The 72089-nt window shown below is 33.6% G+C and overlaps 2 protein-coding genes and 1 long non-coding RNA gene across 6 annotated transcripts; 1 reads left to right on the forward strand and 2 right to left on the reverse strand.

Annotated features, from left to right (window-relative positions):
- Positions 1-10236: 10236 nt before the first annotated feature.
- On the reverse strand, positions 10237-17733 carry LOC102665344 (uncharacterized). The gene is made up of 2 exons (XR_414318.3): positions 17614-17733; positions 10237-10755 (listed from the first exon to the last, which is right to left on the reverse strand). It is a non-coding gene; the product is annotated as an uncharacterized lncRNA (long non-coding RNA).
- A 254-nt stretch (positions 17734-17987) lies between these two features.
- LOC100798171 (PI-PLC X domain-containing protein At5g67130) lies at positions 17988-24056 on the forward strand. Of its 4 annotated transcripts, none has more exons than XR_001388345.3 (9): positions 17988-18261; positions 18344-18466; positions 18647-18784; positions 18894-18992; positions 19273-19576; positions 19660-19883; positions 19998-20084; positions 21368-21762; positions 23836-24056. XR_001388345.3 is itself a non-coding variant. In XM_003524599.5 (8 exons), exons 1-8 carry the CDS (start codon positions 18145-18147, stop codon positions 21569-21571), a joined length of 1296 nt encoding a protein of 431 aa, XP_003524647.1. In that variant the 5' UTR covers positions 18016-18144; the 3' UTR covers positions 21572-21845. The 4 variants fall into 4 exon arrangements, 2 of the variants coding, with proteins under 2 accessions (XP_003524647.1, XP_014631061.1); XR_414319.4 differs by lacking the exon at positions 23836-24056 and adding an exon at positions 21914-23796 and having other exon boundaries at positions 18024-18261; XM_003524599.5 differs by lacking the exon at positions 23836-24056 and having other exon boundaries at positions 18016-18261; positions 21368-21845.
- Positions 24057-37388: 13332 nt separating this feature from the next.
- On the reverse strand, positions 37389-37778 carry LOC102665953 (uncharacterized mitochondrial protein AtMg00810-like). Its single transcript, XM_006580700.1, has one exon. The coding sequence runs from the start codon at positions 37776-37778 to the stop codon at positions 37389-37391; it is 390 nt and encodes a 129-aa protein (XP_006580763.1).
- Between the last annotated feature and the right edge of the window lie 34311 nt (positions 37779-72089).

Consider the following 72089-nt stretch of genomic DNA (forward strand, 5'->3'; position numbering starts at 1 on the left):
ACCCGCTTGAGAGTTCCACTATCTTGTAAAATCCCTTTACAAGTTTTGAACCACACAAGGACAATCCTTCCTTTGTGTTCAGATTTCTTTACAATAAGAGACCCTCGGTCTCTTAATCCCTTTTTGAGAATTAGAAAGAAGAGAAGAAGAAATCTCTCTTGAAAGAGATAGATTGAACAATTTGAGCACTCAAATAATTTCTTATTGAATTGCAAGTGTATTGGCCAAGGAATCTTAAGAGGATAAGAAGATTTTGCTTTTTGAGAGGATAAGACCTTTTTTGTTCTGAAAAACTCTAAACAAATTCATGTTTCAAGTCACAAATAAATAGACCTTTGATGGCCATGAAAAAACCATTTTAAAAGTTATGACTCTTGGAAATAATTTTCTGAAAATCTCCTCTGGTAATCGATTACAAGACTTGTGTAATCGATTACAGGTTTTAAAATTTGAATCATAGCGTTTAGTAACTGTTGGTAATCGATTACCATCCATGTGTAATCGATTACACAGTGTAAATTTTAAATTCAAATTTGTAATGGCTATTGTAAATCATTTTTTGCCACTGGTAATCAATGACATCCTCTGGTAATCGATTACCAGAGAGTAAATCTCTTGAAAAAGACTTTTTAACTTAAATTTCTTGGCCAAACCTTTTGCTATTTCAATTTGGAATTCCTTTCCTAAAATACTAGACATCTTCTTGATGTTGTATCTTGTATTCTCGGATTGTTGTCTTGAATTAATCTTGAGAAGCGTATTTCCATAAGACATCAAAACATCATGATCATATGGCATCATCAAAACACCAAAGTCAAAGTCTTTGCTTCTACATTATCGACATTCTCATAGGGAGCGTGTGTATCATTGGGTGGTGTATAGTTAGGAGGCAAGTCATATGGTGGGAAGAAATGCTTGCTCTGGACCTGCACAAAATGAGGGCCGCCCGTACTTCCCAATGCTTTGCCTCCCGACCTACCATATTCAAGACTGGACAATTTTCTTGATTGAGGCCAGATGGGTGAGTCGGGTCCACCTTAGTGGGGGTACTTGTGGCAACGACTGTAGTCGTGTTAACCTCCATCATTTTTCTCATACTCGTCATGGCTTCCATCATTGTGGTCATCTGCTCTTTCATGGCCTCTATGTTGGCCTTCATCTGCTCTTGCACCTCCTCTATTTCACTCATCACTCTAGCTCTGGCACGTATTTGGTAAGGGTGTCATTAAACATGTTCTTTCCTTTTGATTCCAATGATTACAGTTCTGATTTCAAGGAAAGAATGCAATGAGCAATGCAACCAATGTGAAAAGAGAAATAAGCATGGATGTATGTGAATGATACATTGTTGAAGTATTGCGAAATTTTACACAGGACATTCAATAGAACATGGGGTCGAATCAATTTAGATTTTCATTAAAGCAACATGGTTCATGACATCTTGTCAGAGTCAAAGTGAAACTGGAAATAAAACATGGACATCAATAGTCCTCAATTTTGTAAATTATTTAGCTCAATCATGTGTTGGCAGTAGCCAAAGAAGCTATGTAAACTCGATCCATCTTCTACCCCAACTTTTGCAAGCTGGTTACTTTCATACTTGACCTTGAATTGATGAAACCCTTTTGTTAAAAGCATGTGCTTGGTTTGACCCCATAATCCAAGGAATAGAAATTTTGATTGTCAATATTTCGACAACCTATCATAGAGATAAATGATTAGAGCATACTTATGCTATGCATGACAAATGTAATTATGAGATCAACCTAAGATGCCCGAAGAACCATCCTTTCCTAGTTAACAATGCGTTAGGTACCATGTTCACATGATTTTCAATCATTTTCCAAGAGAAATGGGTGTATAATCCCAACTTGGTCTATTTATAGCTATCATCATGGTACCCAACACATGTAATTAAAAAATGTGGTGTAAACTTTCATGCTTCATTGTGACTTTCTTTTTATTCTTTTTTTTTTTGGAAAATGCAAGGCATGAGCAACTATGTGTCAAGATCATGCATGAGTGAACATAACATGTGGATGATGAAAATAGAATGTATGCAATTAGCAGAACAAAAGCATGCTAAATGAAGATGTATGATAATGCAATGACTTATGCAAATGCAATGCATGAATATGATAAATGATAAATGCCAGAATGATATGTCCATTATGATGCCATGAAGAGATACATGATGCGACCAAGAAACAAGCCAGAGCGAGTTTACTCTGTGCTCCTAATTCAGGAACCTAATGGAAAGGATCCAAAAGTTTCATTCTAGTGACAACTCCCAAGGGTGGTTTCATGTAACTTTACTGGCTTCTAGAGATATCATCCTCTTAGGTAATACATTGTGGCGATAGGGACTATCAGCGACAATGCATCACTAAAAGAGGAAAACTCCAGATGAGGCTTCACTGTTATCAAGCGAATCGGAGACCCAGCATGACCGCAGATCGACCTCCACTTCTTATGCCTCACATAGACCCGGGTATAGGGCCTGATATCTCAACGTGTGTGCAAAGCTGTAGGTGCCATGTGTGCATAGAACAAAAATATTTCTAACTACGAATGTAATAGATAGATAGACACACACCAAACACAATAACATAGCAAAGTTTATACACAAATATGGACAAAAAAAAGATAAAAGCAAAGAGGGAGCATAAATAAAGAAGAAGTCACGATAAAACATTGCACACTGATCGAATGGCTTAACTCTCTAATAGTCCCCAGTGGAGTCGCCATCTGTCACAACCTACCTCACAAAGAGACGGTGAAGGCAAAAAATAGATAAGCCAAAGATTTCATCTCTAAGGGAGAAAACGAGCGGAGTCACCACCAAGGTTTATTCGAGGAAAACGTTAGAAAAATCAGAAAGAGGTCTGCAAATTTTGAAAATAAGGGTTCGGGAGTTGCTTACGCATTGGAAAGATATTAGCACCCCACGCGCCCATCACTAGGGACGGCATCCTTTAATCGAGTGTTTAAAAACGTGACTTCAATATTTTTTATTTTACCTTTTTATATTTTTTTTATTTTTTTTGGGGTCGACAAGGGGCTGCCCTTGCTCCTACGTATCCTCAGGTGCAATGAGGAATTTAGACCTACATAGTTCTTTAAGTCTAAATGTTTGTGTGTTAAATTGATTTTTATGTTATTGAAAGATTCATTTTAATTGCGAACAAAAAGTCGTTTAAGGTGTTGGACCTTGAAACAATGTTTTAAATTTTGAACAGCGGAGAGAATCGTTAAGGCGTTGGACCTTGAAATGATATTTTAAATTTCAAAAGCAGAGAGAATCATTAAGACGTTGGACCTTGAAAAGATCTCAGTGATATTTGATAAAAATAAATTAGTTATGAGTTGGTTTTATCTTGGTTTTGTTTATCAACTTTCAATCTCTTTAGAGACAACTTTACAACACTAGTGATTGGTTAAGATTGAACTTTACAAAGAAAAATGATATCGCCGATGATAGATGGAGAAGATGGATGTGCACATAATAACAAGGGGGACGCCTAAGGGTGCATAGATCACATTCAAATCTTAAAAACAAAACTAACCAATGGTCGCACGAAGAACACCGAACAAGGAATGATGTAGGGAATGATCGCGGTCGCGATTCGGTAGCGCCTCAGCTTTGTTTCCTCTTCTTTCTTCTTCTTTCTTAATTCTCTCAATTCTCTCAATTCTCTCCACTTCTGAACCTTGGAACCCCTTAAAACACCCCTAGGACACATATTTATAGGCAAAGGGTCACTTTGGGGCAGTTGCAACCTGAAGCAGTGAACTCGCCCAGGCGAGCTGGTTTCTTCGCCATGAAGCTATTTGGTGGCCCAGGTGAGCCAAAGTGATGTAAGCTACATTGGAGCTTGTAGGCCTAGGATCTTTTTCATAAATGGATTCCATTGCTTCTTGGAAGATGAATGGCAGCAGAATGGAGAAAGGAAGAGAGAGAGGAGACGCCACTTCAAGGAGAAGATGAGTCTAGAAGAAGTTCACCACCATAGGAGGCCATGGATAAGAGCTTGGAGGAAGAAGGAGATGAATGAAGGGAGAGAAGAGCACGAAATTTTGTGCCCTAAATGAGCTCTTAAATCTAAAGTTTAATATTCAAATGATCAAAGTTCAAAAAAAATGCACACACATGACCTCTATTTATAGCCTAAGTGTCACACAAAATTGGAGGGAAATTTGAATTTCAATTCACATTTCACTTGAATTTGAAATTGAATTTGTGGAGCCAAACTTTGGAGCCAAAATTTCACTAATTATGATTAGTGAATTTTAGTTATGGTTCAGCCCACTAATCCAAGATCAATTTCAAGATTCTCCACTAAGTGTGCTTAGGTGTCATGAGGCATGTAAAACATGAAGGACATGCACAAAGTGTGACTATATGATGTGGCAATGAGGTGTAGTAAGCAAATGCTCACCTCCCCCTCCAAAATTTAATTGGATTGGGCTTCTACCAATTCAATTAAATTTATTTCCAACCACACACATCAAATATTCACTTAGTGAATGTGAAATTACAAAACTATCCCCTAATACAAAAACTAGTCTAGGTGCCCTAAAATACAAAGGCTGAAAAATCTTATATTTCTAGGGTACCCTACCTATAATATGGAGCCCTAAATACAAGGACCAAATATAATGACATCCTAGTCTAATATGTACAAAGATAATTGGACCCAACCTTGGCCCATGGGCATAGAAATCTACCCTGAGGTTCATGAGAACCCTAGGGCCTTCTTCAGCAGCTCTAGCCCAATCCTCTTGGAGCCTCTTGCTCATGGCTCTAGTGACTGGGCCCTTCCTAGGGAGGATTGCATCACAAAGGCTAGCCTAGGCGAGCTAGGGTCCAGGAAAACCAAGGAAAAGACCCTTTTGCCCCATTTTTTATTGGTATTTCATGCATTCTTGATCAAAACATTGAATGATCATCTGTTTCACATTGTAACTAGTGTTCAACACTGTAAGTCGACTAACAAGGATCAAAAGATCAATGAATGATAGTCCCTAGGCAAAATTAGGGTATGATAGCTAAGCTCACACCTATGCCAAAATACATGAAAATACAAAAAAAAAAAGTCCCTACGACAAAGACTACTCAAAATGCTCTGAAATACAAGGCTAACACCCTATACTATTAGGGTACCCTTAACTTGTAGGGTAGGGTCCCCTTAATTTGTAGGATACCCTACAAACCTAAAATATGAAAAACCTATTCTAATATTTACAAAGAAAAATGGACCCAACCTTGGCTCATAGGCTCAGAAATCTACCCTAAGGTTCATGAGAACCCTAGGGCCTTCTTCAGCAGTTCTAGCCCAATCCTTTTGGAGCCTCTTGCTCATGGCTTTGGTGACTGGTCCCTTCCTAGGGAGGATTGCATCAAATTGGTATAGGTAGAGATTGTTTTGCATTAAATTGAATGATAAAATTGTTTGGGTAATCTCCAATAGATTAGTTAATCTTTAATTAATCATCCCTATAATTGATTTTATCCTTTGACTTAAATTGGTAAATCCATGATCATTGGGGTATTGATTTAAGGCAAAGAACATCATTTGACCTTGATCATAGGCTTTAGTTGATTTTTGGAATCAATAATTAACTAGGGAAGGAATTTCATTAGGACTAGGATTGGGGGAACATTGGTACTAGTGATTCATAACTCTTGGTCACAAAAATATTTAAATCAATTGTTTTCTCAAAACCTTTCTTTACATTCATTCAATTGTTTTCTTATAAAAACCAAAACCACAAAAATATTTAAATCCTTTTTTCAATCATCTCTATTGTTAGTTTAATAAACTTAACTAATCGGGAATACAACTAGTCCTTTGGGTTCGATGTCGGAACTTTGGAGTCCACTACTGCTATTGCGTAGGACACACTTGCCCTTGTGCAAGCCTAACATATTTTATGCATCACTTCATGATGGTGAGGTTGGCATCAATCTATAATGCTTTAGGTCTATTAATGGGTATGTTTTCGTTCATGATGATTAGCCAGAGCCTATACTATGTGAATTTGATTTATATTTCCATATTACCCTTCTAGTATAGACAATATTCTCTTGTGAAGCCTAAATGCCTTGTAAAGGATGCTTCTTCTGGGATAAATTGTCTATTGTTGTTATCTGCCATTGGGATCTTTTCCTCTAGACATTGTTAGGTTCTCAACCCTTAAAGACTGAGCTCTGATATCAAACTATAAAGGCAAATATCACAAGAAGGGGAGTTGAATTGTGTTTTAAAAAAATATTTGTAAGCCTTTTTAAATTATCATTTAATAAAGACTTATAACCAGAAAATGAAGTTTTCACAAACAGATACAATCAGATGATAACACTAGATTTTGTTAAAAACTCATTTCAGAAACCAAAACAAATTCAAACCCTTGTTAGTTAAAATAGAAGCAACATAAATATAAGACACAAAGAGTCTTATACTAGTCCTCCGCTACCACCACGACTATGTCTAGTTCTTGACAACCCATAAAGTTACACTACTTTCACAAAAGTTATAAATATTTTTCCTTGCCACCTCTAACTCTTACAACATGGTTAATACTTAAGCTTTACAACACAATTATTCTTTCTCTACCAAGCCACTTCTTGCTCCAAAACAAATCATCAAATTTGTTGAAGTTTTTTGGAACACAAACTAGCTTAATATTCTTACAAACGAATATACAAGTTAATCACTCAATCTTTTTATATAAGGATTTAGAAGGTATTTTGAGAGCTTTACAGCTTAAGAATTTACAAAGAAAAAGTAAAGAGAAGAGGGAACTAAAGTCACAAAAATACCACAAGAAGAGAGGTTGAATTGTATTTTCAAAAAAATTTAAGTCTTTTAAGAAAATAGAAAGGTTTATGATATAAGCTTAGAATGAAAATGAAAGAAGTTCTAGAAAAAAAAAGTTTTTTTCATTGTTTAGAGCTTTATTTCAAAAAAAATTGTTTGTTTAAAAAGACTTAGATGAAGAAGTTCAATTTTAGATGTATTTGTGAAAGGTCTTCTTGAGTTAAAGATTAACAAAAACTAGTTGACAAATTAATAAACAATCAATGCAGACAAAGGGAAGAGAGTAGTGCACAATGATTTTCGTACTAGTTCACCCCAAACTTGAGCTATGTCCAGTCCTCACCTTTCAAGATGATATTTCACTAACACAACTAGCTACTGTAGACCAACAACTTTCCAGTTCACCAATTGGACTTCACACCTAGCTTCAACTAGACTAGCAACACCACTAGATTTCAACCTTGTCAACAACTATTGGACTTCAACAACAAAAGGGTTTCCGTAATGGGATAGCACATATACATATTTTAACCTCATAGAGGGTTTCCACTCAAGAAATATCAATCTCTCACTTTTATCTTAGATCTATTATAGATTACAAGTTTTCTACAGAAGTTTATCACTCTTAACAAAGAGGGATGAAGCAGAGGATACAAATTTCTCACACATAGATCTTGCTTAAGTTGCTCTCATTGGAATGCTTCAACTTGGATTGAAAAGTCTTTTCGATAGACTCATAAGGCCTTAAACAAGACTCTTGAATTGGACTCCACTCAACTGATAGGCTTTTAGAGCAAGTAGATAGACATAACAGTTGTTATGAAATGACAATTTGCATAACCATTCTGAGGTTCCCATTTTGAAGAACCTTTATGATGAACATTAAGAAGTAACACTAGAATAACAATTTTGATGTTAGCTGAGAATCTTTTTGATGAAGTTCAACTAATATGCCTTTCTCAAGTAGCACAACTTCATCAACCTTAACACATCTTCACAACACAAGGCATTTTGAACTAAATTGCTTCATAGATACTTAGAGAAGGTACAATTGTTGGTGTATTAGTGTTCTGTCCAAGACTTAGATTGGGTAAAGTCTTCAGTCGCTCATTCTGGTGTTTCACATTAGTTCTTCCCATGGATAGCTTCAACTTTCAATATGAACATCTTTAAATGCAGTTGGCCTTCACTTTTTTATGTGTCTTTTTTTATTGTGGTCTCATATGGAAAGTGAGATGTCTTATGTGGTGCATTTTGAACCATTTCAAACTCCATTCTAAGGTTCAGTCTTCAAATTCAAGTTCTTCATCATTTTGATGTAGACATCGATACAACTTTATTTTGTGTTGGATGCTTTCTTTGTAGCTGTTAGTCATCTTATATGACTAACTTTTGTATAGAAAACATTTTCCAAAACTTGTATAGTTTCCCCAATTTATGGTTATTTTGTAGTAATTTTGTAAATAAATCTTGTTTTATTGTTAAAGTTGTCTCTAGAATATGTCCATTGAATTTAATGATGAAATTGTGCAATTTTAGGTGAAAAAGGGGCTAAGTCATGAAGTGCCAAAATTAACAGTTGAGCTTAGCTCATCAGTGGGCTAAGAGCACATCCACCGCTAAGCGTAGCTTTAGCGCGCTTAGCACGACAGAAGAATCTGGCAAGGCATCAATATCAAGGCCACGCGCTAAGCGCAACAGTTGTCTTCAGCCAGGCTCAATGCACGACTGGCGCTAAGTTCAAATCCACTTACTCGCACTAAGCGCGACGGTGGCACTAAGCGCAATGTCGTGAATTCAGAACCTATTTAAAGTTTGTCTTGTGAAGAATTAGGGTACAACTTTTATAATACCCAGGGCACAGAATTCCACAGCACACCACAGTGCCTATTTTGGGAAAAGAGCTCTGGAGGCAACAAGAGGAGCAGTTTTTGCAGAGATACCTAGGTTTTGTAATCTCATTATTATTATTAGGGGTTTTTCTGTAATGGCTAGCTAAACACCCTTGTTGTGGATTTCTAATGAACAAATGATGTAATTACTTTAATATCTAATTGATTGTGTTTCTTGTGTTCAATGCTTCTTTCTATGCTTAAATTCCATATGCTCTTGGTCTGATCACCCATTTGTGTGCATAGTTAGGTAACTTTAGCATTGGGAACTGTATTGTTGCCTTTGAACTTGAATGAAGCAGAATTGAAACTTAGTCCAACAAGAGGGATATGCGGATTAAGTTTTGGTTTTAAATATGTTGTTACAATAATGTTGTTTAGTCTAAGTTTAGTCCAATAAGAGGGATCTGAGGACAAAGCTTAGCCTAAATTAGTCTAAACTTTCGTAAGTTATTTAGTTAAGTCTAGTCCAACAAGAGGGATCTGAGGATGAAGCTTAGTTTAAGTAAGTCTAAACCTAGGAGGGTTGTCTAAATTGAGCCTAGTCCAACAAGAGGGATCTGAGGACAAAGCTTGGATTGATTCAGTCTAACTAGGGATCGAGGTTTAGTAATTTAGGCTACAACATAGAACACAAAAGCATGATCGATTAGAGAAACATCTTTATATGCATCAGCTGGTCTATTAGAAAGACCCAACATTTCTACCTACTGTTGTCAATTTTACTTACTTGCATTTTTACTGTTTTTAGCCTAGACTTAGTTTAATCCTATTCTAAATCATCAATTATCAATGTTTCTTTTAGCAATGCCTTATTTCTAAATTTAACCCTATCTTAGACTAGTTCCTTGAGTTCGATACTCAGATTCATCTGTTTTAATTTTAAATACTTGACAATCCGGTGCGCTTTCCGGCAAACCGGATTTCCCTTGAACATATTTGTATAAAGAAAAAGTGGACCAAAAAGTAACTGCAGGGGAAATCCAATAGTAGCCTTTGATTAGTCTTCTATGTAAAGCCATGTTGTTTAGTACTTTGCAAAGAAATACAAGTACTTCGAGAGAAGCATTCTTCATCATACAGATCGGCTTTAAGAAATCTTTTGAGTTCTCAACTCTTTGACAATTGTTTTGAGATAACATTTCTAAGGATCATTTTGAGCACTTCAAAATGAATGAATCTGCCTACTTCTTATATCATTTAACAATAAAACACTTAAGCAAAATGTTAGTTACCACATTAACCCATCATCCTTTCAATTTTCATTACTAATTGTTTGTAATAATTAAAACCAGAGATGTGGATTCAACAAGAACAACAAATTTCAAATATTAACATGTTGGAGGGTTTTATTATACTTGTAACACCCAACCATGCTACTAAGGTTTTCTACTAAATTTTAACTTAAAGGAAACTCTTATTTGATTTATTTATGAAAACATGAGTTAATTTTTCATGGCACAACTGTAAATTGAAGTCATATGTTAACAGACAAATAATCTCAACAAGTCATACACTGAATATAAATACAAGCTAAGATCATAGAAATATCTCAAAAGAAAAGTTAGGTGAAATGTGTGCAACCATCAACAGTGTACCCATTACCTATTGTAAATACATCCAGAATGGGAAAGGGGATAATATCACGCACTCCCTATGCTGGTCGTACATTAATCCCAAAACATAAACATCGAGATACTTCTAAAGAGATCTCCCTCTACTATTAAACTTTAGTCACATAAGAGACGTGGTATCATCTGAATCACTACTATAATGTCTTCATTAGTAGGTTCCCTTGTACCACCATCTATCGACATACCAAGTGATGCTAGACCAAAGACTTAAAAGGGAAGTCTATAGTCATAGATTTGAAGTCCTTCACGTGAAGATGATGCATCCTCTTGAGATACATATGTGACGAGTATGCCTCCCGCCTGTTGACCATCTCTTGTGGCAACATCTTGATATATTTGACCATCAAAGAATGTGCAAATCAAGTATAATTGAAGAATAAGCAAGGGTAGGTCTTGAATCTCATCCATCTGTTCCCCCGAATGCATCGTTTGAGATCATCATAGGAACAAAATCACATGTGCAACAATGCAAGTATAAGCTACCAAAAACAAGGCATACATACACATATTTTGTGGGAATGTAGCTAATCATATGACATCTAACATAGTAGATAAATAATACAGCAAAGGATATATCAATCATTCATGCTCATTTATCATCAACCAAGTATAAGAGATAAATCCAACGTATACATCACATCATATATGAAATGTCATGCGATGCCAGACAACTCATGTGACACAACACTGGCACGTGCAATGACTACTCCATGAAGATTCACATGGTCAAGTGATCAAGCTGGGTAATCCCTTCATCATAATAAAATCAACAACACCCCAACTAGACAACAACACTAGCACATGCCAAAAACTATTTGGGGGATCTTGTGCAAAACTGATCTATAGAGTGATTTAATGGTCCTGTGAATATAGAAGTGCGTGGGTAATGGCTTTCTGCGACACAAGATTTGCAACAATCCTGACCTAAGATGTGGAGTCTCCCACACTAAGTGTGGGGTCCCACTAAGCAACCCTAAACTTACATGTGTACTCGCCAACACAACTAAAAGCACAACTCATACTGCAATTACACAACCGAAGACGCCAACTCATGCACATATGCATCAACACATCACCATCAATAACGTCAAGAGCCACAACACAAATAATTCTTATTAGGTCAACAAGGTACAAAATTTATCCATGTTCCATCAACAACTGCAACAGGATCCTATCCAGAACAATCCCAACTTGAGAATAAGTAGATGTCCTCCCAGAGCAACCCATCAACACAAAGCTCTCATTGAGCAACTTTGCCAACAAAAAATTGAGCGACCACTTAATCAACAAATAATTCACCTTAATTATATTACATTAGTTAGTATTTTCGAAATGACTGAATTATAGTTTTAACTTAAGAAAATTGCCAAAAAAAAGTCAAAGAAAGTCAACTTTTACTTGAGTTGGAAAAGGTTTCAACTTATATTCATAAATATAATATCTTAATATTATAAAAAAAACATAGAATCGTACTTATTAATTGATGCAATCCTACCCCGCAAGGGTATTGGATAGAAGACTCCAAGAGGATTGGGCTAGAGCTTCTAAAGAAGGCCTTGGGGTTCTCATGAATCCCAGGGTAGATTTTTGAGCCCATGGACAAAGGTTGGGTCCTCTCTTCTTTGTAAATATTAGAATAGATTTTTCCTTCTTTTAGGCCTTGTATTTTGGCCATTCTAGTAGTATAGGGTTTTAGCCTTGTATTTCAGGGCATTTTGAGTAGTCTTTGTATTAGGGACTTTTTTTATATATTTTCATGTATTTTGACATAGGGGTGAGCTTAGCTATTATAGGGGGGGTGTGTAGCTAAGCTCTAGCTTCTTTAGGAATCTTCTCAAGGAAGCTTCTCAAAGAGGTGAGCTTAGTTATTAGAGGGGTGTGTGCAGCTAAGCTCTAGCTTCTCAAGGAAGTTTTCTCAAAGAAGCTTCTCAAGGAAGTTTTCTCAAGAAAGCTTCTCAAGGAAGCTACCAAGTCTATAAATAGAAGCATGTGTAACACTTGTTGTAACTTTGATGAATGAGAGTCTTGTGAGACATACTTCAAAGTTCCACTTCTCTCCCTCTTTTATTCCTTCAATTTCGTGCTCCCCCCTCTCTCTTTTTCTCCCTCTTTCTTTTCCTCCATTGAAGCATCCTTCCAAGCTTCTTATCCAAGGCTCATCTTGGCGGTGAAGCTCCTTCTTCCATGGCTTATTCCCTAGTGGATGACACCTCCTCTCACCTCTTCTCCTTTGTCTTCCGCTGCATCTCCATGGTGGAAAATCACCATTAAAGGACATCATTGAAGCTCAAAGATTCATCCTCCAAAGAAGCCCCACAAACAAGCTTCCATCATTAATATTTGAAGATCAGATTTAAACTCACTAATTTGATTTATCAAATCACCAAAGTTCATTTTCAAAAGTTATAGAAATCATTCAATTAATTTCTTTACAAAAGCTTGAAAAACCTAGGGTATTGTTGTTCTGTTTTCAAGGTCTGAAAAAGATAATTATTTGACTGACGAAAACATTTTATTTTCATACATGTCATATATCATTTTAAATCTTATCATGTCTATTTTTCAAAATACTAACTTATCTCTCAATTAAAAATCTACAAAAATTTAAATAAAATAAAAAAGACTGAGAGGTCGACTGTCCCTACAAGAGGACTAGTCTACTCATCTCTTAGTTTTAACCCACAAAAGTACTTATTCTTTATAAACTCTTTTTAGCATGTTTAAGAGGATTCTTTCATGTTTCTAAAAATTTCAACCTTGCAAAAATTCAATGGTTGTAGATCCTTTGTTATGATTCTAGTACTAAACAAGTCCGAAAGCATTTTTTTTTGTTAGAATCCAGTACGCAAGTTTCAAGTCTCAAAAATTATAGAAAATAGAGTTCTCACTGAAATTTTAACATGTGATAGTTACTTTTAAAGCTTGAGAAATCTACTGCTTTATGGTTTAAGACTAGTTCTAGTGTGCATAGGCGAAACCAAGTTTCGTAGGTGTGAAAGTAACCAACACTGTCTGATTTTGGTTGCCCATCCTGCACCGTAGGATTGAGTTATCCGTAATCCAACGGACTTAGATATCTTTGTCCTCATAAAACTCGTTGTGCTGCCATAACCGTATATGCCTTGGTCTGCTTGGAGAAGATGACATCATTTAGTTATGCTTCGCTAATGTGTTTCCCTTTTTTTTCTTTTTCTTTGAACACTAATAATACATTTGCTTTTTCTTTCACCTATATCCAACCAAGCAATTATAAGTTGTGATTAAATTAATATTTACACAATTGACTCCCCTAAAAATATATTTTACACGATTGAATCAAGTAAATATTTATTTTATTGTTTTAAAATTTTGTAATGTTTATGAAATTTGTTAGAAAATTTATTTATATGTTTTTACAATTTTTCTAGGATAAACAAGAACATACATTAGAAGATTATAAAAATTCTAATTAGTTGTTTATAAATATAAGATTTTCATTTTTTTTTTACTTAGTAAGTGACCACTTCATTTTAACATAAGAATTCTAATTTGAGTTAATTAAGTTATTGATTGATTCATATTTTCTAGTTTTAAAGAATCTAATTAATTGTTAATAGATTAAAATTTGCATGAATGTCTCAAACAAATATTTACTTTATTTTTTAGGAATTTTCTTAATATTTATTGAAATGATTAGCATATTTGTTTCTATTTTTATTAATAAAAAATAAAAATACATATGGTGATTATTGTGTGACTCTACTTCAATCTCTCTTGTTACTGTTAAAACCTTATAGGTTGGGTAAAAAAGGATGGACTAAGCATAAATAATAATTTGTCTATTTGACTAAGCATAAACTTTAATTTGAAATCTATTTTATAATAATTCTCAGGAGATAGGGGACTTGGATAAAGTGTCATCCGGTGCAAGATGGATAACTCAATTGGACGGTGTTGTTTACTTTTGCACCTACGAAACTCGATTTCGCCAACGTATGCTATAACTCGTCATGGTTTAAACTCAACAATCATAAGGTTCATGGATAGTTACAGATTCACAAAAAGGTTTGGACTGTCCGCCAACATTTTCCAAAAAGCATAGGTCAACTTTTAGGAAGTGTATCTCCTCTGTTTCTAAACCTTTTTGGGTATTTTAGGTATCCATATTGTAGCGTTTTTAAGTAATATTTCATTTATAAGTGGAATCAGCTTTAAAAATTACCAAAACGCAATATATAACAAAAACTAGTCATGGTGTAAAAACAAAAACACAAACAAATTCATGCTATCTTCAAGCACATCATGCTATTTCACAATCTTTCATCATATAATCTTCAAACAAACCATATATCACGAAATATACACCATACACAACAACAAAACAACACCACAAAGCATGCATAACACACACAAGGTGTCTTTCCTTATGGGCTTCTCTTTAGCCAACTCAAACTAGCAACAAGCACATGGTGGAAATGGCTTCCTTTTGGCTTCTCCTTCACTTAACCTCAACTAAACATGATAGAATGGAAACATGGAAGCTTAGAAAAGATAATAAAGAGTATCTTGAGGTGGTAAAATGAAAAGGAAAAAGTAGGAATTATGAGGAAATAGAGAGATTCAAGAGGAAATGAAAACTAGATCTAGGGTTTTTCAACTAACCCTTCTTACTTCTCTTCTCTCTACACTTTGAGCTTGGACATTAGATGAAATTGTTTGTTTTGTGTGTGTGTGTTTGTTTGTTTTTGTGTGTGTGCACGTGCACGCGCATTTGATCCATGTGAATATAAGGGGAGAATGAGTGTGTTTTGTGTCAACATGGACTCAGGTTCAAGAGACATAGGTGAGGATAATTTAGGAAATAACAAAATAGGTCAAGACTTAATGAAGAAATTGTTGTAAAATTTGAATTTTAGTGTCTCTCCCGATGAGATATTTCAGCCAACAATTAGGGAAAAAAGGGCATGATTTGACTTAGGCTAAGCTTAAGTACAATACATACGAAATAGGTAAAGTAAATGTGTACTTAGCAAGTACATGTAGTTAAGTTAGTTTGGTTACTTTTTAATGAGCTTAGTTGAAATAGAACTACTTGATTAGGTTTAAGAGAGAGAATTTTGTTGGTTCACCCTATCTATGAAAAATAAAAAGTTGTTATGTGTACTAGCAAGAAATACAGAGAAATCTCACCCGGTTTTATCGGAAATTTCAAGTTTAATTATTTTTTCGTCTAAATAAAAATATGTGACTTGAAACACGTTTTGGAATGGATATGAAATCCCTTTGTGGATGATGGAACAATCTCAATTAAGTGTTAAAAGGTCACTTCCAACTTATACTATTGTCAGGATTCTTAAGCTTAGTCAAATGACCCTTATTACTTCACTTTGATGTATAAGGTGAGAAAATCACTTTGACATCACTTGAATCTAAATATAATTTAATTTAATTAATTATAAGTAAATTATCAAGGTTTAGCGTTAACTTTCAATTATTCCACAACATATTTCTACAGTGCCAGTAGTCGATAGGTCAAATTTCTACAAAAATCTATGTAGAAATACACAAAATACAACCACAAATTCTTAATTAATATTTTAGCATTAAAATAAAATAAAATATTCTTTTTAATTATTCAACCACTTATTTAGAAATTAGTAAAAATAAGAGTCTTACAATACTACTATCATAATTTATTTATATTTTCTTTGTAATTGATGTATTAAATAATAGTTTATGTTTTTATTTTCTATATTTTTATTTATTTTGGGATTAACTTGAGAATTATATTTTTAGATAAAATATATTTTTGGTCTATCTAAAATTTTGAATGTTCAATTTTAGTTTTTCTAAAAAAATTGTTCATTTTTTGTTCTAAATTTGAATTTTTTTTTCATCCCTCTAAATTTAAATATTTGTTTTCGTCCATCTAAATTTTAAATGCACCACTTTTGATTCTTCAAAGTGGTTTGAATAGTGCTTTAAAGACAAGGGAGATATGATTTAGATAGCACTATAGAAAAACAAATATTTCCAAAATTAGAGAAACAAATAATTGACAAAAATTTCTAGAGGTACTAAAATTGAACTTTAAAAATTTCGTAAGAATAAAAAACATATTTTATCATATTTTTATTTATTTTTAACATTTTTTAGTTAATCAACCCAATCTAACCTTCAATCCGCCACATGTTAGGTTGAGATTTCATACCCAAAAAATATGATTTCAATGCAACTCAACTCATTATTTAGCAACTTAAGGACAAGTTCAGCTAAGTTAGCCGATTTTACACCCATACAGAAACAGAAATGATATTTAGACACCCCATTATTTTAAATAGGGGTGGGTGATAAAAAAGAAAAAAAAAAGACTTGACTTGACTGGAAATCGAACGACTCAAGTTAAAAATAAAGATTTCTAGCAATTGGATTTGGGTTATGAGTCGGATTAAAAAAAAAAAACTCAATAAGAATCAGATAGTTCGGGAAGTTGCAGATTGGAGAAAAAAATTGTATATTATAACCGCACCTGACTGAATAAGTATCATGTAAATATTATGTGCTCAAGACATATAGCTTGATTTTTGGATTGCAAAGTATATTTTGCGTTACCGTGAAGCAGTATGTTGCACTCTGCGCCAAGAAAAGGTCCAAGACTTGACATTGACAAGGCCTTTCTTCATGGTTAATGCCACCCAAAACTTCTTATTTATTTATTTATTTTTTATATTTCACTCTCCTATTCGTCCTTTAATCCTTTTGTCATTTTTTCTACCATTGAGGGCACAAATGCTCTTGAATAATAAATTTGATTTTTCAATACTGCAAATTTTTTAAACTCAAAGTCGAAGGTTGCAAAAATAAAAGGTAAAACCAAGCCATTTGTTTACTATCTTGTGAAATCTAGCCATCATCTCCCACACACAATAAGTCAACTGGCCAAGAAACACCACGATCGTAACCCAAGCAAGCATACGCGCACTTAAACCAACCAAAACACCATGGCCAAACCAACAGAAAACTCAATCTCACATTAACCCAAGTTAAAAATACTTTAATAATATATACATAACACAAGATGAAAGACCCAAAGCAAGAGATTGTGGAAAGCACAACATAGAAATGAAAAGAAAAGAAAGATAGAGAAGAATCAGAACTAACTCACGACAAACTGTTGGACTAAATCCTTATGATTGCTCAAATCAAAACTATCAAGAAGCTTTGACATTAGAATCCCAAAAGTGGAAATGGAAAAAAGAAAAAGGAAGGATGAGATTCAGAACTCACCTTGGCACACTGTTGGGAATTGTCGGGAAAAAAAACGAAATGGGAAGAGAAGAAGAAGAAATGGGATGCGAAGGAGAGATGGAAATGGGTTTTGTCAAGAGTTGACAAAGAGAGAGAAAGTAAAAATGCTTCTCTATGAAGTTTTAAAAAAATAATAACTTAAGATTTTTTTTTTATCAGCCATTGGATCAATTTTAAGGAAAAGTAATCAATGGTTATAATGAGAAGTATAAAAAGACAAGAAAGTAAAAGTAATGAACCAAAATTTGACATAACAAAGCTTGTCTTATTAATGGATATTTTATTAATAAAGACAACAAGTATAGTCGGAAAGCAGTAAATAAGCTTTTGACTTGAGTACTCGAAAGCAGTAAATAAGCTTTTGACTTGAGTACTCGGAAAGCAGTAGTAACAGCTTTTTTGTACACAACTCAACTTGGATCATTGTACAGTCGAATTCTGTTTTCGCTTTGAAGTTCGAACTTTGTTGTACCCTTCTATTAGGTTCCGCGCCCCGCAAAGGAACCTGCCATGTGCTCGCATTCCCCAAACCACCGTTCGAAATGCAGTGCTCCTGCACCCGCCACCATCATCTTCCTCTTTGTCCCACTCCTCTGTTCCGTCTCCTTCACCAACGTCAATTCCCAGGTTCTCTCTCTCTCTGTCTCTCATTTTCCTTTCGAGTCACGAGATCCGTGCAAATTCACTTCGAATTGAACTGAATTGGCAGATTCTAGAAGCATGTTCAGCCGCTACGGATTGTGGGCCAGGTCTGTTCTGTGGCAATTGCCCTGCTTTGGGCTTGAAGCAACCCATCTGCACCAGAGGCCAAGCCACACTTCCCACTTCCATTGTAAGCTTCTTCCTTCTTCCTTTGAGTTTTTTTTTTTTTTAAACCCCGCGATCGAAGATAAGTATTAGGAGGTTTACAATCACTCACGCCTGTTTAACTAACTGAGCTAGACGTGCCCTTGGTCCTTTGAGCTTCTTCAATACCCAATATTGTGACATTCCCTTTTGGGGCATGCTGCAGGTTAATGGGTTGCCCTTCAACAAGTACACGTGGATAGTGACCCACAATTCCTTCAGCATCGTGGATGCACCGCCTTTGCCCGGTGTTCAGAGAATGACCTTTTACAATCAAGAAGACACCGTCACTAACCAGTTGAGGGTATGTGTAGTGTTGTTGCCATTGCTTGCTTTTCTTCTTAAATTTTGTTTCTTTTATGTTTTGGTAGCTTAATTGTTTTTTGTGATGTTTTGTTTTGTTGATAATTTAGAATGGAGTGAGGGGACTCATGTTGGATATGTACGACTTCCAGAATGATATCTGGCTCTGTCATTCATTTCGCGGGCAATGCTACAACTTCACTGCATTTGTAATTTGACCCTGTTTGTTATATTTATGGATTTTACTTTAAGGTTTTAAATTGCAATAACAATCGCGGTTTCCTCATGTTTCTTGATATTGTGGGAAATTGCTAACAAATGCGACCCATGCGGGTATAATTGTGGTCACAATGGGGTCGCAGATACCCAAAAGCCTTGATGTTGCGGCCAAAATCGCGGTTGTGAACTGTTTTTTAAAATCTAAAGTGTGGTTTTTGTGGTTGCATTTCAATGGGATGTGGTCTAATATGTCTGTTGAAATGTTCTCAGCAACCAGCGGTTAATACTTTGAAAGAAGTGGAGGCATTCTTGACGGAAAATCCAACTGAGATTGTCACCATTGTAATTGAAGACTACGTGCACACTCCAAAGGGGTTGACAAATGTGTTCACAAGTGCTGGACTGGATAAGTATTGGTTTCCTGTGTCCAAGATGCCAAAAAAGGGTGAGGATTGGCCCACTGTGACGGAGATGGTTCAAGCAAATCACCGACTTGTTGTTTTTACTTCCGATGCCTCAAAGGAAGCAGGGGAAGGAATAGCTTATCAGTGGAAGCACATGGTTGAAAATGAGTGTAAGCATTATATATCATTTAAACATGTGTATCTCCTTTGTACATGATTTGCAGTGACTAACTCGTAATTCACTTGCTATCAGCTGGAGATCCTGGAGTGCAACAGGGTTCTTGTCCACACAGAAAAGAATCAAAGGCATTAAATTCTAAAAGGCATTCACTTTTTCTGATGAATTACTTTCCAACATATCCAGTTGAAGTTGACTCTTGCAAAGAGCATTCAGCTCCACTTGCTGAGATGGTCAATACCTGTTACAAAGCAGCAGGGAATTTGCTACCCAACTTTATAGCTGTTAATTTTTACATGGTATTCCTTGTTCTGATCTAGGCTGTTAATTGGAACTTAATTATCACATGTATAGATGTATACAGCATATACCCTGCATTTTCACTTTAGCATTCTGACTGAAATTTCATGCAGAGGAGTGATGGAGGTGGTGTTTTTGATATTGTGGATAAAATGAATGGCCATACATTGTGTGGGTGTAGTACTGTCACAGCCTGCCAGGTTTGTCTGCATTTCTTGTCTAGATATGTATTTTATGTCATTTGTTCATGAAGCTTCTATATTCTGATATTCCATATTTCTGTCTATCTATTGTAATGATGCAATTTTGGGTACAGAGTGATGAAGAGAGATAAAAGAGAATGAAACACTAATTCAAACTGCAATTTTGGGCAGTATTAACTAAGATGTATTACATTGTATGGATGTGTTTGGTATGTTCATAAAAACATAAAGTGCTAACCCTTATTTATACTAATCATAATCCTAATTAATTAGGGAAACAAATAATGATAAGGAAATATGGTAACCAATCCTAAGAGATAATGTGGAAACTGGGAAACTAATCCTAGAGGACAATCTAAGATAAGATAAAATCTTTTCATATATTGTAACAGTGACCATTCCCACACTAATGCTGGAAACCTAATTGAGTATAATTTTACACCCTGTACAAAGTCTATGGAATTTCATCTAATTTACAAATTTCAATTCATTTATTCGAAAAGGTTGTGCACATGAACAGAATATGAGACCTTCAGATGATACTCTTAGAAGCCTGAATATGTATCTGATGCACATCTGGTTGATTTAGATTTTCCTTCCAAATATAGAATCAGACTAATGGTCAATTAGTGACCATATTTAAAATTTCTCTACATTTTATTTAAAATATCTTGAAATCGACAATAATTCAAGAGATAAATTGATCTTGACTTGGATGATGGAAATAACAGTTTATTCACTTGGGTTTAAGGTTTTAAAGTAGTAAAAGAAAATATGGTTGAATTTTATTGAATCTCAAAATTTCTTCTTATCTATGTGGAGTATTTCATATAGAGAAAAGTGAGGTAGTTTTCCATGTTCACTCTGTCCCATAAATTCTAACCATACGTAACTCAAATCTGTGTTAAACAAACTAATTATGGGTTTATAAAAGTCAACATGAGATTAAAACAAATTGATTTACACTAGATGTAGCATCCCCATGTCCTTTCTCTTGACTAATTTTTCTCAACCATTTGTTGTTAACTGCATGTTTCCACTGAATGGCAATTTATATGAAATCATGTAGCACAATATTTAGGCCAAAGTTGATTAAGATCCATATAGTCATCTTGCATATTCATCTTTTGGTTGTTTAGTTGTGTACTTGTGTTATATTTATATGAAATGGATGAATACTTGGAGTGGATGAATTTCTATTTTGGAATGGCCTCTACATGCACAGTTTGATGAAAGAAAATTCTAGTAATGACGATGACATTATTACTGCACTTTGGCAGGCGGGTGCACCCTTTGGGTCTTGCAAGAATATTTCTGTACCTAGTACAAGTCCAGTGACTAATACTGCTGGAAGCTTTACTGGATCTGTTCAGTTCTCTAAATCAGCTTCATCTGTCCATCTTCCAAACTTTTTGCTTCTTGTCGTCTTTTACTTCCTGCAAAGTCTTGCTGCAGCGGTGATGACTATTAGCACTGTTTTATAACTTGTATCTTGGCATGTACACTGCAGTATTGTCTCAAGCTGTGAATTATCATGGAACTGTTGCTAGGTTAAAAAAATTAGATATAGAGAAATTCTTGTTTCTTGCTGAGACTATGTTCAAGGATCTGTGAAGTCATTTGAGTTGGTAGTCATGAGAGACCAAGAATTTATCTGGAGCTATAAGTAGTTCAGGTAAGTTATACTTATATTCTTGGATGTACAAATCAAATTCTAGATATTGCAACTCTGGATGCGTCACATTTTTTCTTTTCTCATTGCACAAAGGTGTGTTATTTCTGTTTTCCAATTTGCAATAATTGTGGTTGGCAAAATTACTTTACAGATACCGATGTTCGTAAGGTGTTGGTGTGAATCAACTGACTGTTCCCTGATTAGATGCTCAGTTTTATGAAATTTAATTCATTTATGTTAAAGAGGCTACAAATTAGACAAGTTAAAGAACATCTAACCTACACTCTGCTACCAATCTTCACAGTCAAGTCGGATTGGACAATTCTTCTCTACAGTTTGTGATTCTACCTGCTATATAGTTTGTAGCTTTTGCTCTGATTTATTTCAGTTGTCTGCTTCATAAGCTAGAAATTTGAGGGTCACTAGTTTATGTTTCCAAAGGGTTCAAAATTTTTTATCTTACTGATTTTTAAGGTTAGTGAAAGAGTTGCTTATGATGCTGCATAAATGAAAGTATGTGTTAATCCATGACAATGATTGTCATTGTGGCTTACGGAATTTAAATTAAACCTCATAGACTGCTAATTTTTTTATGTATCATGGAAGGGATTGATTGTATGTTTTCATGATTGTGCACATGAGAGGTGACATGACCTTGTTATGCATCAAATTGTCAAATTACACCTTTTTTTCCTTCTTTTTACCTGTTTGTGTAAATGCTTTATTTATTGCCTATATTGGGTGAGTGAGGAAGTATAGCAAATACATTTCGTCCAGATGGAAAATGTTTCTATGTTATAGAAAAAATATTTCCCCAGATTGTTCATGTTAATGCAATATTTCCTTCTCCTTTTTGTGCTCCAAATATTATCCTCAGATCCTCCAATTGTTCAATATTTGTCCTAGTGATGCCGAAAGTCTCTTTATTTTTTGAATAAAATCTTTTGCGTTATTGTTTGTTGCTCCATGGAAATGATGACTCTGAAACGAGTTTTTCATTCGTCTTAGATGGTCACTTGGCAACATTGTAAAAGTTCAGTCCTCCTAATCTTCCATTAAAATTATAAACCTGACATGTATGGTTATTTTTCCTTATTTAACTTTAAGGGAATTAACTGTCGAGGGAGATCTCACCAAAAAAACTGTGAAGGGAGTATGAAAATTTTCTCTAGCAACATGTTGTCACTTGCCACGCTCATTAATTTGATTAATTTCTCAGTATCCACAAGATGACTTTCATGGCTCTGATGTCAGATAGAGAATTTGACACCACACTTTAACCCAAAACTTTAATGTTATTCATTTTTCACTTATATGGTATTCAACTTTTTCACTACTTTACGTGAGACTTCACTTCACACTTGTATTCTAGCAAATTGAACATTTCTTGTATTGTAGAAAATATAATTTAAACTAAATCCTTCTTTTAAATGTTGAAAGAATAGAAATTGAAGATCTTTTCACGATTAAACATTTGTGAACTATTTTGCTGAAAAGTCCTTTGAAAGATCGTTGAAGATTAAATATGATTTTCAGTTATGCTTTTTACTATATGTGGAAAATCCCACTTTTGCAATGGATGGTGATTATGATGTCGATATGGCTTCACTATGTAATTGCGTGTTTGGATTGTCGGTGAAATTGCTGTGTGCGTGTTTCAATAGATCTAACGAATAAAAGTAAAATGAAAGCAAAAACAAAGATTTTGATGCTTTGGCAAAAATACTTGTATCTCAAAAGTACTTTTTCACCTGATTTCCAAACATATACTAAATTGTTAGTTAATTTGTGTATTTCTTATACACATTAAATAATTTATTGCTGTTGTAATTTTTATTTATTTATTCTTTTGTGATTGCATTGCTTTGATCAATCGTTTTTCTTCAAATGCTTTTTATGTTTCTGAGATTGTTAGAATTAACGCAGATGACATTGCTTGAACTTTTGATAATTGATTATTTATCTAACTTTGTGTTATCTTCGTGATGCCATATAGTTGTACATTTGCAAATAAATGTGACGTGATTCTTGCCTTCGCAAATATTTATAACGTTTTCTGTTTTCAAATTTCAGGTTTTGGCAACAACAGAATTAGGATAGAATGGCTAAAAGCTCTTGATCCTTGTTAAGGTTTGTATTTATAATTGTATCCCAACTATTCATATTTCCTGTCTTTCCTTCCCACTACCCGGTCTTCACTTGTGTATTGGTGTTGAAACAACCCAAGTTGTTATGGATATTTTGCCAAATTATTATGTCTATAATAGATATGGAACACGAACAGTTTAGTCAAACATTGGAACTTGCGCTAGGTATGCATTGCATTTAATAGTAGAACCTTTTTTTTTTAGAACGGTAGAACTTAAAAAAAGAAAAAGAAAAACCTAACGGTACCCAGTATTGGAAGGTTCCTTGATATGCAAAGCTACTGAGGAGGTTATATACACTATCTTACCCTTGCATATGCATAAAAAAATGTTTGTTCTAAATATCTAAATTACACATTTTCATCGTTATTGTAAGTTTAGAGAAAAAAAACGAAATCTGAAATAATCTTATGCTAATGGATTTCAAATTTATGCAAAATGTATTTCTATTTCTAAAAAGGCCAATATATAATTTACATCTATGCAAAAATGTCCAATTTTCATAAGGTCTTTTCCCAATTCAAATCCATGACTAATCAATCAACAAGGTGTAACTTATTGATAGAAAAAGTGGTGTTCACAACAGGCACAGTGGAATAATTTTTTTTATTTTGTATTAAAAATATACTACAACAATAATAATATTGAAATTTAGAATTGTGTATTCAGATGCTAATCTTGAAGCGTCAAAAAATTTTTTCAATTGTGTGAACAGGTAATCACATCAAAACTAATCTCAGCCTATTAATCCTTTAAAAAATTAAACAACGAAAAATAAAATAATATAATAGATGAAAGTCGTCATTTAAGAATGACGTTAATGTTTCATCAAATAAGAATCATTGAGTCATCTTTTAGGAAATTGATTTTGATCATATCTTTATATGATCATATCTTTACTTATTTCATTCTACTTTCACTTTATCTTATTTTCAAACATATTTGAAAATAATATATTTATCTTGTTTCTGTTGTCATCAATTATCTTTTAGGGTGTTAAAAAAGAAATGATTAGGTCCAACTTGAGGTAATCACGTTTCCACCACATGTAAATTACTTTGCTTATTTATATTTATATTATTTAATTTTTTTTGCTAGTAAAAAATATAATAATATTCCAATAAAATATTTATTTGACTAAACAAATCCTCTAATTTAATTATCAAATAAAATATTTTCTTATGCAAAGATCGGATCACTCATTTGTGCGTTATCACGTAGGTTCAATACTAAATCGGTCGTAAACTAATCATAAATAATCAAGGTAGGTATCTAACAACACTCATTAACGTCTAACTAGTATGAAATAATATTTTTTACCTTTAAGATCCAATAAAAGAATAATGTAATATTTTCTTTCATCATTTATGGTTCAAGATTAACTCTAGAATATAGTATTACTGTCAAACTCTAATAAATTAACACATTATATTTAATCAATGAATGACTTTAAAAACTATTTTCTTCTTTCATTCAATTGTCTTGACTAAGGTCTTAATTATATCATAGAACTCAAACTCATTATTAAGTGTTGATGAATTCCTTCTTGACTAATCATTAATTATACTAATATTTAATCATATTCAATATTTGTTCAACTAATGTCTTAAGGCATTACGTGTTCAAAATTAAATATAATAAATAAATTGTTAATTACTATGATATTCTCCTGCCAAAGGAAACTATTAAATTTCTTTTTGAGAATTTCTTATTGACATATCAAAATAATATTAACTATTAGAAAATTTCAATTGAGTCAATTCAATGATGACATCCACATGTACATCATCTATACATGTAATTTAATAAATGAGACATATTAATTTTTATCTAATAAAGACTATCATATATATATTGCTTTATCTGAATTATTGATATCTTGTTCACAATAATCTTATGATCAAGAATAATTTAGATTAAAATTAGAAAAAAAAATTATTTCTCATTATCATAATCTCTATCATGATAACAAGTTTCATTTTAATCAAGGACTTGTCAAATTTACAATTTAGTAAAACAATAAATATGATAATAAAATAAAGAATAATTCTTTGTTAAAATTGATAACATCATGAATTGGATCCTAATCATACACATTTATCCCTACAATTGCTACATCAGGCTTTACCCTCAATAATAAAACTTCCAAAGTAGAGAATTTTTTAATTTATTCGTAGAACACAGGCATAATTTTGCTAAGAATATTATATAAATCCTAAATTCTTGAAACATATAAATGTGATGGGGAAGGAGAGATTAGATAATTCGACTACACGAGGTAATCTCATCATCCACAGAGAGCTAGCAAATCTCAATCCCAAAATCTTGAGCAAGATGCTTGTTGAACTCAATCACATGACCACGATAATGCTTGATGTAATCCTTCATATGCGCATCAGGTAAGGCTACCACAAATCCATTCCATAGGGTGCTATCGTAGCTGATCAGCCCTCCAATTTTCACAAGATCAATAACCTTCTTGTGATAGTTCAAGTAATTATCCTTATTACACTACTACAAAAAAAAAAAATGATTCAATATCGTGCAATTAACATCGATTTTGATGAAAACTAATTTTACAAAATACGCAGTGACATTTTTGTAAATTAAATGTCATTGTTAACATCAGTTTTTAAAAAATCGATGTTGATAGTGGAAAGTGAAGATCGGTTTTTATAAAATCGATGTTGTGTTTTATCCCTTAACATCAGTTTTACGAAAAACCGATGTTGTGGTTTATTAGTTAACATCAATTTTAATAAAAGTTGATGTTGTCATTCTAATGTTTTTCGTTTTCTTTGTCCCTGCCAAAAAAATGCAAGGGAGAGAACTGGAAGAGATAAAGCGCAGGTTTGGAACCCTAAACTACAAGAGGCTAATGCTCCACAATATCGTGTCTTCGAGGGAGAAGCCAAAGGCCCCTTGGCTAGTTCCTCGACCCTAAATGCCCCATTCCTCCTCCGCCGCAACCACTGCCACATCCCATTCCTCCACCTCCTCCCTCACTGCCGACACTAAAGACGGCGTGCTCCTCAAATGGCACATAGATTTTGGATCAACCCTAGACAATTGCGTCATCATCAACGCTTCCTTTGTTTTCCACCCCAAAGACCTAGCTGACTACACCACCACCAATTGCAACACAATCAATGACAACAAAAGCATTCCTAACTCCTTATACACCAATGGCAGCCTTAAACTGCGTGTTGTTTGGACCATTAGACCCCTCATCGCCACTAGAGTCCATCCACCATGCCAGAGTTCTCATCAGACAGAGGCACATCAGGTCCTCACTTTCTTTCAATAATCATCACATTTTATGATATCTGAATTGTTGGATAGAGATATTATAGTATCATTAAAATAATGCATTTGTGAAGTGGATAGAGAGATTGAATTGTCAGATATTTGAAGCATTAAATCTACAATATTGATGAAAAATGCATCTATGGGGTGAAAATTGGGTGTTACTCCTTTATTCCACTCTCTTGTTTGTTCATGTATGCATTGTAGGTTGTTTATAGTGATATATTGTTGCTCTTTGTTTCAAATGGTGTAATATTTGTTGACTTCACCTTGTGGTGATTGTTGAACTTTATTTATATGTGTTGGGTGCTGTGATTTTCATTAAATTGGACTTTACTTACTACGATATGTGAATTTGTGATGATTACAAAACAATTGTGTGGAACAACTATCCATTTGGGTTGAACTTGTTTTATGGGTTTGATTGTTTAACTTGTGTGTGGGATTCAGGTAATCCTAAGTGTGTAGTGCATTGGTTTTCTTGCTCTTCCTCTGGTGGTGGACTAGAGCAGGGGAAAGGTTTCAAGGCACTAGCTGTTGGATCAAGTGGCCTCGGAATAATTAAGAAGGGGGGGTTGAATTAATTATGAACGTATCTCGACAAATTAAAAATCTATCCTTCTTAATGTTACTAGATTCAATTAGGCTTTTACTACTAAGTTAAGAAAGTAAATAACAGAAATAGAAACTTAACCAAAAGTAAAAGCGATAATTAAAAGTACACAGTGGAAATTAAAGAGTGTAGGGAAGAAGAAGACAAACACAAGATTTATACTGGTTCGGCCACAAACCGTGCCTACATCCAGTCCCCAAGCAACCTGCGGTTCTTAAGATTTCTTTCAACCTTGTAAAAACCTTTACAAGCCAAAGATCCACAAGGGATATACCCTCCTGATGTAAGCTCCATTGGAGCTTGTAGGCCTAGGATCTTCTTCATCAATGGATTCCTTTGCTTCTTGGAAGATGAATGGCAGCGGAATGAAGAAAGGAAGAGAGAGAGGTGATGCCACTTCAAGGAGAAGTTGAGTTTAGAAGAAGCTCACCACCATAGGAGGCCATGGATAAGAGCTTGGAGGAAGAAGGAGATGAATGAAGGGAGAGGAAGAGAAGAACACGAAATTTTGTGCTCTAAATGAGCTTTGAAATCTGAAGTTTAATATTCAAATGATCAAAGTTCCCAAAAAATGCACACACATGACCTCTATTTATAGCCTAAGTGACACACAAAATTGGAGGGAAATTTGAATTTCAATTCAAATTTTACTTGAATTTGAAATTGAATTTGTGGAGCCAAAATTTCACTAATTATGATTAGTGAATTTTAGTTATGGTTCAGCCCACTAATCCAAGATCAATTCCAAGATTCTCCACTAAGTGTGCTTAGGTGTCATAAGGCATGTAAAGCATGAAGGACATGCACAAAGTGTGACTATATGATGTGACAATGGGGTGTAGTAAGCAAATGCTCACCTCCCCCTCTAAAATTTAATTGGATTGGGCTTCTACCAATTCAATTAAATTTATTTCCAACCACACACATCATATATTCACTTAGTGCATATGAAATCACAAAACTACCCCTAATACAAAAACTAGTCTAGGTGCCCTAAAATACAAGGGCTGAAAATCCCTATATTTCTAGGGTACCCTACCTACATTATGGAGCCCTAAATACAAGACCCAAAATTAATTAAACCTTATTCTAATATGTACAAAGATAAGTGGGCTCGTACTTAGCCCATGGGACCAAAATCTACCTTAAGGCTCATAAGAATGCTAGGGCCTTCTCTTGCATCTTTGGCCTAATCTACTTGGAGTCTTCTATCCAATGCCCTTGCGGGGTTGGATTGCATCACATCCCTTTTTCTCTTTGAAAAACCAAGTGGATGTACCCTCCACTTGAACTGATCCACAAGAGATGTACCATCTCTTGTTCTCAGTATAACAATCCCAGGTAGATGTACCCTCTACTTGTACCACAAAGGATGTACCCTCCAATGTGTTGGGACAAAGAATTCTCAGGCGATTAGTCCTTTGAATCTTTGTAAAGGGGAAACAAAAGATATCTCAGGCGGTTAGTCCTTTGAAATCTTTTGCTTAAGGGGAAGGGAAGAATCAAAAGAATTCTTAGGTGGTTAGTCCTTTGAATCTTTTGTAAGGGAGAAGAGAGACACAAAAGAATTCAGGCAGTTAGTCCTTCGTTCTTTTGGCAAAGGAAGAAGAGAATGAAAAAGATGAATAACACAAGTTTTTGAACAAAGAACTTTTCTTGGAAGAGAAAGTGTTGATAAATTTTTTTTAGAAAGATGAAGAGAAATGAATCAAATTTTTTTGTAGAAAGTGTTGAAAGAGATGAAAGAAGATATTAAAAGATTGATTGAAAGATATTTGAGAGATGATGTTGAAAAAAGATTGAAAGATAGATGATTCAAAGATGATTGATGATTATAAAGATGTTGAAGGATGATTATGATTATTGAAACTCATGCCATGGTCATATATTTATAATCTCTTGATGACTCAAGTCAAAACTCGTGACTCTTGGCAATTTCTTTAAAACTAGTCACTTAAAAAAGTTGTGACTTTTGAAAAAATCTTCAAAAACAAGTCACTTGAAGAATTGTGACTTTTGGAAATGTATTTTTCGAAATCAATCACTGGTAATTGATTACCATTAAGGTGTAATCGATTACACATCAACAGATGTGACTCTTCATGTTTAAATTTGAAAATTAAAACGTTTAGAAACACTAGTAATCGATTACAAGTATTGTGTAATCGATTACACAAGTTTAAAATGATTTAAAGCTGTTTAAACATAAGTTGTAACTCTTGAAATTTGAAATCTTAACGTTTTAAAACACTAGTAATCGATTACTACCTTCTGGTAATCGATTACGAGAGAGTAAAACTCTTTGGTAATGATTTTGTGAAAACTTCTTGTGCTACTCAATGTTTTGGAAAACTTTTTTAGTACTTATCTTGATTGAGTCTTCTCTTGATTCTTGAATCTTGATCTTGATTATTCTTGAATCTTGATTCTTGAAACTTGATTCTTGAATCTTGAATCCTGATTCTTGAAACTAGATTCTTGAATCTTTGGAATTTGCTTAACTCTTGATTCTTTGGCATCATCAAAATAACCTTGGAAGGCATTGCTTCCACACTAGCATGGACAATCACTGGCAGTGGTTACTACAAAGCCCCATTATTTTCTTGATTTGTGATTGTACTTTTAAGCGTGGCACTTATGGATCTATTGACCAGTTATTGCTGTTTAATGCTATCGTGCTCAGCGGAAGCAGCTTCTTCACCTTTTATTTGATGAAAAGGCTTGGGAGACGCAAGAAAAAATCAATCAAATTGTGTCAAAGATGTCTGTAATCCCAAACAATCCTAATAGCTAGACACCAATCTTCAAGAACAAATATAAGATGAAAACTACATAAGTGATAAAGTATTTGGGACTTCTGTCATGGCTTCTTTACTAGAGACTGTCAAAAGAATGCCAGACCCCAGAGTCTTAGGAAGTTGTATTTATGAATAATCAAATTGGTTTCCGTAACTAATAGTTTTTCTTTTTTACTTTTTGTTGGATCAAGTGGCCTTGGAATAATTAAGTGGGGGGGGGGGATTGAATTAATTATTAATGTGTCTTGACTAATTAAAATTTATCCTTCTTAATATTACTAAATTCAATTATGTTTTACTACTAAGTTATGAGAAAGTAAAAAACATAAATGATACCTTAGACAAAAGTAAAGCAAAAATAAAAAGTGCACAACGGAAAAGTAAAGAGTGTAGGGAAGAAGAAACTAAACACAAGATTTATACTGGTTCAGCCATAACCCGTGCCTACGTCCAGTCCCCAAGCAACCCACGGTTCTTGAGATTTCCAATAACCTTGTAAAATCCTTTACAAGCAAAGAGCCACAAAGGATGTACCCTCCCTTGTTCTCTTTGAACAACAAAGTAGATGTACCCTCTACTTGAAACGAACCACAAAGGATGTACCCTCCCTTGTGTTCACTGTTACAACCAAGAAGCTACCCGCTTTTTACATAAAATTCTCAGACGGTTAGTTCTTTGAATTCTTTTGGCGAGAGGGAGAAGGAAATAATCAAAAGAATTCTCAGACGGTTAGTTCTTTGAATTCTTTTGGCAGGAGGGAGAAGGAATGAATCAAAAGAATAACACAAGTTTTTGACCAATGAACTTTTCTTGACAAAGAAAGTATTGAACAAAAACTCTTAGAAAGATGATGAGAAGTGAATCAGAAAAAAAATATCTTTTTGATGAAAGGAATCTATTTTTCAAAATTCGTGCCATGCTCACATATTTATAGCCATTTGATGGCTCTTGAAAAACCAAGTTAAAAGTTGTGACTCTTGGCAATTTCTTCAAAACTAGTCACTTTAAAAGTTGTGACTCTTAAAAAAACCTTCAGAAACAAGTCACTTTAAAAATTGTGACTTTTGGCAATTTATTTTTCAAAATCAGTCACTGGTAATCGATTACCATCATAGTGTAATCGATTACCATCATAGTGTAATCGATTACACATCAACAAATGTGACTCTTCATGTTTAAATTTAAAAATCAAAATGTTTAGAAACACTAATAATCGATTACAAATGTTGTGTAATCGATTACATAAGTTTGAAAATGTTTTATCACAAGTTGTGACTCTTGAAATTTGAAATCCAACGTTTAAAAACATTGGTAATCGATTACATGCCCATGGTAATCGATTACTACTTTGTAAAACAGTTATAAAACTGTTTGGCCTTCTGGTAATCGATTATCAAAGAGTAAAAACTCTGGTAAAAGATTTCCAAAGACTAAGTGCTAATTAACTATCAACACTTACCAAGATGAATTTTTGTTAACATACAAGGTTTTATCATATCAAAATAATTTTATTTAAAATAAAACATAATAATTTTGAAAAGCATAAAAAAAATATTTTGAACAATCAATCAAGTAATTCAAACATATCTAACAAGAATTATACAAGGATTGAAGGATATAGAACACAGACATCATCAAACATTCAAATTTGTTAAAGGTAATTTAAAACTTGGAAAGTTTTAATCATTTTAAAAGCAATCCCAAACCAATAAAAACATGTTAGTCATAATGTTAACAATTTAATTCAAAATTAATGAACTAAACCACTTAATTGAGTAATTGGATAAGATAATACCTTTTTCGTGATTGGAATGTTTGATCTTCATCATTGGAATGAAATGGAAATCAAATTTCCATCTTGATTTTAATCCCTTTGAGTGATGTCCTCTTCACTCTCATAATCTTTTGTTAAAATATTGATTTCTTCCTTTTCAGATCCTTCTGATGAATCATTATCATCCCAAGCGATGTAAGCCTTCTTGGTCCTTCTTTCTTCATGGCTTTTCTTATCACTCTTCTCAGGCCATTGCTCGTTTGAGGGGCAATTTGCTTTGATGTAACCAAGTTGGTTGCAGTTGTAGCATTTAAGAGTTGGAGAGCCTTCTTGGAATCTTTTTCCATGGTTGAAATTTTGACGCCTCTCGATTCTTCTATTCTTGACAAATTTGTGAAACTTCTTCACAAAGAGTGAGAAGTCTTCTTCATCTTCTGATTCTTCATCTTCATTTTACTCTTGCATTGATGAGGAGGCTTTTAGTGCTATGCTTCGTTTCCTCTTGTCGGTTTCTTCATTTTGATTTAGCCGTTGGAGTTCCATCTCATGTTCCTGTAATTAGCCAAAAAGTGTGGCAAGAGACATAGAATAAAGATCTTTACTTTCAGAAATGGCAGTTACCTTGGGCTGCCATTCCCTACTTAAGCATCTCAAAACTTTATTAATTAAATCTTCATTAGGAAAGGTTTTTCCTAAGGAGGCAAGGTGATTAACTATGTGTGTGAATCTTTTCTACATGCTTTGGATGTTCTCATTTGTGTTCATCCTAAAGAGTTCATATTCATGGGTCAGTGTATTAATCCTAGATCTCTTAACATCAGTTATGCCTTCATGTGTGAGTTGAAGTGTGTCCCACATCTCCTTAGCACTTGTGCAGTTTGAGATTCTAAAATATTCATCTATTCCTAGGGCAAAAGTAATAATGTTTTTGGCTTTAAGATTATATTGAACTCTTCTTCTATCTTCTTCAGACGATTTATCTCTAGGTTTTTCTATTGTTGTGCCTGCTGATGTGCTTCCATCTATTATGGAGGGAACATAAGGTCCTATTTCTATGGATTCCCAAATGTTGTAGTCTATGGCTTAAATAAAGATTTGCATTCGGGTTTTCCAGTAGTGGTAACCCTCACCATTAAAGATAGGTGGCCTATGGATGGAGTTTCCTTCGGGAAACAGAGAATTTGAGGAGGTCATGAATCTTGAAGTTGTGAAACTTTTCTCAAGATACATGCTCTGATACCACTTGTTGGATCAAGTGGCCTTAGAATAATTAAGAATGGGGGTTAAATTAATTATTAATGTGTCTTGACTAATTAAAATTTATCCTTCTTAATATTACTAGATTCAATTAGGCTTTACTACTAGGTTATGAGAAAGTAAAGAACAGAAACAATAACTTAGACAAAAGTAAAGCGGAAATAAAAAGTGCATGGCAGAAAAGTAAAGAGTGTAGGGAAGAAGAAAGCAAACACAAGATTTATACTGGTTCGGCCATAACCTGTGTCTACGTGTAGTCCCCAAGCAACCCATGGTTCTTGAGATTTCCAATAACCTTGTAAAATCCTTTACAAGCAAAGAGCCACAAAGGATGTACTCTCCCTTGTTCTCTTTGAACAACCAAGTAGATGTACCCTCTACTTGAAGCGAACCACAAAGGATGTACCCTCCCTTGTGTTCACTATTACAACCAAGAAGCTACCCGCTTCTTACACAGAATTCTCAGACGGTTAGTTCTTTGAATTCAATGTTTGGGCAAAGAATTCTCAGACGGTTAGTTCTTTGAGTTCTTTGTTTGGGGAATCAAAAGAATTCTCAGACGGTTAGTTCTTTGAATTCTTTTGGCAAGAGGGAGAAGGAAAGAATCAAAAGAATTCTCAAACGGTTAGTTCTTTGAATTCTTTTGGTAGGAGGAAGAAGGAATGAATCAAAAGAATAGCACAAGTTTTCGACCAATGAACTTTTCTTGACAAAGAAAGTATTGAACAAAAACTCTTAGAAAGATGATGAGAAGTGAATCAGAAAATATCTCTTTTTGATGAAAGGAATCTGTTTTTCAAAATTCGCACCATGGTCACATATTTATAGTCATTTGATGGCTCTTGAAAAACCAAGTTAAAAGTAGTGACTCTTGGAAATTTCTTGAAAATTAGTCACTTTAAAAGTTATGACTCTTTTGAAAACTAGTCACTTTAAAAGTTGTGACTCTTAAAAAAACCTTCAGAAACTTGTCACTTTAAAAATTGTGACTTTTGACAATTTATTTTTCAAAATCAGTCACTGGTAATCGATTACCATCATAGTGTAATCGATTACACATCAACAAATGTGACTCTTCATGTTTAAATTTAAAAATCAAAATGTTTAGAAACACTGGTAATCGATTACAAATGTTGTGTAATCGATTACACAAGTTTGAAAATGTTTTATCACAAGTTGTGATTCTTAAAATTTGAAATCCAACGTTTAAAAACATTGGTAATCGATTACATGCCCATGGTAATCGATTATTACTTTGTAAAACAGTTATAAAACTATTTGGGCTTCTGGTAATCGATTACTGCGTTCTGGTAATTGATTACGAGAGAGTAAAAACTCTGGTAAAAGATTTTTCTTTGAAAAATTCTTTTGGACAAATTGTGTTGTTCAATCTTTTCTTTTGAAAAAATCTTTTTATACTTATCTTGATGCTTTTCTTCAAGTTTTTGCATATCTTGAGTGTTCTCTTGAATCTTCACTTGAATCTTGATTCTTGATTGAACGACTCTTTGATTCTTGAAACTTGTTTGACTCTTGATTCTTGACTTGAGTCTTTGGCATCATCAAAATAAACTTGGAAAGCTTTGCTTCAACACTTTTGTTGTTTAAAATTTTGCATCAACACAGATGGAAATATCCCAATAATTAGATAAATGGTAGCATCTTACAATGACTATAATGAGTCATGACTCATTCATTTTTAAAGTGTCAATTCTCTCTTGTGATTAACGATTTGTCTTTTATATTAATTTTACACATTGTATTATAAACATGATGTATCCTTTGATTTTTATTATTTACCTTATCCCTATGTTTGTGTTGTGCCATATTTATGTCACTTGTCTTATTTAACCATGCTTTCTAGTTTATATACATCAATTTTGTCTCTTTTGACTACCTTGGTTTTCAAATTTGATTAGCCTTGCATTTAATTTGTTTAATTGCTATAGATAATTTGGTTATTATTTGTAAAATAGTTATTGTTTGATTTAAGGATTTTCATCTATCTTTTGATTACTAGTGCTCAAATATCATTTTGAGCGGATAAATATGCCCCTCTCCATCCAATTTGTGGTCCCTTGTATTATTTTTAATGTTCTAGTTTTTGAATCATTTCACCTTTTTTATTTGAATTGACTTCTTGCAGAAGGATATGTAGAAAATTTGTAGCTCTTAATAAAGGTGAATTAAACTCACACTATTGTTACACTGATTTTTCTAGGTAGATTTACCAGAGTACCTTCATGGACATTGCTTGTCTAGATGGATGACATGGCTTTTTGAAAAACCGCTTCTATGGGTCCACCAAAGAGATGTGTCATCATCATCTCCAAACTGTTGGGATGGCAAGACCAATCATCCCTCAATTTGGTATTTTCCACTCGGTTCATGTAAAGCATGTTGTGACTATTGAATATGTTGTTGGCTATTGCTAGTGATTCAGAAATTTTTTTTACTTCATTTTGAATATTCTTACAAACGAAAACTGGACTTGCTGGGGAGGGAAAGATCTAAAAAATGACATGAAATTCCAGCCTAGGAACTCCCTCAAAGTCATTAAACCTGGAGTTCATTGTGAAGATTTGGAAGTGATAAAAGCTTTTCTAATTTACTTCATAGACTATTACCATCATCATTGGCAACATGGGTTGTCATCCATATGCTCTGAATTTCTCTATCACACATCAGTCTAGTTTCCAACAGTGACATGATCATTCAGAATTGCTATGGGGCATGCTCGGGCTAGGTATAGTACTCGAGCCCAACATATTACATCTAATTGTATTTATATTGTGTACCACAATTTATAACATCTTATTTGATAATAGAGATGAGTGTTGGAAATGAGAAGGTTATAGGAAGTATTTAAGAGAAATGGAGGAGGAGAGAATATTTGAAAGAAGACTAATTTTTATTACTTGAGAAATGTTTTTGTTTTGGCTTCTTTTGGTTTGTTAGATGCTTTACAAATGACAACTTCTTCCCCTTTTATAGGCTTCAAGGGAGAGTTCTAGATACATCAAGAAAGATTCCACGCCTAAAAGGGAGAGTTCTACACACTTCTTCCAATTAAATATTACTTCTACTTATTCCTACACTTCTCTAGAATTTTCTTTGGAGTAGTAGCACAAACTTAATGGACCTAACACATGATTAATGGGATAAATCAAGTTTATATTATTCAACACCCCCCCTTAAACTTGATTTACCATTCCAAGTAAGCTTCTTAACTTGATTAAGTCTTCTTACTCGAGCAGCTTGGTGAAGATGTCAGCTACTTGGTCTTGAGACTTCACATATTCTGCATGTACATCCTTTCTTGCTATGCACTCCCTTATGTAGTGGTAACATGTATCAATATGTTTGCTTCGATCATGGAACACTGGAGTCTTTGCAAGAACAATGGCTGACTTACTATCAACAAAGATCTTGGTCGGCTATTCTTGTGACATGCCCAACTTTTTTAACAAATTCCTAAGCCAGACTGCATGACAAATGTATGAAGTAGTTGCTATGTATTCTGCCTCACAAGTTGAAAGAGTGACTATCGACTAATTTTTTGACATCCAAGTGAAGGTTGTGTTCCCCCATGAAAAACACAAATCCACTAGTACTTTTCCGATCATCTTCATCTCCAGTCCAATCACTGTCACTTAACCTACAAGCTTATAGTCATTAACGGTTGAGAACCATAAGCCAAGGTCGATTGTTCCTTTAATATAGCGAAGAATTCATTTTGCGGCGTTGAGATGAGTAGTGGTTGGAGTCTCCATGTATCGACTAATGAGTCTAATACCATATAGAATGCCTGGTCTTGTGCACATCAAATATTGCAAACTACCCATCAAACTCTTGAAATATGTAGCATCCACCTTTTCTGCTTCGTCGAACTTTGATAACTTCATTTTGCACTCCATTGGTGTTCCAATTGGCTTGTAGTTATCCATCTTGAATTTCTTGAGCATCTCCTTTGCGTAGTTTTGTTGTGAAATAAAGATTCCATCTTCCTTCTGCTTTGCCTCAATACCAAGATAGTATGACACTAGTCCAATATCAGTCATCTCAAACTCCTTGATCATTACTTTCTTTAACTCTTCAAACATAGTTGGATTACTTCCCATGAAGATCAAGTCATCCATATATATGCACACGATCAAGATATCTCCATCTTCGATCTTGACATAAAGGGCATGCTTGTGTGGGCACTTTGTGAAGTTATTTTCTTGGATGTACTTGTCAATGTGATTGTACCATGCTCTCGATGCTTGTTTTAGTCCATAAAGTGCCTTCTTTAGCTTGAGAACTTTGTCTTCTTCTTATTTCACCTTATATCCCAATGGTTTCTCAATGTACACTTCTTCCTTAAGGACTCCATTCAAGAAGGCAGACTTCACGTCCATCTGATGAATTCTCCACTTGTGTTGAGCTGCAAGAGAAAGTATTAGTCTTAAGGTCTCTAGGCAAGCGACCGGAGAAAACACCTCATTATAATCAATCCCAGCCTTTTGACTCTAACCTTTGGAAACTAGCCTTGCCTTGTATCTTTCAATTTCTTTCTTGGCATTCTTCTTTGTTTTGTACACCTACTTGACACCAATAGCCTTGTGCCCTTTTGGAAGGGAGATGAGTTCCCATGTGTCGTTCTTCTCGATGGATCTAATTTCTTTGTCCATTGAATCTCTCTATCTTTTGTCTTTCTAGCTTCTTCAAAGTCCACTGGTTCACAATCTGCAAAGAGACAAAATAGTGTGATACTATCCAATCTCTTAGTTTGATCATAAAGGTTGTGCGTGACATAACCCTTTCACTCTCAGGAGATAGCAAAGTGTCTTCGTGAGTGGTTGATGTTTATGGGTGAGCTCTTACTAAACATGTTGAGGTGTCTTCTCTTCTTCAAGTAGAGGAAATAAGTTGTATTCCTTTTCATGAGTCTCAAAGTTCCATTGTCCTTCTTCATCAAACACCAAATCTCGACTGACTACCATCTTCTTGTTGTTTGGGTTGTACAACTTGTACCATTTTGAACTTGAATCATAACCGATGAAGATGAATCTCTCACTCTTGTCATCAAGTTTTGCTCTTGTCTCACCTAGGACATGAACATGAGCTATACTCCCAAAAACCCTCAAGTGAGAGATACTAGGCTTTCTTCCACTCCATGCTTTTTGTGGTGTCTTTCCTCATACACTTCTGGTCGGTGATTGTAACACCCTGAAATATTATTAATTATAAATTAAATTTTAATTGTATTTATCATGATATTTGACTACATGGTTGACTTGAATGAGTTGAGGTATGACTTGAATTAGTCATGTGTGAATTTCTTGATGTGGATGTTGAGTTATGTGGAGTTTTGTTGAGCTAAGTTGAAATTATGAGATTTCAAATTTTACCTAAACCTATTTCAGTAAAATCGTGATCCCGGATTTGTTAACCGATAGATCGTCTTCAAATTTTGACTGGAGGTTCCTAAGACAAATCTTCACAATTGGACCATTGGGATTTTGAAAATCCCAACTTTTGATGTCTCACTAAGTGCGAGGAGCATGCTAAGCACAAATCCAACTAGTGAGGGAATTGCGCCGAGTGAGAATTAGTGCAAAGGGAGTTGTGCTCAGTGCTAATTGTCACGCTAAGCGCAAAAAGTGGACTCCCGCTTAGCGAGACGAGCTCGCTAAGCGAGATTTGTCGATTATAAATACGTTCTTCAGCGTAAAAACACGATTTTCCCCCTCTCCTCCTCTCCAAATGCCACCCAAACCCTAACACCTCCATCTCTACCACCCACGACCACCGTTGGCCACCACGAGCCACTGTTGCTTGCTGCTGAACCTCCACACGAAGAAGAACATTGTAATTAGAGCATAATCCTCCTCAAGGATTCAGTGGAGAAAATTCCCTCAATCCTTCATTTTGTAGCTTCTCTGAGGTAATCTTGACTTCTAAGTCTTTCGCCTAGTTAGTTTGAGTTTCTCTTAGTATCTCTCGTGTTTTGGGTACTATAATAGGGTGTTTTTACACTTCCTTTGAAAAACCCTTGAAAATGAGACATTGCAAAAGTTATCTTTTTATAACATTGATATTATTTTCGTGACCTTCACTGAGCCCCGGACACATTGGCGTGAACGAGATTTCAAAATGATGTCTCCTTTTAGTAGAATCGGAAACACACCTCAGCCCTTTATGTTTTGACAAAGGTATTTGACTCCGAATATTGTTATTAACCTTGTTTTTGAAATCTATACTAAATTTCCTTCAATTTGGTATATAGAACCTTGTGTTTGGACTGACGAGCGTGAACGAGAGAGACCTTTGAGTGACGTAAATAAGAATGGACGAAGAGCTCATGATAGGTGAGGAGAGTTTATTATCATTTACAGTTTTTAATACCATAGTTGGGGTCATGGAACCTAACTATGGGGACATATGTTTGTCCCTGTTGCATGCTGGTTTTCATGAAAAACAATGTTTTTGACTAATGGGATGCGATACATCTATTATTGATAAATGACATTATTGTTTTTATTAAACTTGTATTGTTTGAAGACCTGGGGAGTTTAAATCTCAGACATGAACTATATATGTATGTATATGCGGAATGTGACTTACTGATGATATTGCTATTGATGACATTAATTGATATGAGGTGATGTTGATGTTTATGATAATATTGATATGAGATGATGTTGTTATTGATGATAATATTAATATGAGTTGATGATGTTATTGATGATTATGTTAATGTGAGATGATGTTGTTGTTGTTGATAATGTCATTGAGATGCGACAATGCTGATGTTGATAATGACCTTGAGATGAAATGTTGATGATGTTGAAAATGTATTGTGATGATGTATGTTGTGTATGTACATGGGGGGTGTAGTGACCTTGTTGGATATCCCTGGAGGGGGAAATAGAGAAGTTAAAGAGTTTTAAGCATCTATGGAGGGGGATAGCTTATAATCTTTAATTATCCATGGTCAATGCATTGATGGTGCTCATGTTTCATACGTTGTATGTTGTGTATGTACATGGGGGGTGTAGTGACCTTGTTGGATATCCCTGGTGGGGGAAAAAGAGTGGTTAAAGAGTTTTATGCATCTCTGGAGGGGGATGACTTAGAATCTTTAATTATCCACGGTCAGTGCATTGATGGTGCCCATGTTTCATACGTTGTATGTTATGTATGTACATGGGGGGTGCAATGACCTTGTTGGATATCCCTGGTGGGGGAAATAGAGTGGTTAAAGAGTTTTAAGCATCTCTGGAGGGGGATGGCTTAGAATCTTTAATTATCCATGGTCGGTGCATTGATGGTGCCCATGTTTCATACTTCATATGACATGGAAATAGTATAAATTTTGTCAGTAAGTACTTGTAGTTTCTCATGAGGAGGGATACTTGTACTTGGGGGCATGTCACTCAGTTTGGAACTCCCTTGAGACTCAGGTTGATCACCATGAGGGAGAGTTGCATGTGCACGATAGGGTGACCTCAAAACTTACAACCTAGTTTTCCTAAGTGAGAATGTCTTGTGGACACGCTTAGGCTATTTCCTTGGGGATGGCACCACATTGCATTTAAGAGTTGAGATCAGGTGCATGCATCATACTACATGGTTGGTACCTGTGATGATACATGTGATGATCGCGAACCTTTGTACGGGGTGGTTGGTACCTATGATGATCGCGAACCTTTGTTCGTGGGAGCAGAATGACAATAGTAGAGCACGAGAAGTGAGATTCTTTTGTGGAGCCACCGAGCTGACGTGATGACATTGGGATTATTTTGGGAGAGAGTTGTGTTTTGTTAATCAACTCCTCCGTAGCTGGTTACATAATTCTTTTTTTGAATTGAGGATGGAAATCATAGATTTAGGTATATGTATGAACAAATTTACTTTCCATTTGTGTGAATGATGTGTACTGAGTTACTATACCTATATATAATATATATATATATATATATATATATATATATATATATATATATATAATGTATGTATTCATTTAAGTAATGGTGCGTTGTTTGGAATGTATATCGTGAAAAAAATTTACTTTAATTTTTCATAAGCAAATTAATGGAGTTTTCATTTAAAAACTGAAATTCTCGCGATTTAGAGTAGTGATATCGTAGCGACGAGGCGGGTCATTACAGTGATCGATTAGACAGATAAACTACACACGCCCCAGCTTCTGCCCAAAATTCTTTTGGCAGATTCTTGCTTTTGAGCATACTTTGAGCCATATCAAGGATTGTTCTGTTTTTCATTCTGCCACACAATTCTGTTGGGGGGATCTTGGAACCATCAAGGGAGGTCTAATTCAATTCTCTTCACAAAACTCTCGAAACTCTTTGGAAGTGAATTATCCTCCTCGATCAGTCCTCATGGCTTTGATATCTTGATCATTTTCTTTCTCCACTGCAGCTTTGAACTTCTTGAAGGCAGAAAAGACTTTTAATTTTTGCTTTAAGAAATAAACCCATGTTTTTCTTGAAAAATCATCAATGAAAAGGAGGAAATAGTTATTTTTACCTAGTGAGCTTGGCTTGATTGGCCCACAGATGTCAGCATGTATTAGCTCGGGTGGCTTCTTAGCTCATAAGTTTGACTCCTTTGGAAAACTCATTCTAAATTGCTTTCCAAGTAAACATCCTTCACAGAGTTGATCACGGGGGTTAATAGAGGGTAGTCCTCTCATCATCTTCTCCTTTGATTTCAAACTTAAGCCTCCAAAATTTAAGTGCCCAAATAAAAGATGCAATAGCCAGGATGCATCAATGTAGCAAGCTTTAAGACATTTTGCAACATCGTTTTGGATATTCAACAAGAACATCCTATTTCTTTGCATTGGTACCTTGGTGATTAGATTGTTTCTCCCATATCTAATGGAAAGACTTGAATCTTTCATGTGAATATCATAGCCTTTTTCGAGTAATTGTCCCAAACTCAAAATATTGTTCTTCATATTTAGGACGTAGTAGACATTTGATATGAATTAATGTCTTCCATCTTTCAAAAGAATTAAGATCTTACCTTTGTCTTTTATAGGAGTCTTAGAATTATCACCAAATGAGACATTGTCACTTACTGATTCATCAAGATCCACGAAAATGCTTCTTTTTCCGCACATATGGTTGCTTGCACTAGTGTCAAGGTACCATTTGTTTTCTTGGCTACCTTCATTGCCTCCACGTGCTAGGAGCAATGTTTCAAACTTCTTGTCTTTTTCACATAGTTATTCTCCTCTTCAACTCTATTCTTGGTGAATCTACATTCTGAAGCATAGTGGTCAATCTTTTGACAATTATAGCATCGGGTTTGAGATTTATCATACCTTGTGCTTGCATAGCCTCTTCCACATTCTCTTGTTGAGCTTTTTCCTTTCTCGTAACTATTTTTGATGAAATTTGAACCTCGTCCACTGTTGCCACATTCAACCTGTCCTTGGCCACGACCTCGACCTCTACCTTGGCCTTGTTGACTTCTATCATTTCCTTGACTTTCTTCCTTCTCCTTCAGTTGCATCTTGAAGAGTTGCTCAGTGATCTCTTGCTTCTTCTTATGCTTCTCCCCATAAGCTTGCAGTGATCCTTGAAGTTGTTCTATCATCATGATTTCTAAATCTTTGGTTTCCTCGATTGTCACAACAATGGGCTCAAATTTGGGATTTAACGAGCGTAGTATCTTCTCCATAATTCTTACGTCTTCTAACTTCTCACCATTTCTTTTTAGTTGATTTGAAATAGCGAGAATTCTTGAAAAATAATTGGAAATGGGCTCTGACTCTTTTTGTAGAAGCAAGCTTCATGATGATGAATCATGTTGATTCAAGTAGTTTTGATGATGACAAAAAGCCCAAGAGAATGATCTCAAGATTGAGTCAACAAGTTCAAGATCAAGATTAATTTCAAAGTTTCATGAGAAGAAATCAAGAAGATTCAAGATTCAAGAGAAGTTTGATTTCAAGAATCAAGAGAAGATGAATTCAAGATTCAAAAGAAGAAATCAAGAAGACTTCACAAGGGAAGTATTGAAAAGATTTTTCAAAAAAACAAACATAGCACAGTTTTGTTTTTCAAAAGAGTTCTTCTCAATTTTCTAAGTTACCAGAGTTTTTACTCTCTGGTAATCGATTACCAATTACCTGTAATCGATTACCAGTGGCAAAGTTTGATTTCAAAAGCTTTTAACTGAATTTGCAAAGTTCCAATTGATTTTTAAATAGTGTAATCGATTACAATATATTGGTAATCGATTACCAGTGTATCTGAACGTTGAAATTCAAATTAAATTTTGAAGAGTCATATCTTTTCATAAAATGCTTTGTGTAATCGATTACATGGTTTTGGTAATCGATTACCAGTGACAAGTTTTGACTAAAAATTCAAGAGATGTAACTCTTCCAATGGTTTTCAAGTTTTTCTCAAGGTTATAACTCTTCCAATGGTTTTCTTGACTAGACATGAAGAGTCTATAAAAGCAAGACCTTGACTTGCTTTTCAATAACTTTTTAGAACAACTTTTTAGAATTTCTTGAATAACTTTTGAGAAATCTTGAAACCTTTGCTACTTATCTTTCTTCTTCTTCCTTTGCCAAAAAGCTTTCTAAGTTTTCTGTTTTCCAAACCTTGTTCTTCTGCAGAAAACAAAACTGTGCTATATCTTTTTATTCTCTTCTCCCTTTGCCAAAAAGAATTCAACAAGGACTAATCGCTTGAATTCTTTTTGTGTCTCTCTTCTCCCTTTTCCAAAAGAACAAAGGACTAACCGCCTGAATTCTTTTGTGTCTCCCTTCTCCCTTTTCAAAGAATTCAAAAGGACACAGTCTGAGAATTCTTTTGATTCTTACCTTTCCCTTAAACAAAAGATTTCAAAGGACTAACCGCCTGAGATATCTTTTGTTTCCCCTTTACAAAGTTTCAAAGAACTAATCGCCTGAGAACTTTGTCTTAACATATTGGAGGGTACATCCTTTGTGATACAAGTAGAGGGTACATCTACTTGGGTTGTTGTAACTGAGAACAAGAGAGGGTACATCTCTTGTGGATCAGTTCAAGTGGAGGGTACATCCACTTGGTTGTTCAAAGAGAACAAGGGAGGGTACATCCCTTGTGGATCTTTGCTTGTAAAGGTTTTTTACAAGGTTGAAAAGAAATCTCAAGGACCGTAGGTTGCTTGGGGACTGGATGTAGGCACGGGTTGTTGCCGAACCAGTATAAAATTCTTGTGTTTGTCTTCTTCTTCCTTACACTCTTTAATTTTTGTTGTGCACTTTAATTATCGCTTTTACTTTTGGTTAAGTTTCTATTTCTATTCTTTACTTTCTTAACATTGTAGTAAAAGCCTAATTGAATCTAGTAACATTAAGAAGGATAGATTTTTAATTAGTAAAGGTTCATTAATAATTAATTCAACCCCCCCTTCTTAATTATTCCGAGGCCACTTGATCCAACACTTTCATATGTAAGGATTCAAACTCACCTCTTAGAGTTTGGAGACACACCTTCTTTACTTTGTCTTCTCCTTTGTGAGAGGATTGAAGCTTATCCCATGCCACCTTAATGGATGTTGCATCAGAAATATTCTCGAACGCATCATCATCTAATGCTTGAAAGATGAGGAAGAAAGCTTTCTTGTCTCTCTTTCTTGAATCCTTTAAAGTTTCCTTTTGTGCTTGGGATAGTGAAGTCTAATCTTGCGGTTTCTTATAGCCTTTTTTAACCATTTCCCAAACATCATGTGCTCTAAGAAGGGCCTTCACTTTGATGCTTAAATTGTCATAGGTGCTTCCCTTTAGAAGTGGAACATGGAAGGATGCCGCTCCATTGCTTGCCATAACTAAAGAGGAAATATATTAATATAGGTGCTTCTCTACTAAATATTTTCTGTATAATTTGATTTAAATATTTCATGTATAAGTGACAACTTCTTTCGCTCCATCCCCGCTGGGGCATAGAACCCATCACTGTCTCGGTTGTGCTATCGGAGGCTCTGGGAAAGTCGGAATAGGATAACACTCATCTTAAATATACACATAAAAACAAAATGTTAGTAAACATTCACACAACACATAACAATACAAAGATAACAAAAATGAGAGAAAAAAATGTGACCACACCCTCTAAATATTAAAATTGCCAAGCATATACATTACTAAAATTGGCAAAACAACAACTCAAATAACCCCAGTTGAACAAGATTGGCTTAAGGCCCAAGCAGCCCAAGTAAGGACTTTAGGCCCCCCAAAAAAAGACCCAAAAATTTTTTTTGGTAATAATATACCTAAAAAAATTATTGTAAAATTATATTTGAAAATAAATTTTAATTATTGTAACTGTTAATCTTTTTATTGGTACCGTAAGTAAAAATTAATGAGAAACAACTCTTTACCAATATCATAGCTTTGTTTAGAAAAAAGAAATTTAATAGTTAATAGTTAAAGAAATCCAAAAGTTTTTCTTTTATTTCTATTATCTTTAAAACAATGATAATTTTAATAAACTATTTTATGAGTAAATAAAATACCTCATTCTTAAATTTGTTTTAAGCCAAGTCTTTGAACCGTCCATGCAATTGAATCTCATAAACTTATTGTTAAACTTTCCAAAATGTTCAAAGAAGACTATATCCCAAATTGGTGTGGTCCAATGTAATGCTTTAAATGATAATTAAATCATATTTCGCTTCTATTTAAAGTAAATAGTATATGTCTTCATTTCATTTTGTTACCAATATTGATGCATTGCAAATTTGGTAGTCTTCATTTCATTTTGTTTCTTAGGTTTTTCTTTTTACTGTTATTTATATGATGCTAATTTCATTGCAGGTTCTATGGATTGTGGATAAAAACAAAGAAAATAAGTTTAGATGGTTTGTCATTGAATTCGACCATGCCTCTGTAAGTTGTTATATAGTCATAACTTTTAATTTATAAAAACATTCAAATGTTTGTTCAATTACTTTTATCTTTAGGAATATGGACAAATGTCCCAACTTTTCAGAAGAAAATACTACCGAAGGATCCCAAACAAAGTCTATCTTTTTGATTGCGAAAACAACGAGATAGAAGTTCGTATAGGCAGAAACTAAAAACAGGTTCTACATACGGAGGGCTGGCACCGGATTCGCAATATATACAATCTAAAAGAGGAAGGATGGATTAAAGAGTACTACTATAGTACTAATTAACCGACTTTGGATTGCGATTTTTGATAGACTATTCTTTGAGGTAAAATATCCGTCTCCAAGACGTATGTATAATCTCGGTGAAGCTTCAAATCCAATCCAGATTAATACTGACCAATCTATTGTTAATGAAGCTTCAAAAGGGTCCACTGGTCTTATCCCAAAATTAGAACCAAAGGATTGAACAGTGTTATCTTTTAGGGTTTTTATTTCTAATGTTGTTTTTTGTTAGGGTTTCAAACTTTATGCAAACAATATTTCAATTCAGCTTAATTTTGTTTGTTACAATTTTTTTGCATCTTATAACACAACTTATGCCAATATAAATTAAAAAATAGAGTAATTTCTGATTGAAATGGAAAACAATAAGTTAGCATATAATCCATTCTTTGGGAAAAATGTAAATTATATTAAATCCAAAATGATACAACAATAAATGGGGCATACCCCGCAGCTAGAGAAAAGCAAAAGTCTCCCTAATACAAGAAGGCCTATATCAAGATGCTAAAACAAATGCAACAGGTGTGCTTGTCTATACATAAGAAATTTAATCTTGCTAATAACCTCTATTACAGAAAATTGATAATCTTCAAAAATCAGCTTGTTCCTAGACAGCCAGATGCAGTAGACTGTAATTGCTATAGTTAGACAACAAAATTTTCCTTGAACACCTGATGTGGATCTGCCCCTAATTAAAGAGTCAGTAATGCGTTGCAAAGAAGTGAAACGCCTGCGGAAAGGAGCCAAATCACGAATGTGAACCCAAACTTGGAGAGATTTCCTGCAAGAAAAGAACAAATGAGCATTTAACTCAGCCTCATTTGAACATAAAGGGCGGAGAGAACCCTTGTTCAAAAAAGCAGCTTTGTCAAGAGTAAGCAGCCGGTTCCTTTTAGCAAGCCATAGAATGAAAGACATCTTAGGGGGGATTGTTGGGTTCTATATAACAGAACACCAACTAACAGTAGGCTTGACACCTCTAATGTATTCATAGACTTTGTCAACAAGAAATTTTTCATTGGTGCTCCAAGATTGAATCCTCTTTTTGGTCTCTTCCGCGTACTTAGCTCTTTGGAGATAATAAAGTTCCTTATTTGAATAATTTTCTTTATCAAAACTGAATTTGATGAAGAAATATTGTAATTCCACACATCACTCCCTCTAAAATAGTAATAGTGAACCCACCGAACCCATAGAGAATCTTTCTTACAATGAAAGTCCCACAGGATACGAGAAAGAAGCGCAAGATTCCAGTCCTTGAGATTAAAAAGGCCTAAACCCTTTTTTTTTTCGAAGAACAAACTATTGGCCAAACAACCAAGGGCTTGTTTTTGCCAACATCTGTTTTGCCCCATTCTTAATGTGATATTGATGTTGTAAATTTAGATAGTTCAATTATTCGGATTTGGCTTCTCTCCTATTCCTTTACATGCTGTTCCTATGCTGTCCCTTCAAAATCTTATAGTTTTTATGATTTTAACATTAAATGTCACCATTAAATATTAACACACAGTTATTATGCATTGTTATTTTGATAAGACATCACAGGGACAACAGAGAAGTCAAATTCCAATTATTCGTCATTTTCCTTTCACAAAAAAATTTATTCACCATTTAAATAATAATAATAAAAATATAATATTTTTGTAATGTGAATATAACAAATTTAGCCTATGCGCGATTAATGCTAGAAATTTACATAATTTAATTATCCTCCATTTATAAAATAATAATAGTATGGTATTGAATTGTAAAAATTATAAGTTTTGTAATGTAAATATACTGAATTTAACCTATGCACGAGTAATAGCCTCTTAATTAATTTGAACTATAATAGAAATTAGGGTCAGTTATGTTTTTACTCCTTCACCTCTTTTAGATTCTATTTTTTAGTTCCTAAAAATTTATTTGATAACTTTTAGCTTTCCATTAATTTTCTGTCAGCATTTTAGTTTCTCAATTTTTTTTCTAAGGACTTAAAAATTAGAATCTTAAAAAGTTAAAAGAATAAAAACTTAATTAACCATAAGTCACTTTATTGATTGAAACACATTTATTAGTTAAACGGCTCTTATAAATAATATTATTAATTTAATATATTATTAAGAGCCAAAATTAATCTTAAGTGTAACTTTATTGAAAGTGCCATATTTAATAAGAATTTCAAATGTTGGCGGCTTAGGATCTTCACTTAGCCTATAAACAACATTTTCTTTAATTACTGTTACATTACCTATAATGAAGCGTGCATGCCATTGCATGTCTACCGGAATGCTCACATTGGTTTAATGAAACCGATGGAAACAAACACAATATAAAGTCAATATTGTGTATAAAAAGGAATCAACAACTGATAAATCGTTTACATACGTTCTCTAGTATAATTTGAGGTCATGGCAGGCACTGAAAGGTCATCACGCAAGCGTCCCTGAAAAAAACCTCAGACACAGGCACAACAGCCTGGAGGAGATATGAAAGCAACTACTCAGAAAAGAAAGTTACTCACAGAAGTTATCGAGATTTCTTTAAAGTAGATATACTTTGATTCTTTTTTTTCCTATAATGTAATGTGTACAATTTTCTTTTTTCAATTTACAATACTTTAACATTAGTAATACAATTTGCTGATGAAAATAGCTATATATAGAGAGAGAAAGTAATGTTAAGTGTGAAGAGAACCAAGGGGAGGAACATCAACAAGAGTTGCCAAGGGTATCTGTAATGGAGGTATTCAAAGACGTTTCAGATGTGAAATTAATAGTAGAGTATCTGAAAGTGGTTGTCGGTGATTTAGCAAGGGTTGTTGTTAATAACCAGATGTTTAGCCCGTCACACACCCCTACTGGAGTGGCAGTAACAAATACCAATTTAACCTCTCCCATGGACTCGTCCACCACTAAGAGGAGAGAAACACAAGCATTGGTTGACAAGTTGGCTTCCTCTGCCAAAAAACTAATAGGAAAGAAGAATGTTGCTGGTGCTGCTGAGAAGACAATCCAATCCAAGGAAGCTTTTCTCATATAATGTGGCTGGAAACACGTCTTCCAACAATATTGCTTACCAACCAATTGTTGTTGGTAAATATGAAGGCAGAACGACAGGAATAAAAATCCCAAATGTAAGTTGATGATAATTTTAAATTGTTTCCTAGTTTTCATAATATATTAATAAAACTATCACAAAAAGCATTTTATATTAGTGGATGACTGTATCATTTACCCCACCAAATGGGATGATTCTTAACGAGATGCAGGCTGCCATTGCTACGTACATTTTTCAAACAAACAAGCCAGACTGCTTCTGTAATTCATTGCATTTTTTATTTTATTACCATATATACTTTTCTATGTTTATCTTTTAAAATCATTTATTTTCATTTGCAGTGAAGAGCACATGATAAAATCGTATTGGGATATTGCTGAGAGGACAAGATTGTTGAGTCTCATGCCTGGAAAATGCGTTAATCAAGAAGTAAAATTCATATAATTCAGAATATGCTAAATTGATATTGTCGTATAAAAATAGTTATTCATAGTATTCCTATTTTTTTTTAAACTTTATAAGCTATTCATTTTGCAGGTCCTGAACTTTGTTAGTTGCAAGCTTACTTGTGGGGAAAAGTATGTTTCACTCTGCCTGGTTCTTACCAACCACGTTTGCGATATATATTTGAAAAATATTTAATTAGTCTTTCAAATAGATATTGTACATTTGTATTATATTTCTCATTCAAACAAAAAAATATAAACTAAATACATCACATCAATATGAATTGGATCGGGAGACAACAATTGAAACTGTCAAGAAATACTATAAGGACGATTTCACGGATAACACAGATCTTTTGCACAAGGTAAACTTTGTTTCACTACGAAGTCTTTAAATAATAAGTGATTTAAATTTCATTAGAATTATGACAAAATTTTATTATTTTTAATTATTTACAGATTTTTGTTCCTATGAATGATGAAAAACATGGGTACCTTTTTGTTGTTGACATGCTTGACAAAAGCATTATCATACTGGATTCATTACCACTGGAAAACAGATTAGAAATTAGGAAACGACTTGTTAAAAAAGTGGGAAGTTACTAAATTTTTATTTGATAACCAAACTTTATTTGTATGTAATAATTTAACAATATTTTTTCATTTGTAACATGTTATTTGTAGGTTATGCATTTAGAAGAAATATTACAAGATCCTCCCTTCTATGACATGTATGATGGTGTGAAGCCTATCCTTTCTGACTATTATTTTTATGTCAATGCTGAAACAAGGATGCGTATTGCTATAGATTTGGTGCTGCATCCTTGCAATCAATTGGAGGGTGAAGTCACTCAGAAGGCCTTCACAAATTGGAACCTTGTCAAGATCTGATCTAAGGAAATTTCGTTTCTTTTATTTATATTATGTTTGGTAATTTGATCTTTACATTCGACTTTTGTTCACTTATTTTACTGGAGCAAATGTCTGTGTTTCTGTTGAGAAATTGACGAAGTTTGTTGTGTTTTGGATAATATTTTGGATTTCATTAACCTTAAGTTACTGTTTTAAGGAAATTTATGTTTTTATGGATCTATATATGTAATTTTCTGGGTTATTATTAATCTTAAGTGTCTTTTGGATAATTTTCTCATGCACATTATCTTTTTTTTTTTTTTTTTTTTTTTGGATAACTATGCTATTTACCGCTGGTCGTTCAATATACTATTAAAAGTGATCACTTCTTTTAAAAGGAATATATTATTCATTCTTCAGTTTGCCATCTTTATATAGGAATATATTCTTATTTTGTCATTTTTATAAACAAATAAAAGTTTATTTCCTATTGATCGATTTATTGAAGTATTAGTGCTACAAAATTAGTAAACATATTTTAAGAATATATTACTTTGAATAAATCTTAATGCATATCATTATTACATACTTCTTTGGTTCAAAGATAAATGAAGAAATATGAAAATTTAATTAGTCAAAGTATTATTGATACAAGGTTAGACTTGCAATAGTATTACGTACTTCTTTAGTACTTTATTTACCATGATCATTTGTTGTGTGACAATAAAATTATAGAAGGACAATAGTATTCCAAATTACCTACAAATTTCATTTTCAAATTCAATGTCTTTCTATTTACATACTCTAATTGAAGAAATATAAAGCAAACTGGAGTGTACCAAATCTAGAAGTAATTAATAATCAAATATGTCAACTCCTCAATTCAAGCATTTTTAAAGGAGGGCATTTGTAAGTATTATTTACATATAAAGGTTTTTTTAACGATATTTATATCTCATTTTCGCCTGAAAGTATAAAACAAAGTATGCGCAAAGGAGATGAATCTAAACTAAATTAAAAAATGGCTATATTGTAGATTCGAACATGTGAAGCAATGTATATATAATTCAAAGAGGCTTAAGACCTTGCAAATGGTGTACATTAGATCAATGCAACTTGTGTACATATTAGCATTCTCTTTTACATAATACGAGGCTTCAACGAACCAAAGCACACAAACCTAAAAGCCCCAACCAAATCAACCTACATGACTGCAAACCATTTTGCAAACACTAGGGCAACAATAAAAAATATGATGAAATTAAGCATCTTAACCTTCTTCTTGTAGTAATAAATCTTCTCATTCTTTTGACTCTAGTTGCAAATGCTTAATGTCCAGTTCTACCTTTTGTACTGCCACTTCTATCTTCAAATTTTCAATATCATTTTGAAGTTCACCAATACTCTCATAACCAACACTGGACAACAAACTTGTAGCAGCAACATTGTCTATGGCATATTGATTGTGTGCATCCAATGTAGCCTTCAATTCTTTAATTTCCTTTTTAATCTTATTAAATAGATTTGCATGGAAATCATTAGTAGGAGGGTCATAACAAGAGAAATATTTGCATTTTCTTCCGGATGCATTATATTTACCATAGAACGACCTCCTGCCTGGATTATCATCAGACCACGAGATAATCAACTTGCTTTCAGAACCACAATTGCATACTACTGGAGCATGGCAGACATTTGATGAAACATTCACACTACCACTTGAAGATGCTGAATTTTCCATTGTATATTATTTCTGAAACTTCAATAAACATATCGTTAGAAAATTAACAATAACTAATTATCTATATCTAAAGTGTTATAACAAACTAATATGTTAAAGACCATTTCAACTACATAAATTATTGCAATAATGTTAAACAAAACCAATCTAAGCACAAACCCTAGGGCAACATATTTCTTCACAAGAACTAGTTTGAATACAGATGCCCACTTGCCACTCAAACAACTACACACTTTTCAAACATGGCTTCTTCAAAAGCCATTCAACTTCTAAGCCAAGGTGTAACGAAATTTTCATAACACTGGAATCGAAATCTATTACCAAACGAAGTGGTATACACAGAAGACAAAAGCACAAGCAGAACCAAACCTCAGCCTGAACAGCGAATACCTTCACAGTGACAGTGTCTGCGTTAGGGTTGAAAGAAATTTGGTTTGACCTTCAAGGTGTCTGCTTTACAGTTTGAAAAGGTTAGATATTAATTAGAAAAATAATAATAACAAGTTTTATGAGCCTTAAATAGTGGAAGATGAAAGTTGTAAAGTTGTAAGTTACAAAGTCTTGAATAAGCATTTATGTGAGCATTCAGTATTCTTGAATAAGCAAATTATGTGAGTGGTCACTCTATTCTAGTATAAATAGGGGATCATACTCTTGTATTTTGTGTGGCAAATGAAATAAAATCTTCTTCTTCTTCCAACAAAGTGGTATCAGAGCTTGAGTTCTAGAGTGTTGAGAGAGAAACACTTTGTGAGTTGAAAGATGGCAAGTAATGGCTTGAGTATGTTTCAATTCCCTCGTCTTACCAAAGAGAATTATGATAATTGGTGTCGTCGCATGAAAGCCTTGTTAGGTTCTCAAGATGCATAGGAGATTGTAGAGAAAGGTTATACTCAACCTCAAAATGAGGCTATTTTGTCACCAAATGAGAAGGAGACTTTGTTGAAGTCGAAGAAGAAGGATCAACAAGCACTTACTTTCATTCATCAAGGTTTGGATGAAGCTATGTTTGAGTTGGTGTCAAATGCAACCACATCCAAAGAAGCATGGGAGATTTTGAAAACCTCCCTTGAAGGTGTTGATAAGGTAAAAAAGGTGTGCCTACAAACTCTACATAGAGAGTTTGAATCATTGCATATGAAGGAATCTGAATCTATCTCAGATTTTGACAACAAGGTATTAGCTATTGTGAACCAAATGAAGCGTTATGGAGAAAATATGGAAGATGTTCGTGTGGTGGAAAAAGATCCTTCGCTCCTTAATCGCTAAATTTGATTATGTGGCTTGTGCTATTGAAGAGTCTAAGGATTTAGACTCAATGACCGTAGACCAATTGATGGATTCTCTTCAAGCCTATGAAGAAAGGTTCAATAGAAGACATGATGAGCCATTGGAGCAAGTCCTCAAAGCCAAAGCTTCTTTGAAAGAAAATGGAGGAGAAAGTAGTCAAAGAGCACGTGGACGTGGAAGTGGTCGTGGACGTGGTCATGGCCAAGGAAGAGGAGGAAGAGGAGATTGTGATAATTTTGACAATAATGAATGGAGGAGCCATCAATCCACTAGAAGTCGTGGAAGAGGAAAAGGAAAAGGTAGAAACAATTATGAAAAGCATATGAAAGGAGATATGATAAATCTAATGTTGAATGTTTTAATGGTCATAAATATGACCATTACTCTTGGGAGTGTAGAACAAATGTTGAAGAGAAGGTCAATCTTGTTGATGATAAAGAAGATAAAGAAGTTGAAGAGCTAACACTACTACTATCACTTAATAATGGTGAGAAGGAAGACAAATGCTTATGGTATCTTGACAATGGAGCAAGCAATCACATATGTGGATGCAAAGAGAAATTTGTGGAACTTGATCAGAAGGTGAAAGGAAATGTTTCTTTTGGAGATTCTTCCAAGGTGCAAATCCAAGGAAAATGTACCATTTTAATTTCTTTAAAAGATGTGCTCACAAATTAATCACGAATGTTTACTATGTTCCTAAACTAAAAATCAATATTTTGAGTTTGGGACAACTTGTTGAAAAGGGGTATGAAATTCATATGAAAGATTGATGTTTATGGCTTTGAGATCAAAATTCTAATTTGATTGCCAAGGTGTTTATGTCAAGAAATATAGAATGTTCACTTTGAACATTAAAACCAATGAAGCAAAATGTTTGAAGGCTAGCATAAAAGATGAATCATGGTGTTGGCATATGAGATTTGGGCACTTGAATTTTGGAGCACTAAAATCCTTAGGAGAGGAGAAGATGGTGAAAGGGATGTCTCACATCAACCATCCTAATCAATTGTGCGAAGCATGTCTCCTTGGAAAGCATGCAAGAAGGAGTTTTCCAAAAGAAGCTAATTCAAGAGCAAATGAGCCTCTCCAACTTGTTTACACCGATGTGTGTGGCCCAATCAATCATCCTTCATGTGGTAACAATAAATATTTCTTGCTTTTTATTGATGATTATAGTAGAAAGACTTGGGTTTATTTTCTAAAGCAAAAATCTAAGGCATTTGTAGTTTTTAAAATTTTTAAAGCTCTTGTGGAAAAGGAGAGTGGTTATGTAATCAAAGCTCTAAGATCCGATAGAGGTGGCGAATTCACATAAAAAGAATTTAATGAATTTTGTGAAAAATATGGGATTCGTCGCCCTCTAACGGTTCTTAGATCTCCACAACAAAATGGGGTAGCGGAGAGAAAAAATAGAACTATTCTTAATATGACTAGATGTATGTTGAAGGCTAAAAATATGCCAAAGGAATTTTGGGCCGAAGCTGTTGCATGTGCCATTTATTTGTCCAATCGCTCCCCAACAAAGAATGTCAAAGATCAAACACCACAAGAAGCATGGAGTGGAGTGAAGCCAAGAGTTGATCACTTGAGAGTATTTGGGAGCATTGCATATGCTCATGTACCCGACCAAGGAAGATCCAAGCTTGATGATCGGAGTGAGAAACATGTGTTCATTGGCTATGATGCAAGCTCAAAAGGCTACAAATTGTACAATCCAAACAATGGAAAGACAATTGTGAGCCGAGATGTCGAGTTCTATGAAGAAGGCACATGGAATTGGGAGGAGAAAGAAGACACTTATGATTTTTTCCCGTACTTTGAAGAAATAGATGAAGAAGCCTTGAATCCAAATGATTCAACTCCAACACTTTCACCAACTCCTTCAACCAATGAAGCCTCATCATCTTCCGAAGGGAGTTCAAGTGAAAGGCCAAGAAGAATGAGAAATATTCAAGAATTATATGATGAAAATGAAGTTATAAATGATTTGTTTTGTCTTTTTGTTGACAGTGAACCCTTAAACTTTGATGAAGCAATGAAAGACAAAAGGTGGAGACAAGCCATGGAAGAAGAAATCAAAGCCATTGAGAAGAACAACACTTGGGAGTTATCAAGCCTTCCCAAAGGTCATGAAGCAATTGGAGTCAAATGGGTGTTCAAAATAAAGAAGAATGCAAAAGGAGAGGTTGAGAGACACAAAGCAAAACTTGTAGCTAAAGGTTATAAGCAACAATATGGAGTTGATTATGATGAATTGTTTGCACCGGTTGCCTGCATGGAGACCATTCGTCTTCTTATTTCCTCGGCAGCTCAAATGAAGTGGAGAATTTTTCAGCTTGATGTAAAATCGACATTTCTAAATGGCTATCTTGAAGAAGATGTCTATGTTGAACAACCAATGGGTTTTGTCATCGAAGGTCTTCAAGAGTCTTGTGGGAGTTTAAGGTATCTAACCAATACAAGGCCCGATATTCTATATGCGGTGGGAGTTGTGTGTCACTTTACGGAGGCTCCTACCTCTCCTCATCTAAAAGCCGCAAAAAGAATTCTTCGTTACTTGAAAGGTACAATTGATTTTTGATTGTTTTATTCTCCCTCCAATAACTATAAGCTTGTGGGATTTTGTGATAGTGATTTTGTCGGAGATGTTGATGATAGAAAAAGTACTACCGGATTTGTATTTTTTATGGGTGATTGTGTTTTTACATGGAGTTCTAAGAAGCAAGGAATTGTGACACTTTCTACTTGTGAAGCCGAGTATGTAGCTGCAACTTCTTGCACATGTCATACCATTTGGCTAAGAAGATTGTTGGAGGAACTTCAGTTGTTGCAAAAGGAAAGCACAAAGATCTATGTTGATAATAGATCTGCACAAGAGCTTGCCAAGAATCCGGTGTTCCATGAACGAAGTAAGCATATAGATACAAGGTATCATTTCATTAGAGAGTGCATTACCAAGAAAGAAGTAGAATTGACTCATGTGAAAACTCAAGATCAAGTTGCGGATATTTTCACCAAGCCTCTCAAATTTGAAGATTTTCGAAGATTGCGAGCAAGACTTAGTGTGCAGAAGAATTTTCCAATTAAGGGAGGATGTTAGATATTAATTAGAAAAATAATAATAACAAGTTTTATGAGCCTTAAATTGTGGAAGATGAAAGTTGTAAAGTTGTAAGTTACAAAGTCTTGAATAAGCAATTATGTGAGCATTCAGTCTTCTTGAATAAGCAAATTATGTGAGTGGTCACTCTATTCTAGTATAAATAGGGGATCATATTCTTGTATTTTGTGTGGCAAATGAAATAAAATCTTCTTCTTCTTCTTCCAACAGAAAAGAGGAATACCATCATGGGGGCTGCGTTAAGGATCTCAAAGGAACTGGGTAAGACCGAACCCAGCGACTGCGTTAGGATTCAAAGGAGTTAGGTCTTTAATTTTACATTTGGGTTGAAAATAAAATAACAATGATATTAAAATATAAATTAATTTAATTAGGGACTAAACTACAAATATTTAAAACTTATTAAAAAATCATGAAATGGCATCAATTATTGAGATGTCTGTATACTGTTGGTCCACATAAATAAGGGTACCAAAACGCAAGGATTCCGAAGAGTTCCGATCTCTTAAAATAAATATACAGGGAGAAACTCCTCTAAAGTGAAAGGTTCACTATGAGAGTAAACAATGTAGTTGATATATAAGACTAATCGGGTCTCAACCAAAGGCGGAACAGTCCACACTACAGGCAACGAGGCTTTTAATGAGGCGGCCAATGATTTGGTTTGAATTGACTAATATGTGTTTTACAAAGTTCATTTCGTTTTACAATCACTCATATTTATATATTAATAATCGTTTGTTGCATTTTTGGTATCCGGGGCCGAGGAGCTATGTTGAGAACCCAACCCTGATGAGCTTTTTCAGCTACCCACAAGAAGTCCTCAGGCAAATTGGTAATTAGTCGCTCTCGGAAGACATATGTAAGTTTCAAATCTTATATTATGTTTCTTAACAAAATATTTTTCTTACGACTATATTTTTTCACATTGAATAGAACCACTATCAACTCCAACTGTAACACCCCTTGTTACATTGTCCTAAAACGCACATCACGTGCTATTGATTTATTTTTAATAAAACTCTTTAATTATTTTTTTACAAAAGACTGTGAAATGATTTTGAAAATTCTTTATTTTCACACGTCTGTTTTATAAAATTTTCCACAATTCTTATTTAAATAAAGCTTTTGGGGTAAATGATGTCCATGTTAGTTGATGGTTACCAGCAGTAGTAGTGGTAAATGACTAGTAGCCTTATTCATGAACAGTAGAATAGAACCCATGGGGCTTACATGCCTATTGGTAACTAGTTTGCCTCCTCCAATTTGTTGAGTAAATCCATATGGCTGACTTGTATTTGCTTCACAATGCAAGTTTTGGTCCCCCAAAATTAGTTGTTGTGGCCTGAAATACAGGGTCCCGTGAGCTCTGAGATGAGAAGACAAATAATTATGATTGCAATACTTGGGGCAACCCAATTGCATTGTCTCAAATTGAAATCATAAGGACCAGGGACCAGACAACCTATTAATGAGTGATGTAGTTACTGAGAATGCAACTGGATGATTGTGTCGCTTGTCATCTAAAGGTTCATTAATGATGATGAAGTTCTATGAGTGATGAAGAGGTCTAGAAGTGGCAGTAGTTGGTGGACTAATGGCCACTTATGTTGTTATAGCCATGGGAGGTACATCTGCAACAACTGTAATTGTGCTCTGTTGTGTCTTGACTTGGTTGCTAGAAGTCCTTCACGTTGTTGGAGTCAAATTCATCTTCGAAACGCCAACTCCTTATGTTAATTACGTGAACCAAATTTGATTGGGGGATGGTGAAGGAAACTTTAGTTTGAGATGACTAAGTCCCGCCGGGTGTCTCAGTTTATGTTTTTTGTGGAAATTGTGACTCATCAGTTGTGGAAAATAACTAATTAACAATTGTGGTCAAAAGCGATAGAAACAGTTGTAAATAAATCAATAAATAAAAGTTAAATGGTTGAAATACATAAATTTGATTGATTTGATGGGGATCAGATTATAATGTTTTCTAAACAATTGCATGCATAATTTGTATTTTGGATATGTTATTCGTTTTTTGATAACTACAAGTGTAAGTGTTTGACACTTTGACAGTTATGGGTCTAGTTGTCTTGAAAAATATTTGAGCATATTTCACACAATTCTTTACCCCATATTATGCATTCTCCATGTAAACAATTGTTATTTTTCACTATCCATTTCTCCTATTATTTTAGAGAATCATGGCTCCTTGCTTGCTTAGACTTGGAAAAATTGCTTCCAATTGCTCCCACGTTCGAATCTTCTCTCCAGTTTGGTCCTCCCTAAAATGAGCATGTTTCTAGGCCATTGCCAAGCCAATTTCTGTTGATCATACACTAACTTCTAAAAATGACTATTTTAGCCATTAGCCATAAAAAACAACCGTTAGCAGTTAAGAATGACTATTTTAGCAGTTAGCAGTAAAAAATAGTCGTTAGCCGTTGGTAGTAAAAAAATAGCTAGTTTTTGTCACTTGGCAGTATTAGTGCTAATATAAGGACCGCATCAATTGACGTGCTTCGGTTGAATCAATTGTCAGCTGATGGTAAACAATTGCTCTCAAATATTAAACATTTTTAGCGCTAACAATAGTTTGTTAATAACTTAACAATATTACAATAAATTATCTCATCTCCTACGAGATGTCAATATTACATTAACTTCTCCTCTTGTGTTAAAATGTATAATATTACATTGGATAAATACAAGTATTATATTACTCATCTCTTAAAACATGTAGTTTAATCTATTGAACTTAACATTGTTATGAAATTTTTTTCTTGAAATTATTTTAAAATATATTTTTATTAAAATATATACTAAAATTATTTTAAGTTAGCAAGTTGTCCTTCACTTAATGGACAAAGCTTTTTTCTAATTATATAATTAAAATTAAAATATTAAAATTAATAAAATAATAATTAAGCATATAAGTTTTTAGATAAATTATATATATATATATATATATATATATATATATATATATATATACATATAATTTTTCTATTATAGAATATATTTTATAAATTAATATTTTAACAATAATAAAATACTAAATTTTTAATATATATTTTGATACATTTATTTATGTGTATATATATAAGTATTAAATTTTGTATTGATTATATTTATTTAATAATACTTTTAATGTGTATTGATTCATTTAAAAAAGTAAAAAATTTAATATAGAGATATTAACATCACATTTATTATTAAAATTAATTTTTTTATTTTTAATTAATATGCAATTAATACTATACAAGAAATTTGAAATTAAAAAATGGTTAAGTTTTAAAATAGTATTCAGTTCTACCTCTTTTCAGTTATTTCAAAAATATTTATTAGTCAAGTGCATTAACATCTTTCAAAAATTTATACTTTCCCTAAACTCAAATATAAGAAAAGACAACTAATTCAACATTAATTGAGAAAGTCAGTTAACATCTTTTTATTCTACTAATCTCAATTAAAAAATATTATTCCCTAAAGCATCTTTCATCAAAACATGATATCCTATATAAAAGAGAAATTGAAAATAAAAGTAGCTGAAAAGTATTTTAGGAATGATATTGTAAAATAGAATAGAAGTGGTTAAATTTGTTTATATTCAAATCTACAATAACTAAGAAGATTAGTTCAATTAATTGAGTAATATGGGTGAGTTATTGTACACTAGTTGATACTTCAATTCAATTCTTAAAAGAAAGAAATAAATAAATATTTAAATCCACATTAAATGATAATTTTTTAAAACAAAAATTTGAGCAGTTTATTTTATTTTTTAAAATAAATCAATACTCAAAAGTTGACAGCTAGCGATGAGGGTATATAAAATGAATGAAAGGGGGACAAACATGACATACCAGAAAAAACAATTTCTACTATTTTTTAATAGATTTGTTTTCTTACTATCCAAAATCTAAGTACGTTTGCCAACAACCTTCGACAAATCTCTCTATAAATTGAACGGGTACATCACTCTTCACTGTGCATGATATAAACAGCAGCAGAAATGAGTGAGAGGAATCAACAGATCAATAAGTGAAAAAAGATATCAACTCTTGCCGCTTAGCCCACCAGTTCTCATATCAACAGGTCTACTGGGTAAGTATCATATCTTCTTAATAATCTCTCTGTTTTATTTATATATGTTATATGAGTTGATGTGATTACGGTTGTGATCTCTCCTTTAATTTTTCCTTTGACTACTAATGTTATTGATTTTTTTCAATTGGTTTTTTAATGTGTGCGTGGATGTGTTGTTTTAACCCCAACTGCTAATGCATGGTTTAATTTCATTTACTTGAACAATCGTCATGTCTCAAATATCTGAATTTTTATTTTCGGTTAAATTAATTTTTTGTTCTTTATTTTATTTTTTAAAATTTTATATTTGATCCTTTATGATTTTTTCAAATTTAATCAGGTAATTTAATTTTTAAAATAATTTCAACTAAGTTTTAGCGATCAATTCTATCCAAATTGTTAGTGATGGAGTATTTGTTTTAGGTCCCAGTTCTTGTAAGAATTAGTGACGATAAGTGGACCCAAGGTCTAGAAACTCAAGACTCGATGTAATTATATAAAAATAAATATACTTTCTTTAGATTTATATATAAAAAAGAAAATAATATTTTCAGTTGGAGTTAAATATAATAAAATCTAATTAATTGTATAATATTTAATTATATCATTCTTAAAACATCCCTCGTTTAATTCTACTTCTATTTTTTAATGAATTATTTTTTATTCATGATGATATATTTCAATAAAAAATATTTTAAAAATAATTTAATTTTTTACTCAAGATTAAAAAATGATATGATATCAACTAAATTTTTTAATTAGTGTGAAATTAATTATATATATATATATATATATATATATATCAATTTATTATATAATTAAATATGAAGCACAATTTACATTTCAACCTTGTCACAGAGTAATGTTTGTTCATATCAATATTTGGATAAAACAGTTACCTTTTAACCAGTGACGGATCGATATCCACTTATTGGGTATGAGAGTAATTACTCCCACAAATTAAATTTTTTTACTTAAATATATTATTGAATAAATATTTTTCCCCATAAAAAATAGATCTTGCTTATATAAGATAATTTTTTTAGTAAGATGAATGTAAATAGTTATAAAAGATAAAACAAAGAATAAATTTATACTAATTTTAACCATTTTATCCTTTTAAATTTTATTGTTTTTAATTTTTTATTACCATTTTAAATAAAACTTATATAATTTTTTATTTGAGAAAATATTAGACTATTTTTTGTCCCCTTTAATTTTAATTTGGATTTGCCACTGCCTTTAACCTTTTATGTGTTGCTCTTTTATATCTCTTACTCCCCCGTCCCAATATAAATTATGATATTTGAAAAAAAATTATCTCAAAATAAGTATCGTATTTAACTTTTCAATATAACATTAATTGATATTTTTGACCAATACTCATAATAAATGTCAATTTAGTTTTTAAACTTAATAATAATATTACCCTTTTTAATTTATTTAATAAGATTAGTTTTATAAAACTATTACTCTCTTTTATTTATTTATTTATTAGTTTTTATTAGTATGTGTAAAACAAACTAGGACAATATTTATTTTTTAACCGAGGTAATACATTATTAAGTTACATATAACTTATAAGTCAAACAAATAAAAGTATCCCACTTTTTCCTTAATTTACATTTATTATGTGTTTTAATTTTTGTAATTAGCTTTATCTAGGCTATTATAGAGTTGCATATTGAATTTATAAGGGAAATACTAACAAATGTGTTAAGAACAAAGAATTTAAAGTAGAAATATTTTTATTGGAAAACAAAAAATTATATTATTTATAATTTTTTTTTACCTTCTCCTATGATTTATATAATAAATATTTATTTTTAGTTCTTTAACCAATATCCCAAGGACACTGGTTAGCAAGACAAAATTTATAAAACTCAATAATTTACGATAAGCTGAGGAGGAGAATATTAATATACATTGTTTTTAGTTATATTCAAGAAAAATCCTATTAATTATATGTTTTTTGGCTTTTTCTTTTTTGGTAATGAATTATATGTTTTTGGTTTGATATTATAAGTTTATAATGATTTAATGTTTACTTCCATTAGCATGAATTAAAAACCAGATTTATTCATAGTTACTATTCATAAATTTGCAGGAGTTTAAAAAGTATTTTATCCTTGCATTATTATGGTCAATTATATACGCATTTAAAATGTCATTCCGTCTTTCCAATGGAATAAATGATTACCATTTCATTGACACATAAATGCTGCTTTACATTGCCACTTATGGCAGAATTGTGCAAATAACACAAGTATTTTTAAATACTATTACGATGTGGAATACTATTTTCTTTTGGCTCTAATGTAGGTTTAGTGACTCGGTAGAAGCCACATTATCTTTTTGCAACAATGAATCCTGAAGGTTAGAGATCATCGATTTCTCTTTCGAACATTTATTTGTTTGCACCTTGCATTATCTAACTATTTGATGACCTTTTTGTTAAAGGTGGCCCAGCTGGACTAGCTAATGCAAACAACCAAAATGAAGTGATCCTTCATCTATCTCATGATCTTGAATCACTGAGTCTGCTTCCTTCATTTCCCGTTGATGAAAGTATGCAAAGGTTCAATGAAGGGCTTCCTCATCAGCCACAACTGAATCTGCCCAACGGTCCGAAAACTGTTGTTCCTCTTCACGAGTTCTCTAATGTGGCATTGGGATCCAACATTTCTCCTTCAAATTCCCTTGCTGGAACTCCTCAAAATCCTTCCACCAATCTTAATTTGTCACTAGCCTCAGGCTTAGGTCATCAGAATGCAATAAGATCTCCTGGTATGAATCCTAGTAACCTTCTTGCACCAAGACATGCAGTCCAAGAGCAAGGCATGCGTAGAGGCACTTCAACAAACATTGTGCACTTACGAACCAAGAGAAGCTTCAGTGACTATGTTTTTCATGAATTTCACGTGGGTGAAAGTTCGAAGATGGGTGAACAAGCTGCACTGGCCAAAAGACGTGATACTCGATTCTAATGTCAATTCTCCTTTGGGAGTACTTCATATTTTAAAGCCTTCTATCTTATTTTGTAATGTACTTTCATTATCATTCCACCACACATCTTGTTATTTGAATTTGTGCTCAACTATTTCCGATTATAAGCTTATAGCACCTTCAAGTGCGAGGAACATTACATTTCAGTTTATGATATGATGATATTTAGTATCTTGCCTCATATATATCTTTTTCCACTTATTTAATAATTAGATGTAATTTTGATTTTTTATTTGAAAAGAATAAAATTAACTCGTATTTTATTTAACCCCAAAAGTTATATTTTATGAAAAATTACTTATTTTTACTATTATATTTGAGGTGGAGAAAATTTGAAAAGCTATGTGGGAACATGGATGTCTAAAAAATCCTGGTCCGAATGATTTAAATTTTAAATTCATCAAAGCTTTTTGGAGGATTTAAAGGAGGACACTAGGAGGTTTTTGGATGAATCTCATGAGAATGAGTTTTTCTAAAGGGTTGTAATGCATCTTTCATCACTTTAATTCCAAAAGTGGATGTACCTTTGCACCTTGATGATTTTAGACTCATCTCTTTAGTGAGATGTATGTATAAAGGAAAAAGAAAAAGTATCTTATCTTTAAGAAGTACTTTTTTGGGTCGAAGAAGGTACTTTCAAGTATGGTCAATCATAGGCAAAGTACTTTTTTGGGCGGAAGTTTCCTACTTCACAATGTGTTGGTGGCAAATGAGACCATTGATGAAGCATAAAGGGAAAAAAGTGTCTTATCTTTAAGGTAGATTATGAAAAAACCTATGATTTGGTTAATTTTAATTTCTTGTTCTATATGATAAAGAGGTCGAGTTTTGAAGGGAAGTGGATTCATTGGATTAAGGGATGCTTGACATTAGGTACCATTTTGGTGTTGGTGAATAGTAATCCTACTTCTGAATTTTTGGTGCAAAAAGGTTTAAGACAAGGTGATCCATTGACACCTTTCTTGTTTACTATTGTGTCAGAAAGATTGTGTGGGATCATGAGGGAAGCTATTGAGAGGAACTTGTATACAAGTTTCCTTGTGGGGGATGGTAATGTCAAAGTCAACCTTTTGCAATATGCAAATGACACATTTTTCTTTGGTTAAGCCTTTTTGAGTATTATCATTATGGTCAAGAGCATTTTAAGACGCTTTGAGCTTATTTCGGGTTAAAGGTTAATTTTTACAAGAGCAATTTTGGAGCTAGTGTGGTTGATATATCTATTATGGAGATGTGATGTTTTTTTAGGGTAGAGTTTGTCTCATAAACTCGATTTTGACCTCCTTACCTTTGTTCTACATGTCTTTCTTTAGAATTCTTAGTGGGATAGCGAGGAAGATTGTAAAAATACCAAGAGACTTATTTTGAGGTTGTGAGGATGGGGAGAAAAAGTACGTTGGGTTATGGTGTGTCAACCAAAAGGTCAAGGGGGCATTGGTATCAAGGATGTGAATATGTTCAACATTGCTCTTTTAGCAAGGTGGAGATGGGATATATTCCAACTCATGGGGGCTTTATGGTATATCATTCTTGAGTCAAAATATGGGGGGTAGAGGGGGTTACAAGGTGAGAAAAATTTGTAACACTATGTTATTTCATAATGTCTAATTAAGTGGTTTTAATTAAATTGCAAGAGTAATTAAATTTAATTTAAATGTCTGAAATAAACTAATTATTTGTGTCACAATGTTTTGCTTATGATTGTGTGTTTAGTGAGTCTGGGCTTGAGCAGATGAGCCCTGCACTATGCCAAATTTTGTTATTTAGTGCATTTATTTTCAAATATATAATGCTTTTTGAGTGCTATCTTGGTGGGCAATATATATTGATATTGGACTTTGTCGAACTCGAGCAGTCCTGGGACGAGCCCCTAGACGAGCTATGTTGGATGCTGCCTTTTCTTTGTTTCATGCTTCTTTGGCAAGGAGTTCTTCTTCTTCTTCTTCTTGCCGATGGGATTGTATTATGGTTTTCTTTCTTTGCTGTTGCTCTCTCATAATCTTTTGAATTTTCTTGGTTATTCCAAAGCTATTCAGACCTCTATCTTTGTTTGAAATGGCTTTGCCAAGCCTATTTTGTTTTCTTTGTTTGACTGCTTCCTCGTACACCTGAGGAATTACTTGCTATTCCTCCATTAGCACCTTCATAGCTTTTAGATTCATTTTGCTGAATCTATGTTGTTTGGCCACCATAAAACCTTTGATCATTAAATTGTGCTTTGAGTCATTGTCCAGTTTGTCGAAAACATGATAGACACCTTAATCCCATAACAACTTTTTAATGAGAGCAGTGTAGTAGATTTCTTCCATGCCTCTCAAGTTTCTCATATTACGAAGGATATTAATGTAGATGGTATTTGGTAGGTCAAACAATAGGTTTTCCATAAGATGGAAAAGTACAAACTTATGTAAATCAAAGAGTGTAGTTTTCGAGCCAACCTTGTGGAGGACACTCTTGTTTAGCATATTCGCCCAGATTTTGGCCCTGTTACACAAAAGATTGTATGTGATGGCTTTCTGATCTCCTACTTTGTCATCATTCTTTGCGTAGAGGGCTCTAGGGATGCAAGAGTTGTAGGCCTTCTCCCATCCTTCATAGTATGTGCTTCCTTCGCAGAGGCATCCAATGGCTTTGGACATAATGACCTTATTGTCCTAGAATTCGAAGTTCCTCCATAACATCCTTATGAGCTCATGGTGGATGAGTTATGGTTCATTGAAGTAGCATTTTGCACCGCATAAAAGCAAGGTCTCATGAAGCTTGAGACCAACTTTCTCCAGTTTGTTTATGTGGAAGAAGTGCTCAATGTGTATGGTGGGCTCTCCATCAGTATGAAAGATGGTTATCTATATAGAAGGGAAGCTCATCTCTTGGGGTGCACTTTCAGAAGGCATGTTGAGTTTTTGAATTAGGGTTTGCATGATGAGTTTTCTGGTTGTTTTTTGAGAGATATGTGCAAGAGATTTAAATATGGAAAGAAGACTGTTACTGATATGTGCATAATATAGGGAGAAGAAAGATGAATATGGACGATTTTCTTAGGCTTTTGAAGAGAATTTAACAAGTCTATTACTCAAGCACCAACTTAGCAGAGCACACAATACATTTCTTACTTTAAAACATTGTAATGCATTTAGTGTGTAAATATGTGATCGAGGCTATACCCGAATCAAATAAACATTAAAAATGCAGTATCTAAGAAGTGATCCTAGGTCGTCTCCCAACGAGCAGTGGTCAACCAAACGTTCATAATAGATAGTAATAAAACAGTAACAAATTGGGGGGGGGGGTTGTTTGTTTTTGTAAATTAAAGAGCAAACAAATTTGAATAAGAAAATAATAAAATTAAAACATGTTGTTTCCCCTTGATTCACAAGCAAGTCTCTTATCCTAGGTTACGAGAATTTATCCTTAATCAGTTCAACCACTTAATCCAACCCTAAATTAAATTACTAAGCGAAAATTAACATAAGGTTGTCATTATGTGATTAAGCAACACATACACCAATTAATCATGAACGAAACTGATCATTAAGCATGAACGTAAATTAAGCGCAGAGACAATTAATCAAGCACTAAGCATACATGGATTATTAGCAACAAATACAGAGTAATTGGTGAAGAGGAAAAACTGATCAGAATTCAATAGTAATAACAAAACCTCAAAGAGAGCTGTGCTTGATCCTGAAGAGAAAACAACGCTGGAGACTTAGCCTTCCATTAATCAGTAGAAAATGAAATTGTAGATTGAAGCAGAAACGAAATTACAGAAAATGAATTTTATTCTACATGAACAGTGCGCATGAATAGTAAAAACTGGAATTCTAAAACCCTCAAATTATTCTCCTCTTTGAAAAACTCTTTAAACTAAAACCCTGGTGCTGTTATATAGGTTCGCAGCCCCAGAGCTTACAAATCTGTTTTAAGTCCAAGCCCATAAATAAAATAAAATCTGAACAAGATAAGATAAGATTGAATGAAATAAAATCTAGATGAAATAAAATCTAGATGAAATAAAATCTGATAAAATAAAATTGTCTGCTTTCTTCAAGTCCAAGCCTAATTGCTTATAATTCTCCTGAAATTAAATTAAAAACACAAAATTAGTCAAGTAGGCCCAAATGATAAAACTGCATAATTAATTTGACAATTAAGACTAATCAGTAATTAAAATGGTGACAAAAAGGGTTAAGAAATAGGAGAAAATAATGACACATCAAATCCCCCCACACTTAGCCTTTTGCACTCCTGGGCAAAATCATAAAGCAAAGCAAGGAACAAATCCAGAGACATTCAAGAGAAACAAACAAACACAAAAACAATTACATATTTCTCAATGAATCTCAAGGAATGGGTAACATCCAACACGTAGAGAGTTAAAGAATCAAGGTAGTCGTGAAAATCATCCAAGCATCTCAAACATGGCAAGATAGTCAATCAGCTTAAGAATGAAAAGTGATAAAGCCTCATATGATATGCACTCTATCTCTCAAGTGTCTAGACTACTGTTTACTCTCAGAGCACCCATGAAAACAAACACCACATAGACTTGGCAAGACTCTAAAATTGACAACCACACCACAAACACATGCACATAAGGATCAAAAGGTCCTTTAAGGTTGTAATGGGGCCAAGGATAAGGTAGAGGAAAGTATGTGATAAGTAGCTAAAACCCAAAGGAATAGAGGAGCAATGAGGAATAAGTGAGAACTAAGAAAAAGTAGTAAACCCCAAAACCAAAATTAAAAATTAAGCATAAAAAGTAAACCCAAAACAAAATCAACCAAGTCCTCAAACCAATCCAAGTCTTCAAACCAAGATCTCATTTATTCAACTTCATTCTTTTTCTATTTTTTTCATTTCTTTTCATTTTTTTTTGAACGTGAACAGTAACAATTGAAAGCAATTGAAAAATAAAGCAACAATTAGGAAATATATGTATATACATCAAGCATGGCCAAAATACATCATCAAGCATGGCCAACAAAAACATATCATCTAATGAAACATACCCCCCCACACACACTTATTCCCAAAACAATTCCAAAGCTCCAAAATTCCTTAAGGATAGGGTGAGATCATGGTTTTTCACTTAAGGCTTGTAATGAGCTTCAAAACAAAGAAAGGGGAACATAGGCTCAAAGGGGCTATCAAAGGAATTAATTCAAGGTAGGCTCATTTGGCTAGAGGCTTATAAGAACAAAATGCCTAAGTCATCTCCTAACATGCATGTGAAGCAAGAAGTATCAACAAGAGTCAAGCCAAGGCTATTGTGCAAGCAATCAATGGGGCAAAACACACCGAATAAAATAAATGATGATGGCTCAAATTCTCACCAAGGGTAAATCTATCACTTTCAATTCAAACTTTCAAAATTAACTTGACATGTAAAGAAAAACAAGAATTTCCATTCACAAAATGCCAAGAAACTCCTATTTCAAAAACAATTACCCATTATCTGTACATAACCCAAAATTCAAAGAGAAACATGCAATGTTGTACACAAAACATAAAACCAAAATAACAAAATTAACATATAAAACCTAACAAAATTAAACTAGAAAACCCCAAATGAAGAACAATCTCCCCAGCAACGACACCAAATTTGATCAAGGCTGTACCTGAATCAAATAAATATTAAAAATGCAGTATCTAGGAAGTGATCCTAGGTCGTCTCCCAACGAGCAGTGGTAAACCAAACGTTCATAACAGATAGTAATAAAACAGTAACGAATTGGGGGGGGGGGTGTTTGTTTTTGTAAATTAAACAGCAAGAAAATTTGAATTAGAAAATAACAGAATTAAAACATGTTGTTTCCCCTTGATTCACAAGGAAGTCTCTTATCCTAGGTTATGAGAATTTATCCTTAATCAGTTCAACCACTTAATCCAACCCTAAATTAAATTACTAAGCAAAAATTAGCATAAGGTTGTCATTATGTGATTAAGCAACACATACACCAATTAATCATGAATGAAACTGATCATTAAGCATGAATGTAAATTAAGCACAGAGACAATTAATCAAGCACTAAGCATGCATGGATTAATAGCAACAAATACAGAGTAATTGGTGAAGAGGAAAAACTGATCAGAATTCAATAGTAATAACAAAACCTCAAAGAGAGTTGTGCTTGATCCTTAAGAGAAAACAATGCTGGAGACTTAGCCTTCCATTAATCAGTAGAAATCGAAATTGTAGATTGAAGCAGAAACGAAATTGTAGAAAATGAATTTTATTCTATGTGAACAGTGCGCATGAACAGTAAAAACTAGAATTCTAAAACCCTCAAATTATTCTCCTCTTCAAAAAACTCTCTAAACTAAAACCCTGGTGCTGTTATATAGGTCCTCAGCCCCAAAACTTACAAATCTATTTTAAGTCTGAGCCCATAAATAAGATTGGATGAAATAAAATCTAGATGAAATAAAATCTGGATAAGATAAGATTAGATTGGATGAAATAAAATCTAGATGAAATAAAATCTAGATAAGATAAGATTTGATAAAATAAAATTGTCTGCTTTCTTCAAGTCCAAGCCCAATTCTGGATTCAAGCCTAATTGCTTATAATTCTCCTGAAATTAAATTAAAAACACAAAATTAGTCATGTAGGCCCAAATGCTAAAACTGCATAATTAAGACTAATCAGTAATTAAAATGGTGACAAAAAGGGCTAAGAAATAGGAGAAAATAATGACACATCAATATGTATGAGTACGCCCAGTCTTAGGTCGTCCAGTCATGCAAATGTAGTAATTTAGGTGTCTTTGGATGATGAATCCCGTTTTATTACAATGTTATATGGATCATTCTTTCACAAAGTCTAATACCACTTGATTTCTTAATAAAATCATCATGTCATTAGAAAGGGGTTTTGTAAAGATACAATAAGATGATTTTCAATGGTTACAAAATGTAGATCCACTGTCCCTTTTTGAACATGGTCTTTAAGAAAGTGATGTTTAATTTCTATATGCTTTGCTCTAGAATTCAAAGTAGGGTTTTTGGATAGACTTATCACTGCTTTGTTATCTTAGTAGATAGAAATTCTGCTTGCAAAGATGTTGTAGTCTTCTAGTTAATTCTTGATCCATATCAATTGAGTACAACAACTTGCAGCTAACATGTATTCAACTTCTGCAATGGAGAATGTTATTGATTCTTGCTTCTTAGAAATCCAAGTGACAAGATTTCCACCAATGAAGTGGCAGCTTCTATTGGTACTTTTTCTCTCAAGTTTATCACCAACAGAGTCAACATTAAATTAGGGAATTCACTTTTTACATCCATTTGATATATCTTTATTTTATTACGATCTACAAATGACAATAAAATGTGTATTGCCTCTATACGTGAAACATGAGCATAAGTTTCAATAAAATCTATACCATATTGTTGGGAGTAACCTTTGGCAACTAACCTTGCCTTGTTCCTCACAACTTTATCCACCTCGTCTAGCTTATTTTTGAATGCCCATTTGGCACCCACTTCCTTCTTTCCTTTGGGTAGTTCCATAAGCTTCCAAATTTCATTCTTTTGAAATTTGTCAAGTTATTCTTGTATAGCCTTGACCTTGCACATAAGCAAACACTGAACATAATGTTAGGTCTGGATGTTGTTCTGAGGGTTGTCCACCTTGTTGGATTCCTTGTCCAAT

This window comes from Glycine max, chromosome 5, assembly GCF_000004515.6.
Source record: "Glycine max cultivar Williams 82 chromosome 5, Glycine_max_v4.0, whole genome shotgun sequence".
Classification (NCBI taxonomy): Eukaryota; Viridiplantae; Streptophyta; class Magnoliopsida; order Fabales; family Fabaceae; genus Glycine; species Glycine max.

Excerpts from the sequence above, each read along its gene's own strand:
- LOC100798171 (XM_003524599.5), top strand. The coding sequence starts at position 18,145 with ATGTGCTCGCATTCCCCAAACCACCGTTCGAAATGCAGTGCTCCTGCA. Across the intron at positions 18,785-18,893 it reads CCGTCACTAACCAGTTGAGG|AATGGAGTGAGGGGACTCAT; the intron begins GTATGTGTAGTG and ends TTGATAATTTAG. Across the intron at positions 19,884-19,997 it reads TAGCTGTTAATTTTTACATG|AGGAGTGATGGAGGTGGTGT; the intron begins GTATTCCTTGTT and ends AATTTCATGCAG.
- LOC102665953 (XM_006580700.1), bottom strand. The coding sequence starts at position 37,778 with ATGGGAAGTAATCCAACTATGTTTGAAGAGTTAAAGAAAGTAATGATC.